The sequence below is a fragment of the Pogoniulus pusillus genome, chromosome Z (genome assembly GCF_015220805.1).
Source record: "Pogoniulus pusillus isolate bPogPus1 chromosome Z, bPogPus1.pri, whole genome shotgun sequence".
In the NCBI taxonomy this organism is placed as follows: Eukaryota; Metazoa; Chordata; class Aves; order Piciformes; family Lybiidae; genus Pogoniulus; species Pogoniulus pusillus.
In genome coordinates this window covers 48,638,985-48,710,067 of record NC_087309.1, presented here as the reverse complement: position 1 = coordinate 48,710,067, position 71,083 = coordinate 48,638,985, and the positions used below count along the sequence as shown (strand labels likewise).

General features: G+C 45.0%; 3 protein-coding genes across 4 annotated transcripts; all 3 read right to left on the bottom strand.

Annotated features, from left to right (window-relative positions):
- Positions 1-14,364: 14,364 nt before the first annotated feature.
- CDK7 (cyclin dependent kinase 7) lies at positions 14,365-36,775 on the bottom strand. Its single transcript, XM_064139921.1, has 12 exons — positions 36,600-36,775; positions 36,219-36,278; positions 35,068-35,101; positions 33,283-33,350; positions 29,477-29,545; positions 28,144-28,254; positions 27,014-27,132; positions 25,905-26,004; positions 24,105-24,191; positions 20,324-20,473; positions 17,129-17,276; positions 14,365-14,571 (listed from the first exon to the last, which is right to left on the bottom strand). Exons 1-12 carry the CDS (start codon positions 36,657-36,659, stop codon positions 14,546-14,548), a joined length of 1,032 nt encoding a protein of 343 aa, XP_063995991.1. The 5' UTR covers positions 36,660-36,775; the 3' UTR covers positions 14,365-14,545.
- A 5,205-nt stretch (positions 36,776-41,980) lies between these two features.
- KGD4 (alpha-ketoglutarate dehydrogenase subunit 4) lies at positions 41,981-47,514 on the bottom strand. 2 transcript variants are annotated; one of them, XM_064176788.1, is made up of 4 exons: positions 47,412-47,514; positions 46,572-46,635; positions 43,285-43,487; positions 41,981-42,078 (listed from the first exon to the last, which is right to left on the bottom strand). In XM_064176788.1, the coding sequence occupies exons 1-4, from the start codon at positions 47,448-47,450 to the stop codon at positions 42,061-42,063; spliced, it is 324 nt and encodes a 107-aa protein (XP_064032858.1). In that variant the 5' UTR covers positions 47,451-47,514; the 3' UTR covers positions 41,981-42,060. The 2 variants fall into 2 exon arrangements, with proteins under 2 accessions (XP_064032858.1, XP_064032859.1); XM_064176789.1 differs by lacking the exons at positions 46,572-46,635; positions 47,412-47,514 and adding an exon at positions 47,100-47,342.
- A 141-nt stretch (positions 47,515-47,655) lies between these two features.
- Positions 47,656-56,962, bottom strand: CENPH (centromere protein H). Its single transcript, XM_064176787.1, has 9 exons — positions 56,668-56,962; positions 56,489-56,544; positions 55,479-55,524; positions 54,990-55,064; positions 53,722-53,778; positions 52,793-52,856; positions 52,478-52,529; positions 51,199-51,356; positions 47,656-48,559 (listed from the first exon to the last, which is right to left on the bottom strand). Exons 1-9 carry the CDS (start codon positions 56,772-56,774, stop codon positions 48,467-48,469), a joined length of 708 nt encoding a protein of 235 aa, XP_064032857.1. The 5' UTR covers positions 56,775-56,962; the 3' UTR covers positions 47,656-48,466.
- Between the last annotated feature and the right edge of the window lie 14,121 nt (positions 56,963-71,083).

Genomic DNA, 71,083 nt, shown 5'->3' with positions numbered 1-71,083 from the left:
AACAGCTGGGTCATGAAGCTGTCCTCCCTGCACTCTAGAAATCTCCTGGGCTGTCTCCTCTCTGCTGAATTAAGTTCCCAGCAGATATCTGGCAGGTTAAAGTCACCCACAAGAACAAGATCTGATGATCTTCAGACAGCCTCCAGCTGTTTGTAAAATATCTCATCTGTTTCCTCATCCTGGTTGGGTGGTCTATAACAGACTCCAACCAGGATGTCAGATTTGTTAGCCCTCCCTCTGATTTTAACCCACAAGCTCTCAACCCTTTCATCCCTCACCTCAAGCTCAGTGGCAAGGAGTGACTCCCTAATATACAGAGCCACCCCTCCTCCACTTCTCCCTTGCCTATCTCTCCTGAAGAGGCTGTATCCCCCCAGTATAGCACTCCAGTCATGCCTGTCATCCCACCAAGTTTCTGAAATGGCAGCTATATCATAGTCCCCCTGGTGGACCAGGACTTCCAGTTCCTCCTGCTTGTTACCCAAACTGCATGCATTGGTGTAGATGCACTTCAGCTGGGCTCTCGATTCCTCAATTGTCCCTAGTTTCCTTCCCACTCTCTCCTTCTCAGAGAGAGTAATTGCCTCACCCACCCCCTTCAGACCTAGTTTAAAGCCCGCCTAATGAGCCCTGCCAACTCCAGTGCCAGGACTTTCCTGCCCCTCCTAGACAACTGCACCCCATCACGATCAAGCAGGTCTGGCACAGTAAAAGTTCCCCCGTGGTGAAAGAAGCCAAAGTGCTGCCGCTGGCATCATCCCTTGAGCCAGCTGTTGATGTCATAGGTTCTGCTGTTCCTCTCTGTGAACTCCCTTGCCACAGGGGGAACCGAGCAGAACACCACCTGTAATGGTGGCCTAATGCCTCAGTGAGCATCAGAGCTATGCAAGGGCTTCCGAGCGTGTAAGTATGAGTGGCTGAGTGAACGTCAGAGCTTAGCTGATCCTTGCAGGTGGGTCAGAGAGCTGAGCTGCGCTACAGGCAGGGTCAGAGAGCTGAATCTGAACAGATCTGAACCAAGCTGAATCTGAATCTGAACAGGTCTGAACACATGGTGCTCTTGTGCACCCTTCTTTATAGACTGTGGGCCAAGATTAATGGCCCTTTGGCCACAGAGTGACCAATCAGGTTGGCAGTCAGCCAAACCTTACCATAATAGGCAGGAGCTGTTTGCCTGGACTCTCCCAAATATGGGGATCACATGGGCAGATCCCAGGGATACACGAGTTGGGGGTGTGTGTGTGTTACACAACCCTGTTTACTACCAGGGGTCCTGGCAGAATAACATGTCCAGGCATGCAGGCGTAAAGAAGCCTCTGTTCGGGCCTACAGGCCCTCCATGACATATGTGACAAAGGAGAAAGAACTAGGAAACAGAGACAGACATCTCAGTAAAAAGCAGACACAGAAATAAAACTTAAAAGGGTATGTCTTGGGTTCTAATCCAAATTCCCAGAGACTCTAATAAATTTGATAGACCCAATAACAATTTGTAGAGTGCCCTCTCCTCTTCCCCCTCCTTTCCCAAAGATAGGGATTAGAGATAGGGAGAGAGAGAGATAAGCACACCCGAATAAATCAATCTCACTCGATTTGGAAGTTAAAAGTTTAACAATAACTTAGAAAGGTATTGGAGGTAGGGAAGCTTGCAAAGGATAGGGAAGGGAAAAATAGCAAAATACAACCCGAGTGTGTGCTGATGGCTTTGTCTGCCTCGTGGCTGCCACGTGGCGTGCTGGTGTGCAGGCAGAGGTGTGTGTAGAGTGTGGTGTGTGGTGAGAGAGAGCGAAGAGAGGTAGGAGCAGGAAGCCCCTCTCCTTTATAGGACAGGAAGTGGGGGGAGTGGGCTAACCATCACCTGGAGTGTGGCCCACCCCTGGCGAGGGGCCAAGACCCCTAGGGTCAGGTTCAGGGTTACTCCCCCTGGGGTGTTAACTCTATACATTCCACCCCTTGGTTAGACCACTTCCACCTTCCTATGAACAGTCTTCTTCTCCAAAGATGGGAAAAAGTGTCCATGGGTTAAGAGTTCTTAAAGTCCTTCTTGGTCCCCGGCTGTATCCCAAGGTGATGTGCTCCTCTGGTCCGGTGCAGGTTGGTGAGGTGTGAGCAGGATAGGAACATGGAAGAACAGTCAGGAAACAGGAACAGTTCTTGTTGGAACTCAGGAAAGAGTCTTTTCCCTCTGTGAAGAAAAACATCAGGAACAGCCTCTCACTGCAAGGCATCAGTGAAGAATCAGGTGCAGGGTTCTGTCAGACGCCTCATTGTGGTGTGATGCTGTAGGACTCCTCTGGATAGCTGCTGGTGTGGTGTAGGTTCTGTCGGACGCCTCATTGTGATGTGATGCTGTAGGACTTCTCTGGATAGCTGCTTGGGTGGTATGGATTCTGTTGCATGTGTTGTGGTGGGGGTGTAACTACAAAACCAACTTATAACCCCTTATGAACTATAATACAATTATTACACAACTATGATACAAATATTCTATAATTATAATACAAGATAACATTGAATATCTGGAATACATGGAATCAACTCTGAGCTTTTAAACCTTTTCAGCTAACAAGAGATTTCCCTGGGGGACACACTCAATAGTACCAGTTTCCATCATCACCCAGTATGTGTGACCAGGACACTCTGCAGATACCACCCCTTTGATAGGTTTTCCCCCACCAGAGGCAGAGGCAACCCACACAGTTTTTCCCAGTAGATTCCTTTCACAGACTTCAGGAACTCCATCTCCCTCAACTATGGGCAGTAGGGCAGACTGAGCAGGACCAGCTCTGTTGACTGATCCCCTGCTGTTCACCAGCCAAGTGGCTTCTGCAAGGTGCTTCTCCCAGTTTTTGAGAGTTCCACCTCCCATAGCCTTCAGGGTGGTTTTCAGCAGGCCATTGTGATGCTCAATCTTTCCTGCAGCTTGTGGGTAGTATGGGATGTGGTAAACCCATTCTATCCCATGCTCTTTTGCCCAGTTGCTTACAAGGTGGTTCTTGAAATGGGTCCCGTTGTCTGACTCAGTTCTCTCTGGGGTACCGTGTCTCCACAGGATGTGGCTCTGCAGACCCAGAATGGGTCCTAGCTCCAGCTAGCACCACTCTCACCAGCTCTTTCTTGTAACGTCAAAGAGGGGTTTCACAGTTTGACTGTACCCGGGAATGTGAATCTTCCAAAAGCCCACAAACCCCAGGAAGGATTGTGTCTCCTTCTGGTTAGTGGGTTCCACCATAGTGGCCACTTTATTCACCACATCCATAGGGATGTAGTGTTGGCCATCCTGCCATCAAACTTCCAGGAACTGGGTCTCTCCAGCAGGCCCTTTCACTTTGCTTCTCTTAATGGCAAAACCTGCATCCAACAGGATATTAATGATCTTCTCACCCTTCTCGAAGACCTCCTCTGCTGTCTTACCCCATACAATGATGTCATCGATGTACTGCAGATGTTCCGGAGCTCCACCCTTCTCCAGTGCAGTCTGGATGATGCTGTGGCAGATTGTAGGGCTGTGCTTCCACCCTGGAGGCAGTCTGTTCCAGTGGTACTGGACTCCTCTCCAGGTGAAGGCAAACTGTGGCCTACATTCTTCTGCAATGGGGATGGAGAAGAAGGCATTAGCAATGTCAATTGTGGCATACCATTTGGCCTCCTTCGTTTCCAGTTCATACTGCAGCTCCAACATATCAGGCACGGCTGCGCTAATTGGGAGGAGTCACTTCGTTCAGGCCTTGGAAATCCACCGTGAGTCTCCACTCCCCTGTCTCCTTTCGCACTGGCCATATCGGGCTGTTGAAGGGCGAGTGGCTCTTGCTGATGACAAGCTGCTGCTCCAGGCGGCGAATCAGCTGCTGTATGGGTAGCAGGGAGTCTCTGTTGGTGCGGTATTGCCTGCGATGAACTACACGAGAAGCAATAGGTAACTTAACATCTTCCACCTTGTGGGTACCAACCACGGAAGGGTCATCTGACAAGCCAGGCATGATAGACAGCTGCTCTTTGTCTGCAGTCTCTACAGCTGCTATGCCAAATGCCCACTTGTTCCCCTTCGGATCTTTAAAGTACCCTTCCCGGAGAAAGTCGATCCCCAGGATGCAAGGTGCATCAGGGCCAGTTACTATGGAGTGCTTCTCCCACACATTCCCGGTGAGGCTTATCTCAGCCTGCAGCACAGTCAACTCCTGAGACCCCCCTGTGACTCCTGCAATTGTAACAGTTTCTGTCCCCCTGTGGCTGGAGGGGATCAGAGTGCATTGGGCACCGGTGTCTACCAACGCTCTGTACTTCTCAGCTTCAGAAGTGCCAGGCCATTTCACAAACACGTCCCAATATACTCTGTTATCCCTGGCCTCCGCCTGGCTGGAGACAGGGCACCTCTAATTCTGAGCAGTGTGACCGCATGAGGCACATGGACCTGAGTTACTGGCCTCACCACCCCTTGGGCGAGAGGGCTGCCTGCGGGACACTGGGGCAACCCCTCTTCTGGAGGAGTTATTCCCTATGTTTGTCCCCTGCAGTTCCCTTACTCTGGCCGATAGAGCTGAGGTGGGCTGGCCATGCCATCTGTCCATGTTTTCCCCATGGTCACACAGTGTTCTCCAAAGTGAACCCTTGAGTGTCCCCTGTCTATGGGGAGGAGGAGGAGTACAGCGGTGTGTGTTCCTGACAGCTGAGACCTGTACCCACTCAGAAGATGAAGAGCAGTCATCCTCTGCCTTCTGCAGTTCAGAGACAGAGGCTTTCAGCTCATTGATCTCCTGGGTGAGGGTTTCAACAGCTGCTATTAAGGTCCTCCTAGACAAACTGTCTTCAAACTCTCTCAAGTCATTCACAAACTCCCTGATTGTGGGAAGGTTGTTGGGGTCTCTGCCCAGCAGCAGTGCTCCCAGTGTAGGGGCATATGTGGAAGGGGCACACTGGGTCAGTTTCTTTAAGAGGGCTGGCTTCATGCAGACATCATCAGGGTCTGAGGGCATCTGGCCATCTCCATAGATTATCTCCTGTACAGCCATTTGCCTCAGGTATGAGATCCCCTGTTCCATATCTGTCCATTTAAGGGGATGGAAAATCATGTCATCCTTGGTGGGGTATCTGTATCTCACAGCTATGAGAAGCCTGGCCCAAAGTGAGTGGGTACCATCGAGCCTCCCCAGCTCTTTATCCACACCTCTATCCCTCGACAAGGATCCCAGCTGCTTTGCCTCCCTCTGATCTAGGTCCACAGTTTCTGCTCCTGCATCCCAACATTTCAAAAGCCAGGCTAAAAGGGACTGTCCTTTTGCCCTTGCATACTCCTGCCTTGTGTGCCTGATTTCCTTTCTGGGCGTGGAGCTGATAAAGATAACTCTACTATCAGGTCCATTTCCAGCTGGTTGCTGTTGCTGGGGGGTACTCCTTCCCGACGAGGTTCCTTGCCCCGGGGCTGTGTCTGTGGGAGGGTTCGGGTGCGGTCTAACTTGCCGCATGGGGATGGGAACGAGACGGGCTGCAGGGCTGGGCTGTGGGGGCAGGGTCCGGGGGACTGCTCTGGGCAGGACCGGGGGCGGAGTTCGGGGCGGAGCAGCGCTCGGGGCGGAGGCTGTGCTCAGCCCGGGGTCTGCCTGACCGGTCGGACCGGTCTGACCTGTGGGCCCCCCCCCGCGGCTGCAGCCAGAGCAACACGGGCCACCCCTCCCCCTAAGCGTCCTAATGGCCGCGGCCAAATGCCTTTTGCACGTGTTCCAGCTCAGAGCTGTAACATAAATTCCCAAAACCACAGTTAAACACAGTGAAATCGCTGCTATCCAGTGCCATTTCTCCCCCAAAATATCTGGAGCTTCTGTGTCCCGACGGACATACTCAGAGCGACTCCATGTTCCAGAAACATTTCTAAACACAGTTAGAATCCTAACAGAATTCAGGAAAAATGCATAGACCCGGACAGGCAAATTCTTCGAGTATTCCCAGACCATATCAACGACTATCCAGAAGACATGGGAACTTACAAACTTCAGCACCCAGCCCCAAAGCAGCCATGCAAAAGCGTGAATGATTAAGACTCTTAGAATATCCATTTTTTAACTTCCAAATCTCCTCTGAAATAACTCTACCTAGCCCCACGTTTGAGACGCCAAATAAATTGTCTTGGGTTCTAATCCAAATTCCCGGAGACCCTAACAAATTTGATAAACCCAGTAACAATTTGTAGAGTGCCCTCTCCTCTTCCCCCTCCTTTCCCAAAGATAGGGATTAGAGATAGGGAGAGAGAGAGATAAGCACACCCAAATAAATCAATCTCACTCGATTTGGAAGTTAAAAGGAAAAGTTTAACAATAACTTAGAAAGGGATTGGAGGTAGGGAAGTTTACAAAGGATAGGGAAGGGAAAACAGCAAAATACAAGAGGTATAAAATACAACCCGAGTGTGTGATGATGGCTTTGTCTGCCTCGTGGTGTGCTGGTATGCAGGCAGAGATGTGTAGGGTGTACGGCGAGCGAGAGAGAGCAAAGAGAGGTAGCAGCAGGAAGCCCCTCTCCTTTATAGGACAGGAAGTGGGGGGGAGTGGGCTAACCATCACCTGGAGTGTGGCCCACCCCTGGGGTCAGGTTCAGGGTTACTCCCCCTGGGTTGTTAACCCTATACAGGGTACAAGGCAGAGGAGTTAAAAATGCCCAGGTGGGACAGCAGGGATGGACATACATGATAGAACATGTTGCTGCTAGCAGACCTTGCCCCAACACTTCTGTCTCTGTCCCTGTCACCTCTGCAGTGACACCTTTCTGACTATGGCCCACTGAGCAGCACACAGTGGAGGACCTGTTGATGCTCCTCGTGGTGACACACACACCTAGGCCATGGAGGCACCATGCACCAGCATCAGTCAGGGATGGCTCAGAGGGACCTTTCCTTGATGCAGGAACTGGGCATTCTCTGCTGGAGGCACCACCTGCAGGACCTTCTTCGACAGTTCGCCTTCATCAGCTTCCACAGGCAGATGCACCCAGGCAGCCCCTTTGAAAGCTAACACCTTTTCCGTGGCATGGACAGCCCATACTCTGCCTCACTGGCTACACCTGGGGTGCTTCAAGGCTCAGCTGTATTCCATCAGAAACACAGACCAGGACAAAGCCCTGCAACACCTCACCCTCTCTCCATATGCATCTCCACAGCCACCAGGTCTACATGCAGAGCCTGCAAACACATCCACGGGCACAGAAGAGGAGGAAGAGCTTATTTGTTAGTGCACAGAAAAAACAGAGATGGAGAAACAATAGAGAGAGACAGAGCAGTGACATGGAAGGTGCCACCATCAGGATGAGAAGATAGACAGGACAAGGGATATGGAAAAAAACTCTGAAGTGATAGATTTAAAGGCACATAAGCAAAAACTAATAAGTAGGGACAGGGAGACTGAGGTATGTGGAGAGAAAATTTTAAAAGTGGCAGAATACAGTAAAGAGGGGAAAGAATTAACAATTACTGTGCCAGTTTGAGGCTAACTGGAATATTTTAATGAGAGAAATTAGATCATTGGTTGTGAAAAGAAAATAATGATGATGATGTCTGTATCATTCGTTTGCTGAGAGGGATAAAAGACAAAACATAAACAATCTTCCCTCACTCTGTTCTGGGATGTTGCCCTATTTGTTTCTCCTTTGATGTGATCTAATCTTGGTGACTACCACATAAGCCATGTTGACTTGTTTTGGTTTCTGGCTGGGAAGGGAGATAAGAGAGTGAGAAAGAGGGGGGTAGCTTTGAGCCCATCTGGGTGGTTCTCTTTGTCCAGGAGGGAGCTTGGATTTCTGTATTATTTCTAATTTGTATATAAGTGCAAATACTTGAAAATACATTGTCTATAGATGCTTGTAATTTTTGGCATGCTGTAATTACAGCTTCATCTTAACTTCCAAGCCGTGTGAGCTAGGCTGGTAGATTTCAAATAGTGGAGGGGAGAAGGTTCCTAACCCACAATTAGTGACAAGGAGATGGATGGAGGGTGACTTAAAAAAATTCAGAAGCAACAGAATATGTGAATCTTAGCCAAAATTAAAAGAATGGACATAGAGCTTCACAGAGGAAGACATAGGAAGGCTCTTTGAAAAGCAATGGGGTGGAAGAAACATATGCTACAACTTAAAAAATAGGGATGGAGATTTATAAATCATGTTCAAAAGTAGTGGGATACAAACACAAGCAGTAACATAGGAAGAGGGAGCCTGATGGAAGGAAACTGTGGGTTGACCTTGTCTGACTGCTAGGTACCCACCAAGATGCTCTATCACCCTCTCCACAATGAGACAATGGGGTGAAATGCAATAAAAATCTTGTTGGATAAGGACAGAGCAATTACCAGTTACTGTCACTAGCAAAACAGACTTGACCTGGGCAAATTAATGTACTGCCAGTAAAAATGAAATTAAGGTAACAATAAATAAAACCAAGTCTAACACACACAACTCTCCCTTATTTCCTGGCCTCATCTTCATTCCTAACTTGCCTGCATCCACCCTGCTGCTTGTCTCTGCCACTCCCTCCTCAGGTCTTCTTCTGTTCCAACATGAACTCTATTCCACAAGGTCACAGGTGTGGACAGGAGCCTTCTCCAGCACTGTCTTTCCATGGAGTCACAGCTTCCTTCAGGAGCATCCACCTGTTCTGGTGTGTGGTCCTCAACAGGCTGCAGGAAGACAACCTGTGTCACCATGCTCCTAACCACAGGCTACAGGGGAATCTCTGCTCCAATGCCTGGAACTCCTTCTCATCCTTCTTCACTGACATTGTTGTCTGCATGGCTGTTTCACACTGATGTTTCTGCTCTCAAAGCAACATTTCTGGCCCTTCTATGTCACCATAGAGGTACCACCAGTGCTGCAAACAGGCTGAGTTTTGCCAGCAATAGACCTGTCTCAGAGCTGTGTCTGACATGAAAGAACAGCAAAGTGGGAAATGGGACAGAGGGAAGAAATTAAAACATACAGACAGAGCGAGAACAGGAGAATCTATGAAACAAAAAAGAAATTGAGAAACACAGGTCAGAGAAAGAATAATAAAAAAATAGGGACATGGAGCCAGATAGAATAAGAGAATGTGCTTGTTTGAGCTAGATTTCTAGCTCAGACATAGGGGAGAGGTGAACACTCTAGGGATAGGCCACATCAGGGAAACAATGGCTAAGTTAGTATCATTTCATTGGAGCATCAAGAGCTTTATATCTGGAAGCACAGCTTGGACCTTCCCCTTGCTGCTTTCTGCCACTTGAGCGGCGCCCGCTGCTATTTTCCCCTGCTGCTACTGTTTTGGCTGCTGCTGCTGCTTTGCTGCAACTGCATTTCACACTATATTCCTCTAGTAGTTTATTTTCACCTTATACTGTCATATTTAAACTATAAGAAACACAATTTCATTTTCCCCTGACTTTAAAAAAACAATACATGTTGTGGTGAGTTTATTCTACCAGGGGAGGGATCCACCTTTACCAGGGACAGGGAAAGAGAACTGTGAAGGGCTGATGTAGAGATTTATTTTTTACATTGGATATAAAGACAGATGGGGGGGGGGGGGGGGGGGGAAGAGAAAAAAATAGTAATAGGCTGCAGGACAGTGATAAGAGGATGGTCTCACTCGTGCCTGAGTCCACGCTGGCTGCAGACTTCCACAGCAACAGGCAGCTGGACTGCTGAAGCACTGGCCCCATACCAACATGGGTACCTATCATCCAAAATCCTTTTCATAATAGATGCACACTTCTTCATTTTTAAACCCTTTAATTGTAAATTAATACAATTTCTGAGTATCTATATTAAAAAATGGGCTATTTTTGTCCATTTAACTTCTCACACCAGTAATTACAGCTTTACAAACTCTTTAACCCACCCATCTCCCCAAGAATTTTCAGCCATTTAAAGAACTGAGGCCAGTCAGCCACGAGGCGACAGCAGCCCTGAGCACTGACGGCGAGGCGTGCGCCGCTGCGGAACTGCAGTGCCGACCTGTGAGCAGCGGGCGGCAGCCCTGAGCGCTGACGGCGAGGCGTGCGCCGCTGCGGAACTGCAGTGCCGACCTGTGAGCAGCGGGCGGCAGCCGTGAGCGCTGACGGCGAGGCGTGCGCCGCTGCGGAACTGCAGTGCCGACCTGTGAGCAGCGGGCGGCAGCCCTGAGCGCTGACGGCGAGGCGTGCGCCGCTGCGGAACTGCAGTGCCGACCTGTGAGCAGCGGGCGGCAGCCGTGAGCGCTGACGGCGAGGCGTGCGCCGCTGCGGAACTGCAGTGCCGACCTGTGAGCAGCGGGCGGCAGCCCTGAGCGCTGACGGCGAGGCGTGCGCCGCTGCGGAACTGCAGTGCCGACCTGTGAGCATCGGGCGGCAGCCCTGAGCGCTGACGGCGAGGCGTGCGCCGCTGCGGAACTGCAGTGCCGACCTGTGAGCAGCGGGCGGCAGCCGTGAGCGCTGACGGCGAGGCGTGCGCCGCTGCGGAACTGCAGTGCCGACCTGTGAGCAGCGGGCGGCAGCCGTGAGCGCTGACGGCGAGGCGTGCGCCGCTGCGGAACTGCAGTGCCGACCTGTGAGCAGCGGGCGGCAGCCGTGAGCGCTGACGGCGAGGCGTGCGCCGCTGCGGAACTGCAGTGCCGACCTGTGAGCAGCGGGCGGCAGCCCTGAGCGCTGACGGCGAGGCGTGCGCCGCTGCGGAACTGCAGTGCCGACCTGTGAGCATCGGGCGGCAGCCCTGAGCGCTGACGGCGAGGCGTGCGCCTCTGCGGAACTGCAGTGCCGACCTGTGAGCAGCGGGCGGCAGCCGTGAGCGCTGACGGCGAGGCGTGCGCCGCTGCGGAACTGCAGTACCGACCTGTGAGCATCGGGCGGCAGCCCTGAGCGCTGACGGCGAGGCGTGCGCCGCTGCGGAACTGCAGTGCCGACCTGTGAGCAGCGGGCGGCAGCCCTGAGCGCTGACGGCGAGGCGTGCGCCGCTGCGGAACTGCAGTGCCGACCTGTGAGCAGCGGGCGGCAGCCGTGAGCGCTGACGGCGAGGCGTGCGCCGCTGCGGAACTGCAGTGCCGACCTGTGAGCAGCGGGCGGCAGCCGTGAGCGCTGACGGCGAGGCGTGCGCCGCTGCGGAACTGCAGTGCCGACCTGTGAGCAGCGGGCGGCAGCCGTGAGCGCTGACGGCGAGGCGTGCGCCGCTGCGGAACTGCAGTGCCGACCTGTGAGCAGCGGGCGGCAGCCGTGAGCGCTGACGGCGAGGCGTGCGCCGCTGCGGAACTGCAGTGCCGACCTGTGAGCAGCGGGCGGCAGCCGTGAGCGCTGACGGCGAGGCGTGCGCCGCTGCGGAACTGCAGTGCCGACCTGTGAGCAGCGGGCGGCAGCCGTGAGCGCTGACGGCGAGGCGTGCGCCGCTGCGGAACTGCAGTGCCGACCTGTGAGCAGCGGGCGGCAGCCCTGAGCGCTGACGGCGAGGCGTGCGCCTCTGCGGAACTGCAGTACCGACGTGTGAGCAGCGGGCGGCAGCCGTGAGCGCTGACGGCGAGGCGTGCGCCGCTGCGGAACTGCAGTGCCGACCTGTGAGCAGCGGGCGGCAGCCCTGAGCGCTGACGGCGAGGCGTGCGCCGCTGCGGAACTGCAGTGCCGACCTGTGAGCAGCGGGCGGCAGCACTGAGCACTGAGGCGGCTACGCACACCATGACTCAACCTGTCAAAAGGCTGCGGGGATCAGGCGGCACTGGCATCAGTCAAGAACCAGGGAGACAAGATAAAGATGTGACAGCTACTGTGATACTTCTTGTTCTGCATGCCACTACCAGTAGTCTTCGTACCTGAGAGAAGATGAAATAAGTTTTGTTGATAACAGAGAGCACCTTCCCCTTTCTTTGCTCTGTGCTTGCACAAAGAGTTTTGCTACATTATTGGAAGGAAGGAAATGATAAAATTATACAAACAACATTGGCATAATGCACAGAAATTACTCAAATTCTATTAAGTCTCAAGGTAGAAGTCATCAACTTGGCAAGCACGAGTTCTAGCCTTTCAGGAAGAAACAGCAGTAATTGATAATACAAAAAGTTGGTAAGGGCAGAACAACTTTCTTATCCCAAGAGAAAAGGCATTTAGATCATGTTCCAGTTTGCACAAGTGTACAACTTAAGGCATCTGCACAAGCATGCACATTGCAGGCTCGAGACAAACCATCTTTGACTGTCGTGGTTCTGAACAGAAGCAAAGTAGACTGCAGCAGCTGTATGTGTAATGGGTTGGTGTGATAAAAGACAGCTTGTCAAAGCTGAGGCATGATTAAGCATGATGTAAAGTTTACAGGGTAACCAAGTCACAAATTAACACCACTTGGCTGACTAATAGCATGATTGCATATTAAGTTTTGTTTACCAAGTCCCAAATACTCCTTCCAGAGTTCTGACCTAAGTCACAGAAGTTAACTTGAACTATCCAAAAGCCTGAAATTATGAAAAAAAATGTGCTGATCCTCTTTCTAATCTTACCTTACTCTGTGATGTGTAAACACTTGATTTATGCACACCACCACCATTAACAGCAAGGCAATTTTAGCCCCTGATGCAAGTGGCTTCATTGATGAACTTATCTGAAAACAAGACTTACTGTACATCCTCACAGTACAGATGCATTACACAATACAGATGGACAGGCAGGTAAGATGTATCAACAGCAGCTCGTTTCTCTTCATTGCAGAAATTGTTACCCAATGGCCATTTTCTAACACAGCCATGCTTGGAAGTCAGACAACAGAGCTGAGCTCAGTATAAAACTTCATATACAACTGTTCAGCAGTCACAGGTTGGCAGGAGGGCTGGAATAGTTTCCCCAGCTAGATCTCCCCTCTACCTCTTACTGCAGCCTTGAGGTTGTGAAAGAACAGTACTCATATGCTCCTAGATAGCTCCTGGATGACCAGTCTGCAAAATAAACCCCAAACAACTCCAACACCTCATACTCAGTTTGAGCATCATACTGTTTTTAATATAGTGGATGTGTCCTTGGAAGGTCTTCATGCATGACTGCTGAGAGAAGACATGCAAACTCATTTGTTAATACACTGGTGTATTGACTTGAACAAATGAAACCAAAACACGCTGCTGACACTTCTTTACAGCATTTATTATAGGACTGGCAAACAATTATAGAATCATAGAATGGTCTGGGCTCAAAGGGACCTCCAAAAGTCATCAAGTCCAACTGACTCTGCAATAAGCAGAGGCAACCTCAACTAGATCAGGCTGCCCAGAGCCCTGTCGAGCCTCAACTTGAGTATCTCCAGGGATGTGGCCCCAACCACCAACCCAGGCAACGCATTTTAGTGTTCCATCACCCTCATAGTAAAGAACCTATTCCTAACATCCAATCTTGAAGCCATTTTCCCTCATCCTATCACCACAGGCCTTTGTAAACAGTCTCTCTTCAGCCTTCTTACAGGCCTCCTCCAGGTACAGGACAGCTACTATGACATCTGTGCAGAGCCTCCTCCTCTCTGGGCTAAACAACTCTGGTTCCCTCAGCCTGTCCTCATTTCAGACCCCTTGAATATTTTCACGGCCCTCCTTTGGACCTGCTCCATCAGGTCCATGTCCTGCCTGTATTGAGGGCTCCAAATGTGGACACAGTTCTCCAGGTGAGGTCTCACCAGAGCAGAGCAAAGTGGCAGAATCACCTCTCTGGATCTGCTGGCCACAATTTTTTTGATGCAGCCCAGGAGGTGACTTGCCCTCTGGGCTGCAGGTGCACATTGTCCGTCAGCACCCTGAAGTTCTTTCCCACAGGGCTGCTTTCTGTCACCTCATCCCCCTGCCTGTATTGATAGTGAGGACTGTTCAAGGCCAGGTGCAGAATCCTGCACTTGCTCTTGTTGAACCTGGGCCTAGCTCCATACCTTGTCCAGGTCCCTCTGGATGACATCCCATCTTTCTGGAGTATCAACAGCACCACTCAGCTTGGTGTCATCTGCAAACTTGCTGATGATGCACTCAATCTCATTGTCTAAATCACTGATAAAAATAAACAGCACGGGTCCCAGTATAGACCCCTGAGAGACACCACTTGTCACTGCTCTCCATCTGGACTTCAAGCCATTGAGCACTAAACTCTCTAGATGTGACCATCCAGTCACTTTCTTATCCACTGAACAGTCCACCCACCAAATCCATATCTACCCAATTTGTTGAGAAAGTTGTTGGGGGGACCACAACAAAGGCCTTGCAGAAGTTGTGCTCCTTAGGGTGTTCATCTGTACACAACAGCATGTGATTCAGCCTAAAGGTGCTGCAAAACCAGACTCTGGAAGGCTGCAGCCAGTGAGTGTTTTTGACAGTTACTACCCTCAAAGCACAGGTCAAAGTAATGAGACCACAAATCAGAGAAAAGAATCTTGTACTGCTTGAAAAATATGTTTATTTAAAAAACACACATAAGTAGGGTGAAAACTGTTTCAGTAAACAATAAATTCACATTTTACACATGAAAATATTACAAAATAACAATCTGGTGACTACTACAGTGTTTTTTCAATTGTTGGGACTGAGGCCATTTTCATCCGGCATCCACAGCAATCAAAAAACCAATTTTTTTGGTAATCCTGGAAAGTTCAAATGACATTGTTACCAAAGTAAAGGGGTCCAGCCACCTCTCCTCATCATTCTAGTATTCATTTTTGAGATACATTTACTCTAAGCTGCTTAATTCTGTTTGTTGCAGTGGCAGTATGTGATGACTTTTACCTACTATCTGTGAAAGCACATTATAATCACAGTTCACTTGAGTGAACTCCATGTAATCCAAATAAGTCTCAAATTCGGTACTTAATTTCTAATTAGAAATTAGAAATTAAGGCTTCATTGTACCTAGGATATATTATCTGTTTCTCATTGTTTGTATAACAATTAAATTTTACTGCTAAACCTATGAGAAGCAAGCCATTCTAAGGCTTAAACCTGCCCTATCATGCATACACTCTTGATTTTTTTCACATGCTGTCATTACCCAGCAATAAGTTGACTGCACCAAACAATAACCCCTTTAGCCTCTACCTCATTCTTTAAGTGTTTGCTCTGTTTAGTATCAGCTGTACAGATGAGGGCAACTGTTCTTCTGGTTATATTCCAGATCACGTTCTCTCATTTCTTCATATGCTACTTATTTACAATGTAGGTAGCATAAACCTTAATTGTCTTATGGGATGGGTATGAAGCTCACTACGAAAGCAATTCAAAGTACTTCTGCTGCACATTTAAGTCTGGTGAACACACCCCACAGGCTACATGCTTTGTTCTTGTGGAAAAGTAGCACATATGGGGATGCTACAAATTTTTTCTAGGGTACACCTAGCAGCAATCACTCAATCCATTCTGTTCAATTCCAGAGTATGACCTCAGCAGGGCTGAAGGAAAGAGAATATACCATGCAGGATGTGACCACAGGCCTGAGTATTTCAGAGTGCACAACTTATTTTTCTTTGAAATTACTTTTGCACATTTCCTCCCACAATAGCAATAAAAAAAACCCATGCTGTACTTCAAATTTTATTTAGACAGACTGTGGGATTGCTCTTCTAAACCAATATCTAGAGTTTAACTTTAGATTATAATCTATGTAGGGATGTCAAATGAAATCCAGGATGGCAGATTTGCTAGCCTTAACATTGGCTCTCTCTTATAATGTTTGTTGTCAACAGGGGATCTGTCTTTGAGACACCTTGTTTCTCTCAGGCCAATGAAGGCAGTAACAGAACATCATGGAAAATCCATACTAGAAAAATACATTATGTTTCCATTTCCTGAAAATGATAGTGCATTTTATACAGATACTGGAACATCTCAAAGTAATGCTGAATTCCTAAATGACCCAGCTGTAGCCAATTTCAAAACTAGCACTTCTGGCACACAAGTCTGATTGTCTCTTGCCAGACAACTTTCAAAAGACACTAAAGCAGTTAGTGTTCTAGGTTGATACAGCTCTGGAAACTATGCTTGTTGTCAAATACCAGACCTCAAATGGTTAAGTCACAGAACTCAGAGAAGCATTTCTTCTTTCCTGCTCTTCAGTTAACAGGCATTTTAGGTCATGAACTCTAAAACACTAAACAGCTCCTGGTGTGGAAGTTGCAAAAGGAGCTAAAAAGTTTAATTACATAAGCCAACTTAATTTCCCACATACTAGTTGGCCCATGGTATTGTGATCAGCAGAGACCACAGATATAGTCAATTGATTATTATTTTTTCTTTGAGATTAGAACCTCAAGTAGTGAACTAATGCATTTCACTTTTAATTTGACAAAGCCTAAGACACAAGTTTTCAAAGTCCCTAAGAAGTAAAACTAATAATGTAGCTACCTCTGAATTCAAGAAGAAAGGCACTTTTATGGAAGCAGTCACCATTCCAAAAAGATTACTTTTGTGTCAAAAGAGCACCTCATGCCTAGCAATTACAAAGTGCTGATAATTACCTAATAGATGGTTACAAAGCATATTCCAGCTGTTAAAAAGATCAGCTTCAAGTTTAAGAACTAGTAATTGTCTCTCTACTCGAAGTAATTCAGTGTCAGATACAGGTCTTGAATCCTCAGGGCTTTTCTTGCTATGAAGATAGGAAGCACATGCAATTATCTGGGGATGACTGGGGGTTCCATATAGAAACAAGTGTTAGGGAACAGACTTGCCTTTCAGAATGATCACAAAAGTGTGCTTAATGCTCCTTACTCAGAGCAGTCTTACAGTTAACTTGCCTAGTCTAAGAAAGAACACAGAAACTTCTCTTCTAAATCTAATTTACATTCTCAATTTTGTCCACTGAATGGATAATATGGCATGTTTCTTTCACACACTGCTTCTTTTAAGTAATGTGAAATCTCAGTAAGATGTAGCAGAAAACTTAAAGTTACATCATAATCCATACAGAAACTAATGGAATTAGATATAGAAAATAGACTCCTAATGTCTTAACTGAGCCTTTTTGGTGCCAGTTCTGTTAGAACATAGAAATGCCATTCTCACCCTAAAGCATAAATCATTAAAGGGTTTGCGATGGTGCTGCTGGCGAGACAAGTAGTCTCACTCACAGCTTTTTTGTTCTCTAAGTAGCATATTCACTGAGCATGTACCTCACAGTTTAAGACAGGTTATGGATTAAGAGATTACCTTGATCTAGTCCTTCGGGTCTTTTCCTTTTTAAATTTAAAACTGTATTTTGTTGCTCCTTTAGAGCTTCTGCAGGACAGTTGGGTCTTGGCAGTTGGTTCCCTGGAGTGGGTCCTGGTCGGTTACTGAAATACTTGTGTTTTAATGCCTTAATGGAGGGAAAAATAAGTGATGAGTACAACATGTAGCCAGATTACGCAGGAGAAAAATTAGAGAGGCTAAGGCCCAGCTAGAACTTAAGCTGCCACTTCCGTGAAAGATAACAAAAAGCACTTTTATAAATTTATCAATGCTAAAAAGAAGGGCAAGAAGAGCCTCCACTGCTTACTGGACCAGGAAGGGAACACTTTAACTGATGACTGGACCAGGAGGGGAACACTATAACTGATGACGAGGAAAAGGCCAAGGTTCTGAATGCCTTCTTCACCTCAGTTTTTAACAGTAAGGAGGAAGGAGGAGGCAAGTGGCCTCTTGAACTGGGGGATGGGGTCAGGGAGCAGTGTGTTCCCCTGGAAATTCATGAGGAATTAGTTCAGGACCTGCTGAGCCATCTGGACACCCACAAGTCCATGGGACCAGATGGGATCCATCCCAGGGTGCTGAGACAGCTGGCAGCTGAGCTGGCCAAGCTGCTCTCCATCATTTTCCAGCAGTCCTGGCTCACCGGAGAGGTCCCAGGAGACTGGAAAATGGCCAACGTGGTCCCCATCCACAAAAAGGGTAGGATGGAGGAACCTGGGAACTATAGACCTGTCAGCCTGACCTCAGTGCCAGGGAAACTGATGGAGCAGGTTATCTTGGGGGCAATAACTGCGCACCTGAGGGATGGCAAAGGGCTCAGGTCCAGCCAACATGGATTTAGGAAGGGCAGATCCTGCCTCTCCAACCTGATGTGTTTCTATCATCAGGTGACCCGCTTGGTGGATGTGGGGAGGCCTGTGGATGTGGTCTATCTGGACTTCAGCAACGCCTTTGACACTGTCCCCCACAGCAAACTGCTGGCTAAGCTGTCAGCCCATGGCTTGGATGGCAACACTGTGCTGGGTTAGGAACTGGCTGGAGGGCCGGACCCAGAGAGTGGTGGTGAATGGTGCCACATCCAGCTGGCGGCCAGTCACTAGTGGTGTCCCTCAGGGATCAGTGCTGGGCCCCATCCTCTTTAACATCTTCACAGATGATCTGGATGAGGGCATGGAGTCAGTCATCAGCAAGTTTGCAGGTGACACCAAGCTGGGGGCAGATGTGACTGGGTTGGAGGGCAGAAGGGCTCTGCAGCGGGACCTTGACCACCTGGACAGATGGGCAGAGTCCAATGGGATGGGGTTCAATAGCTCCAAGTGCAGGGTGCTGCACTTTGGCTACAACAACCCCATGCAGAGATACAGGCTGGAGTCGGAGTGGCTGGAGAGCAGCCAGACAGAGAGGGATCTGGGGGTACTGATTGACACCCGCCTGAACATGAGCCAGCAGTGTGCCCAGGTGGCCAAGAGAGCCAGTGGCATCCTGGCCTGCATCAGGAATGGTGTGGTCAGCAGGAGCAGGGAGGTCATTCTGCCCCTGTACTCTGCACTGGTTAGACCTCACCTTGAGTACTGTGTTCAGTTCTGGGGCCCTCAGTTTAGGAGGGACATTGAGATGCTTGAGCGTGTCCAGAGAAGGGCGATGAGGCTGGTGAGAGGCCTTGAGCACAGCCCTACGAGGAGAGGCTGAGGGGGCTGGGATTGTTTAGCCTGGAGAAGAGGAGGCTCAGGGGTGACCTTATTGCTGTCTACAACTACCTGAGAGGTGGTTGTAGCCAGGAGGAGGTTGCTCTCTTCTCTCAGGTGGCCAGCACCAGAACAAGAGGACACAGCCTCAGGCTGCGCCAGGGGAAATTTAGGCTCGAGGTGAGGAGAAAGTTCTTCACTAAGAGAGTCATTGGACACTGGAATGGGCTGCCTGGGGAGGTGGTGGAGTCGCCGTCCCTGGAGCTGTTCAAGGCAGGATTGGACGTGGCACTTGGTGCCACGGTCTAGCCTTGAGCTCTGTGGTAAAGGGTTGGACTTGCTGATCTGTGAGGTCTCTTCCAGCCCTGATGATACTGTGATACTGTGATACTGTGATGTCAGAACATTATTTATATAGAGCTTAGAAAGAAATAAAGCAATTGCAATTGGGACTTCAGAACTACTTGAACATTTTTGTTACTCTCGCTAGTGTAAGTCACATACCAATTCAATGCCAGCTATAAATCAAGCCAATACAGTAAGTGCAAGTTGTTTCCTGCCTTACACTGTAGCATTGTCAATAAAAATGCTAGACCATAAAAATCACGTATCATCAATAGTCAAGCCACAATCCTATAATATGACCAATAACGTGACTTTGTACTTACAAACCAGTAACGTTATGTCCCAAACATAGCAAAACTAATTTGGAAACTTACACTTCAATTTCTTAAAAATGGCAACTAAAAGACTTGAATGTGCTCTGAAAAAATCCTCCATTAAAAAGATACATAACACAAGCACTAATTCTCTGGACTGGGATCTGCTTTGTCTAACAAGTAATGAGGGAGTAGAGACAGCTTTTTCTTAACATGATTTCCTAAGAATGAAGGATGACAGAAACAGTTTGGAAACTGCTAGCTGCTGTATGTTCCTCATAGCAGAAGTCAGTATTCTGAACTGAATTAACATCCTGTGGAATGTTGTGAAGTCCTTTATTTCTCCCCATCAAGGAGTAATGAAATTGAGATCTGTTTCACCCAAGTATAAGGGAAAAGGAGATTTAAATCAGACTGCTGGCTTGAATCACTACAGGATTTTGTATTATAAGAAATGAAAAAAGTAAATTAAATTGAAGAAGATTTTGAATGAAAAACTTTCAAACTCAGGGAGTAAGGCATGCTGTGTTAAGACAATGTTCAAGCTTTAGGTGACTGAATTTTGACTATCAAGTATTACGACTGAAGGCCACGACTCATACATTTCAGTTGTCTGCCTTTGCTCTGCACTGGGAATCAAGATGATCAGCAAGCATTATTAATAGCTTTTAGCGTTCCATCTATAAAACACTGGGAATAAGTTTCTAGTATTTAACATCCAGAGCTATATGACATTTCATTTCAAGAGTGGTTTACTAGCTTTAAAATACTTTTACTATACACTAACAGTAGGTTTATGAACATCAGGAAATAACACAAGTATACTGTACCTGAGTAGCTGTAACTCTAGTGCAAGGATTAAATGTGAATAAGCCTTGCAGAAGACTGAGCAAATCATCACCAGCTGCACTGAAGATATGTTGAAGGGGTGTTCCAGGGAAAGACTTAAATGTGACATAATCTGGAAGACTTGTCATTCCCTACAAAAGCCACAGATCGAACATACTTTTGTTAAGTTCAAAAGAGTTCAGCATTTCACAAACTTCACACAGTTATCTTTCAAGATAAATTATTTATCTTTAAAAATTTTGCCTCACTTGGTCATCAAAATCTTAAAATAAATTTGAAGGATTTTTAAAAAAAATAACTGTTGTAACTGTTTTACACTTTAATTCCAAGCAGTATGTCCTTCCCTTGCTTTAGCGATGACCAGTCTAAAAGGAAGCATCTAGCAAAGAAATTAAGTACAATGCAAACTTATAGCAGGTGCAGGCAAATCAAGTAAGGGTTTTCTTCTGTGAACTGATATGGCAAAAGAGACAAGCTTCACAAAAGAGCCAGTCTGCAATTTCACCACGTTAATAATACTGTCCTTCAAGTTCATCACACAATTGGAGCTACTTTTGAAAAGCACAATTGAAACTTTACCTAGGGAGCAAGGGAAGGAAGGAAAGTTGGCCAAGCAGGCAGATTAATTCCCTCCTTTTTTCCTCCTGTAGCTAAGAAACCAATCCATTGTATTCAAATTCTATCACAAAAATTATCTTGTAACTGTCAATTATCAAAACACAATATTTTAACAGTGTTTCAATTATTTTAAACCTCTATTCCTTACCTTCAGTAATTCTATCCAAGCAAAATAAAATATTCACACCCCCAGTGATAGAACTGTAAAGGTCTCTAATCTTGGAAAGCATAGACATTCACCTTAATCTGAGAATGTATCATCTCTGTCATGATAGCAAGTCTCCTTTCCTTTCCTCACCTGTATCTTAACTCTTCCTCTCCAAAGACAGCAGAAACAGGACTGTGAACAACCTTTGTTTCATTTAGACTCCTGGAACAACAACACATTCAACTGTAGCCAAACACTGTGCTGTCTCCCTACAAAAAGAATTAGTTCAAGTGCAGCAGGGTACTAGGTCTGGAAGAGAGGACTCTTGCAGCTGCCTGTGTTCAAGATGTGCCGGCATGCACAGAAAAATCAGAGCACCTCATGGTCCCCTGGTGGCAAAATTTGCCCAAGAAAAGTTTGATAAGCAGCTGGAAGGTGAGGTGGATCGGTAAATGGATCAACAACAGAGCTGGGAGAGCTGTAATCAGTAGTGCAGAGTCTGCCTGTTGTCAGTGGTGTTCCCCAAGGATCAGTACTGGGTCCAGTTTTGCTCAGTATCTTCATCACTGACCTGGATGAGGGAATTGAATGTACACTCAGCAAATTCACTGATGATACAAAACTGGGGGCAGGGGTGGCTGATACAGTGGAAGGCTTTGCTGCCATCCAGCAAGATCTGGGCAGAGGCAAATCTCACAGACTTCAATAAGGACAAGTGCAGAGTCCTGCATCTGGAGAGGAGTTACAGCACTCACCAGTACAGACTAGGGATTGTTCTGCTGGAAAGCAGCTCGATGGAGAAAGATCTTGGAGTCCTAGTGGACAACAAGTTCTCCATGGGACAGCAATGTGGCCAAGAGGACCAATGGCATCCTGGAGTGCATTAAGAAATATGTATTCAGGTCTAAGGAGGTTCTTCTCCCTCTCTTCTCTGCCATGGTGACACCTCACCTGGACTACTGTGTCCAGTTCTGGGCTATGCAATTCGAGATAGGGATCTGATGGAGAGAGTCCAACAAGAGAAACAAGACAATGGTTGAACTGAACATCTCTGCTATGATGAAAGACTGAGGGACCTGGGGCTGTTTAGTCTTGAGGAGAGAAGGCTGAGAGAGGATCTTATCAACATCTATAGCTATCTCAGGGATGGATGTCAAGACGAAAGTGTCAGCCTCTTTTTGGTGGTGCTTAGTGATGGCACAATGAACAAGGGGTACAAAGCTGGGACACAGGAGGTTTCACCTCAAGATGAGAAGACTTTTTATGGTGAGGGTGACAGAGCCCCGAGACAGACTTTCCAAAGTCACCTAGATGCACTCCTGTGTGGGCTGCCCTAGGTGATCCTGCTTTGGCAAAGACTCAATCTCTGAAGGTCCCTTCCAACCTCTAACATTGTGTGAAAGCTTTATACACTGACCAAGAAGACTGGGAAGGAAATATTTGGTTTTATCTAGATTCAAATGAGGATACATCAAATTCTTAAAGCCTAACTAGACTTAAGAATCCTGTCAACTAAAACTGGGTAGGATGCTGAGAGGTGTCACAATTATCTCCACCCATTCACAAATACACACCTAGCCAAATTAAGCAAGTGCTACCACTGATTTGTTACTACGGATACTTAAGCTGGCTTGCAAATACATCAGAGAGATACCATTCAAATTTCACAATCAGAAGGCTAGATCCTCCCTTCAGGCTTTGGAATCCAACTAAAAAACTATGAAGACTTGTGTCAGCTACTGAAATAGACAAATCAGCAGGAATAATAAACTCCAGTAATCACAGTACCAGAGATCAAACAAATCCTGGAAAGTGGTGTTTTGTGGTTTGTTTGGTTTTTTTTTACATTAAGCCAAATACAGTTGCATGAGTCCTTTTCAGGATGTCTCCCACCTTTAAGAGGACATGGAACATCTTACCTCTTAATCTAGTTGTTACCCTTATCTTGAGTGGCTTCACATTTGTTTTAATTGTCATATTAAAAAAAAGCAAATGCTTGGAATTTCAGCCCACATTGTTCTGATGGTTTCTTGGCACAATATCTTATTGTCTGTATTGCCTCAATTTTAACCCTTCAGCACTCCATGACCAGACTTCTCTCCATACCTCATACTCCCAGTGAGGTGTATAGTGTCAGCATTGGTCTTGACCTTATGATGCTGCCATGGCAAGACACCACACAGTTGTATAAATAAGGGGTGAAAATGTGGGGCTAGTATTGCCATATATGGTATCTCCTCCATATGGTGACCACATACCTTATATGGCTATAGCTTCATTTCATGATTGCACACAATAGTGCAGCATTCAAGCACCATTCATACATAAGAAACCTGGCACACAGGGAGAGCAGGAGTGGGATGGAAAAACTGGTTAGGAACTCTGGAGAGTGTGTCCACAACTCAACTACAAAAGAAGACACTCTGATCATGGAATTCAAGATCCCCATGTCCACCAGTTGGTCCAAGTGACTCATCAGAAGTTATGCCCTGCTTCCTGTAAGCCTGCCTGATGATGGTTATGTAGGGCACTGTGTGCCCTGGCACTAAGTTTGGCCTGGTATTACCTAATAAATGAATTTACTGTCATCACAACGAAGATGACTGTACTAATTTGTATTTGTTACACTACTGTTACTCTGCTTATCCCTAAAGTTTTTGGTTTGGTGTTTCTTACTGTATCCCAAAACTGTACGTTAACCAGGTCAACTTAAGCCTCTCCAACTTTACACCAACAGCCACAGAAAACTGTGAGGACATACAGAAATGAAAATTCTTCATTTCTTTATTGTTGCTTCATGTGAATAGCACTGCTATATTGACTAGAGATTTGCCAAGAGGAACAATAAATCTCAGCTTCTTACCCTCTGCTTTGTGAGCTCAGACAGGTGTCTTCTGAAAAATCAACTCAAGTATTCTGAAATACTCTTTAATTTCAAAAGCTAAAATAGCAGATCAGGTTAAACTAAGATCAGTCTGTTAAACAAAAAGACTCACAGGCCACTGTTCTTCTGTTGGAGTGCCCAGTGCTTCAAATATCTTTGTCAGCTGGTCAAGATCAGAGTCTCCAGGCAAAAAAGGAACCTGGAAGAAGGCAAGCAAATTTAATTTGATTAAATTAACTTCTGAACTTCAGTTCTAGAGAGGAGTTTTGATCTCTTCCTCTGCCAGCAAAATGATGAATATTTGAAATTTTCCAGTGAAGTTCAAATAGTTTCTGAAGGTTTCTCACAACCTATGCTTGATATCATTGACTTGATAGCAGAGAGAGAAGCGTAACATTAAACAAATACACAATATAGAATAAGAGGGAGGGTTTTACATCTCAGTTTCCAGTTCAGAGTCAGTTGGTCAGTGATTTTTCCATTACCTGAAGTAAGGCATTAATACATTTAAAATTAACTGTAACTGGATTACAGAAGCAGCAGTTCATCTGATGGAATGGTATCACACAACGATGGAGATAGTGACCCACTAGGACAGAAACTCCCTTACCATTGCCACGCCTCATTTAAACAAAGTAGAGGGGAGAAAAGCAGGGAGAAAAGCACTTCAACTCGTAGCTTGTGTGTCAGGCACACAGTATGGGAAAGAATGAATTTTGTGACCAAAGCAAAATTATGAAGAATTAGAGGCGGTAGTTAACTAAGTAGGACAGAAAGGCCATAATGAATATAACTACTATGCATGACACTAAATTTTGGTGTCAAAGCCTCCTGAACAAACTACTTCTGTAATGCTCCACAAACTTTCATTGTCTCTCAACCCAGCACACTTCAGAAGGGATAGATACTTAAAACTATCACAGGAATAAAACTGAACAATAAAACATTTTATGCTTTTTGAGAAACTAAAGAATCAACAATTCAACAATTTATTTGCTTTCTGAGTTTCCTGAAGAATAGCCACTTTTAGCATTTTTCAGGCATATTTATGTACGTATCAATAGTGCTGCTTAAACAGGCACTGGACACTTCCATTTCTGAACTGCCAGCCAAATTGTACCAGCACCCAGGCAAGAAGGTTTCTTTCCAGTTGTTTTCAGACGGATCAGTTCAGTCTAGTTCATTACATTTAAACCACCCAGAAGCCACTCAAGGAAGGTTAAGTTGTACTGCAGGTTACTTCATGCTTTCAGCTCTGTTTGGGTCCCTACCCTCTATTCATACCTCACAGTATGTCTTCTTCAAAGAACTGCATAATAAATTGTCTGCTTAAGTAGAACGTACTTAAGGACCACTATGCCTGTGGCACATACTTAGGACTGACAAAGACTTATTCTGATGTTAACCTTCAGCTCCAGTCCAATATTGTTAACTAATCACTGCTTAGGAAAACATCAATTCATTACAAATAAATCCACAATTAAGGTACTGATGACAGTTATTTACAGTTACTGAGGAACAAAAAGGGACAAAGCATATATGTATATATGATGTCATATTTCTAGAAGGACAGGAAATTAAATTGACAGAAGACTACAAAGGATGTGAAAGAATAACACTTAAGGGGACTGGAAGAGTTATCTACTTAACCTTCCCCAAGAGAAGACTGACAATTTGCTGCAATTTTTTAACTCAGCCATTTTAAAAGACCTCCAATGAGTATGGTGCTTATAGATCCTCAAGTCTATTCCATGACTTCATTTTCTTTCCAGTTAGAAAGCTCTTTCCCCCTCCTCTTCTTCCTTTCCTAAATAGCCTGAATTTGCTGGCTGCTGTTAGCCCGAGAAAGTCAACATATGAGGTTGCAATGCACTGTAGAGTAAATATAAAATGCTTACATTGGAAGACTTACCCTGAGGAGCAATTCAGCTAAAATACAACCAACAGCCCACATATCAACACCCACACCATACATTCTAGCACCAAACAATAGTTCTGGGGCTCGATACCACCTGAAAGAAAACATATTTTGGGAAATTCATCTTGCTTTACTCATTGCTATATATGGTAGCAATGCAAGATCTTAAAAAAAAAGAAAAAGCTTCTGCCTATGTATTTTCCAGATGCTGAAGACCTGCACTCTACCCTGTAGAGGGTTTTGTTTAAGACCAAGCACTCACCACCGAATCACATATATAATCACAAATTAACTAGTTTCAGCTGAGTTGAATAACAAGCAGCAGAACTGTAGAACTGCAAAGAAAAAAAGTACTTAACACAGGTTTGCATGTTATAAACCATTTTCTTTCTAAACTTTGCAGAAAAAGAGATACATTTCCTTCTGGGTTCAAAAAATCTCCATACCAACAGATGTAAGTGTAGAGACTAGTTTTATGCAAAATGAACCTTGACAACAACTTAAAATAGTTGCTTCCATGACTTAAGAACAAACACATTTAATGTAATGATCTGATACATGCTGAATCTGAGACTAATGCAGCATTTTTGCTTTTTGAATAAAATTATTCAAAGAAACCAGCTTTGCCTGAACAGACGAAAGGAAACACCTGGTGGATTTTGCACTCCTGTTTTTTTAAAGAACATCCCAGTTAAACATTCCATACATAGCATTAATAAATATTGTAATTGTTTCTAATTGTTTCAAGCTTTTGTCTCATAACAGGTAACTATGAGTAGCGAAAAAAAAAGGTTTCTAACTTTCACAATTAAAATAGTAACTTCTTTGCTCAGAAAGCCCAGCAGATACATATTATTCCCATGTGTTTCTAAACATAACCCAGAATCATAACCCAGAACAAACCCCATGGCTACATATCCTGGCAGTTCTTCTGAGGATTTTACTAATAATGCATTCTGGTCTTTTCTTCATGAGGCTTTTGTGTCTTGAGCACCTCACTTAAGTCGAACTTCAAACATGTTGATTTGACACGACATACTTCAAGAAACACTGCAGTACAACTACACAGCCACTGCTTAAGAAACAAAATAGAAATGTCTTACCTTGTTACTACCTGGTGTGTATAAACTCTATTTGGGCTCCCAAAAGACTTTGCCAAGCCAAAGTCAGCCAATTTTAAAACTCCATTTTCATCTAACAATAAATTATTTGGTTTAAGATCCTATCAGAATGGAAAGCAAAGAAAGAATTCAGTATCACAGTATCGTGTCATTGTTAAAAAAAAATCAGATCCATAACAGCAGGCATGCTGTAAGAGTATTCTGAAATGCACACTTTTGATCCTACTCTAAGTCTACATTCTGTGGGGAAAGAAATATAAAAGCAAAACAGAAAATAAGTATTTCATCACAGATGACCAATTTGAACATTGCATTAAACTGCAGTTTTCAAAAAGCACCGCCTCTTTACAAGCATTAGTTTAGCTGCAGTTCTGTCTTTACTGAATAGTTGCTAAATGAATAATAGGAAGACTTTGCAAGTGTTTCAAAGAGGAAAGAAAAATTTGGAAGCAATAAAATGGCATTTTAACAGATGAAGGAAAGAGGAGGGGGGGGGGAAAGGCATACAAACAATGCTATGGAAAGAATTTACAACCTCTCACAGGCATGGTAATAGCCAGTCTCTAAGCAACAGTCACCTTGGACAGAAAAATAGCACCTTCATCCTCTACTGATTTTTACTGCCAAGTATGGCATAACTGAACATGTAATATCCCTCTGACCAACTTGGGTCAGATCTTCCCACTTTCTCCACAGCCCCAGCCTTCTTCTGGGATGAGGGCAAAGTGGAAAAATCAGAAAGCTTTGACAGAGCCTAAACACTGTTTAGCAATAGAGCATGGTGTGTTGCCAAACCAGTTTAGCCACAAATCCAGAACATGGCACCATGCAGGCTGTTGCAGAAAGTTACATCAACCACAGCCAAAGCCAGTTCAGTGCTAATCAAAGCCACACAGAACTTGCTACACTTTTATATAAATATCTAAATTATACCCACAGCAGTAATTATCTCCTGGCACTGCTGTTATCTATTGTCTCTCCAAAACAGCCAGCATAACTGTTTATGCACTAAGAATGCCTGACCTTTAAAACTATCTTTATTAGACTTTAGACCTAAATTCTAGCAAATACGTCTTTTGTTTCAACATAAAGGTTGTCAATTTAGTACATACTCTGTGCAGAATCCAGTGCTGGTGTAAGTATTCTAATCCTTGAAGTGTCATCAACATATATGCCTTGATGTGAGACTGTGTCAACACAATACTAGGATCCTTTATGATAACCTGTGAAATGTTAAATTGGTAGAAAAGCTTATCATGCAAGATTAATTTACATCTATTCTTTCAGCTCAGAAGTTATTTCATACTTTCAGAAAAAGACACATTTGTCAATCAGATTTTCTGTATCTTTCACCCCATTTCCAGAAAATTCTGTTCTGGAGATCAGAAATTGAAATGGGGAAGCCAGGTGGACTATGTCAACTTCACAGAACTAGCAAATTCTGAGAAAACCAGGAGACATGGCCACTTCATCATATTTTAACAAATTTACTTGGATTTCCCACATGCTTTGACTTTTAACATTGAAATTTTACATAAACACCCCGTTTAAAAGTGTTTTCCTGTTTGCTAGTATTACGGTCTAGCTCAGCAATAGCCTTTCCTAAGCTTTGAGTAATTTAGAAAATAGCTGTCCAAGACTACACAAAATCTAATGTATGCAGCATACACCCGATCACAACAGCCTGTGGTCCCAAATGGTGTCTTGAGTGATACCACGATACAGGTAGATGCTCTGTACACCAGAACACTATGTAGTACTAGAGTATTTTATTTGTCTTTGTACACTGTATATTTTCCAGCAGTTAAGATAAAGTGCAATGAACTAGCTTAATAACTGCATAAATTTCAATCCAGAGTAGGTGTAACATGGTGCACATACAGATCTGACATGAACTGCTGACTACTACAGTCTCCAAAACCAAAGAATCTTGCATCAAAATCATACACAAAGACTTCTGCAAAATCAAACTGACTTGAGGTGCTAGAGAATGAAATATTCTTAAGAGAATATGCTGACTTGCAAGTATCTAGCATTGGTACACTTAAACAAATTGTTCAGTTCTGTGCAATTTTAGTATCAGTTCATCATGTGGTATGCTTTAGTATCACACTTACTTGAACACACTTGCTGGTATTATGCTCAAGAATTGCACTCTGAGATGCTCATCCATGACTGAGGTTCTATGCTCTGACCAGAGTGCCAAAAAAATAACATAGTAAATATAATCTGTTTATCTTAAAGATCATGCTGACAAGTTTTCCAAACTGAAGCATTATCAGCTGACAGAAAAATTGTCAAATGATTAAAATCTTTTAGGCATGATTTTAATGAACTGAAACAATGGAACCTTCCTAATATAGCAAACAAAGGTATGCCTGTTAAACTACTGTTTCCAAAAACATTTGAAAATACTGAAACAAAAACGTCTTTAAAAAGTCTTACCTCCAGATCAGTTTCCATAAAATCAAACACCAAACTAATATTAGACTTGTGTCCAAATGCATCTAGGAGCTGTAAAACGAAGTATGTTATTAATGAAACATACTCCTACTTCCAGTTTCCTAAATGACTGCACCATCATAGTCTGCATGTGGATTTTTGGCTTGCTGAACTGTTTTCTTTTGACTTGCAGTATTCTCAGTTTTGTTTTGTGCTAGTTTGAAGCAAGCTGGAATGTTTTGGTAAAAGAACTAGATAACGGGCAGTGAAATGAAAACAATTGATGTCAACTTCTCTCACAGTCTCGCTGAGAGCTCTGGGAAGAAGAAGAAAACTTTCTCCATTTTGTTTTTCACTCTTGCTTTTGCCTTAGACCAAGACACATCTCATTAACCTTGCTCCTACTAACCTTGCTCCCTAACCTCTTGGCCACACCTCTCTTCTTCCTGAGAACTGGGGTAAGGTTGAGAGGGGCCGGGGGAGGTGTTGGGGTGGTTTGAAAGCCCCTCCTGGGGACTCAGGTTTCTGAGAGGGGAGTTGTGCTTTTGTATTGTTTATCCTTTGTATATTTCTGTATATAATTGTATATAACTGTATATATTGTAAATAGCTGCTTGTAAATTCAGCTAGCTGTAAATAAATTGCTTCATCTATATTCCCAGGGTCTGTCTGAGTTAGCTGGGGCAAATACAAAGTGTGGGGGGGCGGGGTAACCCCCAAACCGTCACATGTTTCTTTACTCAGTCCCCAAAAGAATATCCTCAACAAGTATGGTAACAACATTTCACACAATTGCCCCTCTTTCCTTGAGTAATAAAACACCAAAAATTACTAATAATTACCTTTACCAGGGTAGCTACAACAGATAATCGAATACACACCTTGTACTCTCCCCAAACTTTGTTCTACAAAACTCCTGCCCTTTCTTGAAACCACACTAAATATTCCCATGGATTCAGTTCTGTGCATCTGTTTCCTGTAAGCACACAGCACTTAAAAATTCTAAGTGCTAATTTTATCAACTGCATTTTCAAGATATTATGTGCGTATTTATCTTTGTAGGATAAATTAAACTCTGGAGTATACTCAAACAGTACTTAGGATGAAGCTGTATAATGACAAAATCAGTTTTCAATTTGATAACACAAGCATGATACTGAGTAAGAACAACAGATGATCCAGCCTGATACTCCATTCTCAGGTAGATCAGGAAGGTATAGTTTCCATGTTGTGGCTCATTCCTTACAGTGCATGTATGATGATCATGTTAACTACCCAACTGCAAGATAGTTGTTTGCATAGAGCCAGCATGGGTTTAGGAAGGGCAGATCCTGCCTTTCTAACCTGATCTCCTTCTATGATCAGGTGACCCGCTTGGTGGATGTGGGGAGGCCTGTGGATGTGGTCTACCTGGACTTCAGCAAGGCCTCTGACACTGTCCCCCACAGCAAACTGCTGGCTAAGCTGTCAGCCCATGGCTTGGATGGCAACACTCTGTGCTGGGTTAGGAACTGGCTGGAGGGCCGGACCCAGAGAGTGGTGGTGAATGGTGCCACATCCAGCTGGCAGCTGTCACTAGTGGTGTCCCTCAGGGATCTGTGCTGGGCCCCATCCTCTTTAACATCTTCATAGATGATCTGGATGAGGGCATGGAGTCAGTCATCAGCAAGTTTGCAGGTAACACTAAGCTGGGGGCAGATGTGGCTGGGTTGGAGGGCAGAAGGGCTCTGCAGCAGGACCTTGACTGCCTGGACAGATGGGCAGAGTCCAATGGGATGGGGTTCAATAGCTCCAAGTGCAGGGTGCTGCACTTTGGCCACAACAACCCCATGCAGAGATACAGGCTGGGGTCAGAGTGGCTGGAGAGCAGCCAGACAGAGAGGGATCTAGAGGTGCTGATTGATACCCGCCTGAGCATGAGCCAGCAGTGTGCCCAGGTGGCCAAGAGAGCCAATGGCATCCTGGCTTGCATCAGGAATGGTGTGGTCAGCAGGAGCAGGGAGGTCATTCTGCCCCTGTACTCTGCACTGGTTAGACCACACCTTGAGTACTGTGTTCAGTTCTGGGCCCCCCAGTTTAGGAAGGACACTGAGACGCTTGAGCGTGTCCAGAGAAGGGCGACGAGGCTGGTGAGAGGCCTTGAGCACAGCCCTACGAGGAGAGGCTGAGGGAGCTGGGATTGGTTAGCCTGGAGAAGAGGAGGCTCAGGGGTGACCTTATTGCTGTCTACAACTACCTGAGGGGTGGTTGTGGCCAGGAGGAGGTTGCTCTCTTCTCTCAGGTGGCCAGTGCCAGAACAAGAGGACACAGCCTCAGGCTGTGCCAGGGGAAATTTCGGCTCGAGGTGAGGAGAAAGTTCTTCACTAAGAGAGTCATTGGACACTGGAATGGGCTGCCCGGGGAGGTGGTGGAGTCACCGTCCCTGGGGCTGTTCAAGGCAAGATTGGACATGGTACTTGGTGCCATGGTCTAGCCTTGAGCTGTGTGGTAAAGGGTTGGACTTGCTGATCTGTGAGGTCTCTTACAACCCTGATGATACTGTGATAGTTCTTAACAACGATTGTGCTTATGTGCTTCCTCTGCAGAAACAGCTAACAGGAGATACCGTGAAGGTCAGCCTGCAGGCTTTTCTGCCTTTTGTAGTTCATACCTCTTACACACACTTTGTTTTGGTTTCAGGCCCAGATACCACTCAGCTGCTCACACAACTGCTCCCAGCAACCCTGCCCACTGATGTAGGACAGAAAGGAAAAAGTAGGAGCAAGACAGAAAACCCTCTGCGTTGAGATAAGAAGAGTTTAACAGAGAATTACAAAGAACAAATTAACAACTCACACAACAGTAAAAGTAGTAATGTATAAAGCAAGTAATATAAAAGCAACATGCTTACCCACTGCTAACCCAATGACATTTATGTTATGGAATACCCCACTGGCTGGCTCAGCTGGCTGTCCTGGGTGTGGTGTCCCCCAACTCCATGCTAAGAAAGTTAACTCTGTCATAGATGACCCCAGGACAACAGTTTTATTAGGATTACTTAGAGGAGTACAATCTTGTCTTCTGCCTGTAGTACCTGCCAGTGGACCTGCCGATATTAAACTCATCTAATTTCCTTTTTGAACTGTTGATGCTATCTGCTTCAACAACGCCTGTGTCAATATACTAAAGAAATTCACCGGAGGCTGTATCAAGCACCGTAACATCCACCTTCCCTCACCTGCACACGCAAATGTTTTTAAAACATTTCTTATTTCTAGTGGGGTTTATAAAATACCAGTTTATCAACTCAGTTTTGTGCCCAGCCTTTTTTTTTTCCAGCGTGAGGAATCCCAGACCTTATTATAAAGACGGGATTTGCCATTTTAGTTGTCTTTCTGTGCACATACTCTGACTTTGATAGCTATAGCAACCACTTGGAAATTAAATTTACAATCCAGAAGAGAACCACATTCCTATTCTGACAAAAGTGAAATGAATCAGGCAAATTTAGCACTGCCAGTCATTTGCGAGTCTATTACACACACAAAATCAGGTAATCTAAATTCTCACAAGTATCCCCACCATTAACAGGCACATAGCCCCAGGCTAAAACCAAGACAAAAACAAACAGGAAAAAACCCCACACAACTTTGCCTTTGTTGTTGAAACAGGTATTTTGCCATAAAAATTGGTTTACTGTCCATTTTAGCTGGAAAAAAAGCTCAAAACTAGGCAGCATCTCCATGATCCAACTAATTCTAAATTTCTGTTTGAACCTGCACCAAAAGTATCTGAGGACTACTTCTAGTAGTAGCACTTATTTTACTTACGCCAATAATATTTGGATGGCTTAATTCCTGTAACAATTTTATCTCCCTGAGCGCTGTTCTGTTGATTCCTACATTAAAGGAGGGGGAAAAAGAAAGTTAACAAAATTTGAAACTTTGTATTAAGCTCTACAGAAACCTCTTCTTGTTCTTGCTGACAATTTAATACAACAAAGCATATTTTCACCAATTTGCTAAATAGCAAGTACATTGCCATAGCTAAATAGGTTGCTGCAGAAAGAAAGCGGGCATGTTTTCTTTGACAGCAAGGAAATTCTACACCACAGTAATCAGATTTAGGTTACAAAGCAAAGGTTCCCCCCTTTGAGTAAAATGAGAAAGTTGTAGTAAAGGCTGAGGAAAACCAAGATCACCTTTTTCACAAGGTGCGATTTTATCTTAAGAAAAGTTACAGCTTGTAAACATACCTTAAAAATTACACCTCAATGTGTTGTAGATTCAGAGAGAGGCACACTGACAAACCTTTCTTTTCTTTTTGGTGATACCGAATTATTAAATAAGGCAATGTTTTCTATATTCATCTTGTGGCATAAAAGGTATGTTGGCAAAAACCTGCTCACTCTGGCTTGAATCCTTAATAGGCAAATCTTACAGCGGAAAATTAGGGGAGGACAGCAGCAAAGTGACTGCACTTTGGCAGTCAACTTGACTGCACTGTATCAAACCACAATTCCCAAATAGTAACAATTCCTCCTTCAAAAATACTGGTTATGCATGGCTTGTATGAAAGCTGGCTGGCAAGGAAATGCTCCTCCAGTATATTGTGCAATGCATTTCAGCTGCTTATGAGCTGAAACAGAGTGTTCTCACAAAATGTGGAATATGATTCAAGACGTATGATTCTAATAGAGAATAGGACAGAGCTAAGTGGCTTACTTCACACTCCTGTTTTGCCTACTGTAATCACCTATTCTGGAATAAAGTTGATAGTTGCTGCTTTTGGGTAGGGGAAACAGATATCATTATTTTTAATGACATCTTTGAAATTCTGCTAAACATATTATGGGCCAATAGTAATTGATGTCCTTAAAGGACATTAGTTCAGTGAAGGTCAGGTGGATCACAACTTTTTCAACAGCACAGCTGTGAGACTGCAATAAACATTCAGTTTCTCAAGAGAATTGGAGAGTTCAGAGCTAAGATTTTTCACTGGAAAGATGGTAACCTCAAGTAAGATCCCTGAAGGATGGCAGCCTAAACACATGGCACCACACAGGCTATATAAGATGACCCAGATTATTCCTTTTTTTTTTTTTTCTCACTTGCCATACCTACACCTAAGGGCACATGGCTGGTCAGAGCACACAATCCAAAGACAGCACTCTATAGAGAAACAGCTGTAGATCTACTACTTAACGTAGAAGAAACCTACACAGAGACAAGAGTTTTAAAATCCTGGGTTTAATATTTTCAGTATAAAGAAAACATGAAAACATAAATACTCTCATCTGTCTCAGATAAGGCACAAAGATGCTACAATAGAAAAAGACATTCTAAATTCTCTAAAGGTTATAATTCCATACAATACTCGTGTTTGTATTCCACCTAACTTGAGAAACTCAGTGGTCACACACTCATATCTAGACATATACTACGCATATATTTTCTGTCTGTGACATTTGGGAAGCAATCCTGTACTAAAAGTTACACTGAGAGTTGAGCTCATTTTTCTCAGCCAAGTTATAGTGTGGGAAATTATATACCAGTTTACAAAACCAAAGTAAGCAAAGCAGAGCTTCTGCAGCACAAATTTGTTTTAAAACTCACCATCTTTAGCTTCTGATCTATGTCCCAATTTAATCTGAAAAGAAATGTTTCATATTACATAAGGTTAAGCCACTTTCTGGTTAACTGATTCTATGATTTGTCCTGGCAGTAAAGGAATACATTCTTTAATATTACTCTAAAGCAGAATGAGTTTCAGTACCATGAAGAACTTCAACAGCTAGAGTTGTTTTTCAACTTAGGGTTTCTTTTCTCTCTTAATTGTCGTTACAGTATGATCTGAAAACACACATGATGCAAACTGTCAGCATAAAAAGCTTTGCAGCCACAAAGCTCTGTTATGTCAACATTGAACTTCTCCCCAGGAAGAAATAAGGGGGAAAATAACAGTTCTCTTAGATCGATTCTACTAATATTAGTATATTCTGTAAATCTGGGATGGCTTTAAATTCTTTATCTCAATCATCTACTGCCTTGAAATTTTAAAGTTCAGAATCTCACCACTGATCTTTCCAGATGACAAAAGTAAAAAGCAGTAACGCTTTTCACAACAACTGCTACTATCATAGAGAAAAAGTATCATAATGTTGAAATGGATTAGTTTTTCAAACAATTATTATTCATGTGCTTCACCTTGCCTAATAAAGTAGGGTCTTGATACAATGCACTGCAATGTGTGAGCCCTCACAAAGCACATGTAATCACCTATTTTCAGTATAAAAACTTCCTGCAATCTCTTCAGGTACCATGAAGTGGAAACACTTTATGACAACACTGACATTTCCAACATTTTGGCTCAAGTAAGTAAAGTTGCAGGTCTAAGATAACTTTCGTCATTTTTTCCCCAAAACCCACCGATTTCTTAAGTCAAGAGTAAGGAACGGGACTGAAGGAAATCCAGAATAGGAGAAGAAAACATTAAAAAACTAGAAGCCACTCTCAAGAACTAAAAACGCCTATGTTTTGAAATGCCCTTTTTTAAAAAACTAAATCCAACAATACCCAAAACTTCAACTTACAGATCAAGTATCCCTTTAGAAACTCAAAAATATAGGAAGGTGATTTAAACAAAATATTCTAGAAACAAAAATGTATATTCTCTAATTACCTATTAAATCAGTCAAAAAAAGAAGAGGCAGTTCAAGAGTAGTCAGACACTTAATCACACAACAAGAAAATATTCTGAGACTCACCTTTTTAATGGCCACGATTTGGTTGTTAGTTTTATCCCGTGCTTTATAGACAGTGGCGAACTACGGGGAAAGAGAGGCTTGCATTACTGCAAAGCGTTTGCCCCTGCCGCCCCCTCAGGGGCTCGGACGCTGCCGCGGCAGCCTAGAGCACTGCCGGCTCCGGGGCCTTCCCTTGGGAGGCCACGAGAGACTCCGCCGTCTCCGCACAACCTGCGTGTCCTGCCGTCTGCCTCCCGCCCTACCTCCGCGGCACAGCGGACAGGGCCAGCTGCGGGCAGCCTCAGGGCAGCGGCTTCCCCTTACTGCGGCCCCTTCACCGACAAGAAAGCCCTCCAGGTCTCCCACGCACGTCCCTCCTCTCGCCCCCCGGCAGCCGCTCACCTGCCCCTCCCCCAGAAAGTCGAGCTTCTCGTAGCGCTTCGCGCGCACCCGTGCATCCATCGCTGCCGCCGGGAGGGGCAAAAGGAACCAGCAGAGGCAGCGGGGCGCGGCGGCAGCGGGGCTTTAACGCCGCCAGAGCCGGGCCCCGCGCCGCTTCCGGCCCGAGAGCCAGCCCCGCCCCCGGCAGCCGCCGCCGTCACGGCGCTCCCTGCGCGCGCAGCCGCCGGCGCCTCGCGAGAGCTGCTTGTGGCCGCGCCCCCACTCCCGGTAAGGCCGCGGCGGCCAGGGAGGCGAGGGGCTGGCGGCTGAGGGTTAGCGGTGTGGCGGCGGCTCGCGTCTGGCGCGCATCCGGCGCGCATCCGTCGTCCGAGGCATGCCAAGGTGGCGGTTGTCGCCCGCTGCCCCCAGCCGCTCCCGCTCCTTCCCGCTGTGCTGCCGAAGGCCGAGGTTAAGGCCTAACCACTGCCATTTCATCAAAAAATGAGCTCCTAAATCGAGTATATGGTAGACCTCTAACTGCAGCTGGGCACACAAGTGAAACCGCTTGCGTAAATGGCTACTTCAGAGTGATGAGGGTTAACTTGGGGTTAAATAACTGTACTGGTCTTGTAAGGAGCACCAGGGATCGAGTGCGCTGTGGGGTGAAGATGGTCACTGTGAATAAACAGTGCTCACCTTGCTAGCAACTCTGTCCTTCCAGAGTGGCTGATGGATTACTGGAGAGGCCCCAGCTGACTGGAGATTGGCAAGTATACAAGAAGGGCTGGAAGGAGAACGAGCGGAACTGTAGCCCTGTCCATCTGTCCTCAGTGCAGGGGAAGGTCATAGAGCAGATCATCTTGAGTGCTATTAACACAGTACATTCAGGATAACCAGCGCGTCACATGGTCATTGGAGGAACATGAAGATACATAAGTCAGACAATCACAGAAACATCCAGATTGGAAAAGACCCTCAGGATCACCAAGGCCAATGTTTAACTCCACAAGATTCACCTTAAACCATATCCCTAAGCACCACATCCTAAATGACCCTTAAACACATCCAGTGCTGGTGACTCAACTACCTCCCTGGGCAGCTCATTCCGGTGCCTGACCTCTGTGAAAAACTTCTTCCTAATGTCCAATCTAAACCTACCCAGTCTCAGCTTGAGGCCGTCTTGTTCTGTCTCCAATTACCTGTGAGAAGAAACCAGCAGCAGCCTCTCCACAACATCCCTTCAGGTAGTTGTGGACAGCAATGAGGTGTCCCCTCAGCCTCCACTTTTTCAAACTAAACAGCCCCAGCTCCCTCAGTTGCTCTGAAACGCAGAAGCAGACCTTACAACCAAGAAGGTTATAAAGCAGGTATGTTTATTAGCATGCTGTCACACAGGGGATCTCTTCACCACAGATATGTGCGCCCCCAACTTCTATCCTTGTGATTAAATGTCATCACTCATTGCATATTCATAGAATTTCCAAGAAAAGTTACACATATTCAAAGTATTTCTGAGCAATGCTTTGGAACTACTATTCCCGTAGTCTCTGCCTCCTTCTGCAGGCGCAGTGCCCCCTGGTGGTCTTCTTTAGGGATCTTCGGGATGGAGGCTAGCAGTCTTGTCCTCGTATTGTCCTTTTCACTTCGGCTGTAGAATATGCTGACTTGTGCAGTTTGTCACGGTTTTCAGGATGTTGTGGGAGTCCTACTTCCTTATCCTGGTGTCTCAAGGCAGGTGTTTCAAAACGTGTTCAAAGTAGTTTTGTTAGTTCAAGGATATAGGCACCTACTAAATTCCAAAAGAACTTCTACCCGCCATCACCCGGGCCTGGCAAAAACAACTGGAGCTGGGCCTCCATATGACACCATGGCACAACCGCCCTGTGCTGTCCCTGCCCCAGCCTCAGCCCTATGGAAGCCCATCCCACTGGTCTCCCTGGGAATGAAGGCAGCAAAGTGTTAGGATCGAACCTAGCTGGAGAAGAGATCCTCCCCCTCCGGCACTGAAGGCCTACCAGCTCCTCATAAGATTTATTTTCTAGGCCCTTTACCAAATTTGTTGCCCTTCTCTGGTCTCACTCCAGCACCTCCACATTTCTCTTGTACTGCAGTGCCCAAAACCAAACACAATACTCGAGATGTGGCCTTACCAAAGCCAAGTACAAGGGGACAATCCCCTCCCTGCTCCTGCTGGCCACAGCATTTTTAATACAAGCCAGGATGCCACTGGCCTTCTTGGCCACATGGGCACACTGCTGGCTCATATTCAACTTCCTGTCCATTACAGCCCCCAGATCCCTTTCTGCCAGGCAGCTCTCCAGCCACACTGCCCCAAGTCTGTAGCATTGCTTGGGGTTGTTGTGACTCAAGTGCAGGACCTGGCATTTGGCCTTGCTGAAACTCATCCCATTAATGTTGGCCCATTGATCTCGCCTATCCAAGTCCCTCTGAAGACCCTCTTTACCCTCACTCAAATCAACACAGCAACCTAACTTGCTGTCATCTGCCAACTTACTGATGACACTCTCTATGCCTGAATCAAGGTCATCAGTAAATCAGGCCCACTCAGCATGGGTTCATGAAGGGCAAGTCCTGCGTGACAGATCTGATCTTCTGTGACAAGCTGCCCCACTTAGTGGATGTGGGAAAGCCTGTGGATGTTGTTTACTCAGACTCTAGTGAAGCCTTTGACACTGTCTCCAACAGCATTCACCTAGAGAAACTGCCTCTTCATGGCTTGGATGGCTGGATGCTTCACTTGGTAAAAGACTTGCTGGATGGCTGGGCCCCAAGAGTGGTGGCAAGTGGAGTTAAATCCAATTGGCATCCAGTCACATGTGGTGTTCCCCAGGGCTGAGTTTTTGGGACAGTCTTGTTTAATATCTTTATCACTAATTGGGATGAGGGGGTTGAGTGCACTCTTGGTAAGTCTGCAGATACTAAGGTGTGAGGGAGCGTTGATCCACTTCAGGGTAGGAAGGTACTGCAGAGGCACCTGGACAGGCTGGACCAATAGACTGGGGCCATTTGTATGACTCAGCAAGGCCATATGCTGGGTCCAGCACCTGGGTCACAACAATCCCATGCAGTGCTATAGGCTTGGGGCAAAGTGGCTGGAAAGCAGCCCAGCAGAGAAAAGACCTGGGAGTGCTGACAACTGGCAGAACATAAGACAGCAGTATGTCCAGAAGCCCAAAAAAGCCAACAGCATCCTGACCTATATCAGGAAGTGTGGGGCCATCAGGACCAGGGTAGCGATTATCTGACTGTACTTTACACTGGGAGGTCATACCTCAAGTAAGGTGTCCACTTTGGGGGCATCAATATAAGAAACATACTGAGGTGCTGGAGAAGGTCCAAGATGAGTAAATTAAGCTGGGGAAGGGCCTGGAGAACAGGTATTATGAGAAGCAGCTGAGGGAACTGAGGTTGTTCAATGTGGAGAAGGGGCTAGAGACCTCTCTCCCTACAATCACCTGGTCACCTCTCCCTAGTAACAAGTGATAGATGAGTGCAAATGGCCTCAAGTTGTCCTGGGGAAGGGAGGCAGGGAGGTGTTTAGATTTGATAACAGAAGAAACTTCTTTACTGAAATAATTATGAAATACTGGAAGAGGTTCCCCATGGAGGTGGTTGAATCACCATCTCTGCAGATGTTTATAAGACACATAGATGTGGTGCTAAAGGGTATGGTTTAGCACCAGATTTGGTAGAGTTAGATCACGATTGGACTCAATGACCTTAAAGGTCTTCTCTAACCAAAACAATTCCAGCCCATGATGGAATTTCCCATCAAACAAAAATCGGTAAGAAACAAGAACCTGTCAATAGAAGAAACTTTTATCAGCAAACTGTGAAGATGTAAAACTTGCATGGTATGTTCCTAATGAGTTCTCCTTATTATCATTGTAATTGAGCCAAGAAGCCCTTTATCTATAAGACCATCACTCTCAGAGCACATGCTATCAATTTTGTAGATACTGTTGATACTTGAAGATACTGTTGATACTTGTAGATATTCTAATTGAAGGTGAAGAAGCACTTAAACTGCAGTTTGCTGATAAGAAATTATATCTCTTATGTGGGGAAATTCTGGTAGGCGTGCTAGCTTTGTGGGGATAGCCCCCAACACCCAAAGTTGCATAACTTTTTTAATAAATCAGCATCTTGCCTTGTGTGTGTACAGAATTTGTAGTATAAAGAATCAGTTTTTCAGACAAAACCAGGGCTGTTTCTGAAATTGAATTGCCCCAGAACACATTTTCATTTTGCTCCCAGTTTCAACTCTGATATTAAAGAAAAATGATGCTAGGCAATTGCCCATCTGAAGCTGTGTAACTGCTCCCACAACCATGAAGTCTCTGTCATCTCCAAGAACACTTCAGTGTCCATTTCCTGTCCATAAAATAATTCCCAATAAGACAGCTGAATCTTTCCAAGTAGAAAAATAAATTACTCTGTTAGATTGTCAAGTTTGCAAATGGCAAATTAGAAAGGTATTTTAATAGTGTGGACACGAAATAGTTGCTAGTTATCACAGTATCATCAGGGTTGGAAGAGACCTCACAGATCAAGTCCAACTCTTTACCACAGAGCTCAAGGCTAGACCATGGCACCAAGTGCCACGTCCAATCTTGCCTTGAACAGCCCCAGGGACGGTGACTCCACCACCTCCCCGGGCAGCCCATTCCAGTGTCCAATGACTCTCTCAGTGAAGAACTTTCTCCTCACCTCAAGTCTAAATCTCCCCTGGCACAGCCTGAGGCTGTGTCCTCTTGTTCTGGTGCTGGCCACCTGAGAGAAGACAGCAACCTCCTCCTGGCCACAACCACCCCTCAGGTAGTTGTAGACAGCAATAAGGTCACCCCTGAGCCTCCTCTTCTCCAGGCTAAACAATCCCAGCTCCCTCAGCCTCTCCTCATAGAGCTTCTGCTCGAGGCCTCTCACCAGCCTCGTCGCCCTTCTCTGGACACGCTCAAGCATCTCAATGTCCCTTCTAAACTGGGGAGCCCAGAACTGGACACAGTACTCAAGGTGTGGTCTAACCAGTGCAGAGTACAGGGGCAGAATGACCTCCCTGCTCCTGCTGGCCACACCATTCCTGATGCAGGCCAGGATGCCACTGGCTCTCTTGGCTACCTGGGCACACTGCTGGCTCATGTTCAGGCGGGTATTGATCAGCACCCCCAGATCCCTCTCTGTCTGGCTGCTCTCCAGCCACTCCGACCCCAGCCTGTATCTCTGCATGGGGTTGTTGTGGCCAAAGTGCAGCACCCTGCACTTGGAGCTATTGAATGGCACCATCAGTAGACAATTCTCAATCAGAAATTAATATATAGCATGTTGTGTCAAACTTGTCACCCTTCGTATGGGTTTTTATTAAAGCTATTAGACTACATGAATTTCTAACATTAAAGAAATGCCTTTATTATGAATACAATACTTCGTTCTTCACCAGTGGCCAGTGAGCTATCTTCCATACTCATTCTGGACCTCCACGCTGTGAAAGAAGAGCAGAAAGTTAAATGTATTTCACTGAAAGAAGTGGAAATTGAGACCAATTCTTCTTCGACACTGTTCAAGACTAACAGACAAATGTTCTAGCTCCAATTTCTGATTTACAAATTTGTCTTTCATCTACATAAAAATATGCACAGTGTCAAATACTATCATCTGCCAGTAACAGCTCCATTTTTGTCAGGGAGAATACAAAAAAGATCAGTGTATGCAAACCACCATTACAAACACTCTTGCTCAGAGAAACCTGACTCCTACTCATTTTGAAAGGTCTGATGAACACAGCAGTAGAGAAAGCAAGTTTTAGAATTATTTTCACTGCCCAAGTTCCAAAGTGCAAAGTAAAATAAAGCCAAAGTGAGTCATGACTCATTCATTAGTTTCCCAACAAAATTATTTGACAATTTACCTTACTATTAGAAAAATTATGCTCAGGTGTGATAGTATGGGAAACAACTAATTTTTTTTCTAATTGTAATACCCTGCTCATGTACATGGTGGAGAACTTGTTTCCTCTACCATACTAACTGAAAGTGTCTTTATCATTTAACAAAGCCTTGCAAGTATCTTGCCTTTTAAACTCAGACCCATCTCACAAGTTCTTCAGAATTTGTGGATTTTCCTCTTTCAAGTATGCGTTTACAGCTGAGAATTATTACACAACAATAGGTTTCCCTTCCTTTTCATGTAAAATGCTATATTGGCAATTACTGCAGAAAATATGTGAAGTTTAATAAAATGTTGTGACTATTAGAAATACTTAATTTATTAGTAATAGTTTGAGAAATACTTTGTACTTCTATCATCTGGCAATAGCCTTCACTGGTCCTAGAGTAGATGCTTGTACTCCTATCCAGCACACTCACATGACACATTAACAGCCATTACAAAAACAAGTGGTGACACTGATTAATGTATGCTCTGATTTACAACTATCTATCTGTATATCTGGTTTTATCTATCTTCTCAGTGACACCACAATCTACTAATTAGTGAGATTTAGGTATACCCTCTGCATTAAAAATTTGTAGCTTTGGTATTGTACATCAAAGTCACGAGAGTCCATTTTCACCAAGAATTACAGTGTAATACTAGAATTAAAACTCCAAAGGTATAGAAATAAGCTAAATGTTACATAAATACAAACAATATGCCCCAATAAGTGAAACTGACTTGAATATATACTTACTTGAATATATTCAATCTCTTCATCAGACATAAGTTTCCTTCTGTATTTCTGAGGTAAGATTCTTGCTAATTCAGAAGTGTCTGGTATACCTTGTACTCTGCTAAGAGGTGAAATATTCTGGAAGGCTGGTGATCTGCCTCCTATGGACTCCTGTGCATTTGAAGCATGGAGAGATGGCACACTTGCTTGTAGAGATTCCTGTACTGAAACCCAGACAGCAAACCCATTTACAGAGATAAAACAAGACTGTAAAATTAATGAGCCAATAGAAGTTACCAGTTATCAACAATCTTCTTCGGTATAATAAATACTTCTCTACAACAGTCCTCACAACCTATTTTATTGTTGTTAGCTGTATCAGAGCACAGTGAAAAAGCTCTGACAATGAAATAAAGTATCTTTTGAGTGGTAGAAATACTAATGGAGAAACAGAAGATAAATCAGGCTATGTCTTAACAAAGCACTGAGGAGCCATAGTTACAGAAAAATAATAAATACTCTAAATGTGTGTGTGTTTGGAGTCAATTATGTACAAAGACAACTAAGACTGAGATCCACTGTTCATCATGACTGCAACAGCAGACAAGTGAAAAAGAGGTAGAGGCTTACAGAAAATAAGTTACAAATGTGGAATATCACAACATGTACTGCAGTGTTGTACCCATTCTCAGTATTACGAAATGGCATCATACCTAATTGTGCTAATAATAAGCAGGATGAACATCAGATAAGGGGTATCAGCAATAAATGTTAATGAAATTCAGGGACCAAGGAGTGCATGAAGTACTTTACAGGGGAGAGTAAGGAGCTAGGCTTAAAAGAATTCATGTTAGAGAAGCTGTTTTCAGTTTGATAGAAGAGATAACAGAAGGGTAGCATTCTGAGGCTTAGGTCTGTCTCACCATGGCTAATTTTACAATGGAAACACAAAATTGCCCCCCCAGGCAGGATGGAGCCTCACACCAATATGTTTATTTCTTAAGTGCACAGATTTCTCATATAAGGTTAAAACACCTGGTAAGGAAGATCCCTCCACAGGAGGTCTCTCTCAGTGCCCCTGAAAAATGAGCACTGACAAATGCAACACTTAACCAACTGTGACAGAGGGATAAAACAAAATAAGCAGCATCAAGTCTGGATGAGTCAAAGAATATGAGGAGTCAAAACACCACAGCATTGCCAGCCTCTTTTCCTTGTGCCTACAAGACCAGCAGGACAAATGAGAGGAGCCAGTTTTAGCCACAGTAAATCTGAATCACTGCCAGGATTGAGACTTCAAACACCTGACAGCAATGTCATAAATTACCACTGATTAAAATAATGCCTGGGAGAAGACACCAACCCCCAATTGGCTACAATTTCCCTTCATGTAGTTGTAGAGAGCAATACGCTCTCCCCTGAGCCTCCTCCTCTCCAGGCTGAACAACCCCAGCTACCTCAGCCGCTCTGCGTAAGGCTCCAGCCCACTCGCCAGCCTTGGTGCTCTTCTCGGGACACATTCAAGCACCTCAACATCTTTTTTAAATTGAGGGGCCTAGCGCTGGACAGAAGTACTCCAGGTGTTGCCTAACCAGTGCTGCATACAAGGGCAGAATGACTTCCCTGGTCCTGCCAGCCACACTATTTCTGACACAGGCCAGGATGCCGCTGCCTTCTTGGCCACCTGGGCACACTGCTGGCTCATGTTCGGTCAGCTGTTAACCAGTACCCCCAGGTCCCTCTCTGCCTGGCTGCTCTTCAGCCACTCATTCCCCAGCCTCTAGTGCTGCATGGGGTTTTTGTGGCCATAGTGCAGAACAATGTAACAGAACAGTGAAAGGAGAAATATTCCATCAAAAGGAACACAGTGAAAACAGGTAGCAAAACAATTTTGTTTCAAGAAATAATACACCTTATATATGGGAAAAAAAAACCCCAAGAAGCAGTTTTTCCAAGTTTTTTTTCATGCACTCGGAAAATATCTAGAAATTTGCCAAGGATTGTATGTTTTGTATGAAGTGTAGTTGGCGTAGATGCATTATATAAAAAAAAAATACCAAAAAAACCCAAACAACCCCCACCAAACCAAACAACTGAAACCATCAGAAGTCACCACTTGAAAGTACAAGACTTGATACTGCTGTTGCTTTAGTTAACATATGATCTCTATGACCTTTTTCCCTGATTTGGGTAGCCTTTCAAGCACCAACAACCTTAAAAATTTAGCCTTGATCTGCAGAATTATGTAGAAGCAACAGCCTGGTAGAGTGAAATACAGTTATTGATACAGCACTCAAGCAAGATGAGATAGATTCCAATTTACTGAAGAAACAACAGAGACCTGTCAAGATAGAAAAGTAACATACTTTGAAAAAGACCTATCAAAAACCTTCTCCGATAAATAAGGGCTAAGAGATTTTCAAGTCATTGGGAAATTGGTTCACTGGCACGTGAGGTGGGGAAGCTGGCCAATCAATGCACAACACACAAAATTCTGGTAGAAAGTTATTGCAGAAAGTCACCATGGAAAGCAGTTCCTAAAGAGTTGACAGGTCAGTGAAAAGTGGCAGGATGTGAACGGTAGATACTTTGTAACGTTAATGGATAAACTGAAGTTAAAGCTAAACCACAAATGGGATGAGGCTGTGGCAATAACGCGGTAGGGTATAATTTCTAAAGAAGTGAGAACAACATAACAGAGCTTCTTGTCTCCTACTTTAGTTTCAAGGGATTTGACTCAAAAAGAACACTGAAATAATTTATCACTCATATAGCTTTGATGTCTAAATGTGAACATCAATACAGGTATAGGTATATAAAGAAATACCTCATAAAACACATGCTTAGATGGCTCCTCCCAATTACAATCACAGTTTTAAAAACCACAGATACTTAACACTCTAATTAAGAAACAACAAGGAAAGTGCAACATTACCTCTTCAAGTATTACCAAATATCTAAAGCTACTCTGAACTGATTTGAGCACAATCATTTCAGGCAACTACCATATTTTGAAAAAATAGGACTTTATGTGTACATGCATGAAAACCAACACTGGATATCTTCATGAATTTGTCTTTACCCACAAAATAAAGACATGTGTGTATAAAGTGTATTCCCATAGTGGTATAGAGTCTGAAAGAGAAGAGTCAAGAGTTGCATTCAAACTAGAACAACTATGTTTCAGAAACTCTACTTAGAATCAGTTGAGCTGTGCAGAGAAACAGAAAATAGTGTGCTGGCTCTTATATAGAACAGTTAATATGAAGAAGCATGGTGCAAGTTGTATCTACAGATGAAGTACTTACTTTTGGGTTTAGGACTACTTTTTCTGTCTGGGAACTTAATTAATGGGGTATGTGGCTTGACCACCTAGAACAAGGCAAAGCAGTAGGAAAAACGAGGAGAATAAAATACATTTCTAGGCACACATCACCTTCACAACAATAAAATGGAACATATACTGCACTATACAACCACTGCTTTCTACGCCACCACTCTTGTGCTACTCGTTATAGATCCATGCTTATTCGGAAAGAAAGTTCACCTTTAAAGGCATTCCTCCACCCCCACGTCCAGAGCAGAAACCAGCAGTCTCTTTTCTCACAGCAGTCAGTGCGCTTGCATGTGCAAAAACAGTTACTGCTGTCACATAAACACACAAATCCTCAGCACGAGAACTGCAAGCAGTGCTTTGCTTGTAAGTGTTTATTCAGCTGTCTGGACGGCTCTGACAACGTCCATCAAGGGAAAAAATCCGTTAAATTATGAAGCTTGATAGTCGAAGCCACACAGCTAATTTTTGACGCACGTAGTTTAAAGCCTCCACATCTCACCTTCACCTTGGAGACAGACTGCCGGCTTGCGCCCTTCCGCCCTTGAAACGGGCACAAAACCCTGTGCCCTACGCTGTAGCATCCTTTGGTACCCGAGAGCCAGGCACGGGCATTAAATGACCGGCGACACCGGGTGGACCCCTTCTACACTCCTCCTTCTCCCACGCCAAGGACACCGGCCCCCCCGGCGGCGCACAGGCCCCAGCCGCCTCGGGCCTTGGCGGTCGCACGCCAAGCGAGACCCGCCGCTCACGCCAGGCTCCCCGCCCCAGCCACCCCCATCGCCCCAGTCCCCAGGCCGACCGCCGTTACCTGCACGACCCTAGCAGCCGCCGCCATCTTACTGCCCATGGCGCCCCGCCCGCCGCCGCGGCGCCCCGCCCCACGCGCCCGAGGGACAGCGCCGCACGGCCCGCCGCGGGCGGGGCCTGGCTGCCGAGCGCCGGCGGAGCCGCAGGGCCCTGACGGCGGCAGCAGAGAGCCGCCCACCCACCCACCCCCCCCGGAAAAAACCAAACCAAAAGGCTCCCTCCGCAGACCACACAGACGAGTAACGCTCTGAGCAATTCTGTGGTTTATTCGATTTAAATCCAACCCGTCTAAAAGCCAACAGTCAAACAACAAACAGCAACTGCTTCAGCGTATCGCACGCTGTGAGCGGGCGAGTTCTCGTCAAAGCTGCCAGCGGAACGTCGGAAACACTGCCTGGATGCGCAACTGATAGCATCGAGTAACCGCTCACACTTCACTTGCATTTTTACTAGGGTTACATCTAACTTGATAGAACAAAATCTACAGGTTGCAACTACTGCTGAAAGCGCTGGCTTACTCATCAGTATACATCGTACAGCCCAAGGGGCTGTCAGCTTCAATGTTTAAAGTGACTGCACAGTGTTTTGATAATAAAAACGTTTTACAGCAAAAGCTGACTTAATCACCTTTTCCAGATTGTGTTTTTCACGGGGGCAATGCAGGGTCATGCATTCTGTCTGAACTCTGCAGCCTGCTGCTGCTCAGGAGAAAACGACATAATTTTGGGTTAGCTCCTGTTTTACATTAAAAAAAAAAATTTAGATTCATATATTCTTTCCTGTAGTACTGTGGCCTTTTACATAGAGATCAGTATTTGAGACGGGACAGCTATCAGGTGTCTCTTCAGGTAGCTTTCATCAGCTACACAACCCGCTCAAACATTCATTGTGTACTAGGAATTAAATTTTGCCTGTTGTCCCCATTCTGAGTCTCTGGAGAAAACAACAACTTACAGAAAGGTTAAAAACTTAAAATCCCCTAAAAGCGCTTTGATGAGCCATGCCAGCCTTTAGCACATTATCTACACTGTGTGAAACTGAACAGTTTGTATTGATTCACAGGAAATTGATATTTTTTTCAAGCTGTAGAAGAGTGTTCTTTAGAGATGGATCTTCAGCCCAGTTCACTCTGCTTCCTATTACGACATTCTATTAAAAAGAAAGATTATTACATAAAGCCTTTAAAATTGATTGTTCCTCATAAAATTTCTCAAAAGCTGTCCATTCAATTTTTAATTCAGGACACTTTGAAATTCATAGCTGTGACTGAATTAGACAGAATGAGTGAAAGAGGTGGAAGGGAAGTATTTTTTCAGATCCTACTGTTAATACATAGCCAAAAAGACAGTGCTTTGAATTTCCTAGAGATGTTTGCTCATTATCCCCATTTTAAACATAGGAATTTAGAGGTGGTTTTTTTTTTAATATATGAAATACAGTTTGCCTCAAACACAAGATAATTAACATTCTCACCCTGCCATTATGGAATGAATGTATGAATTAATAAATCTAATCAAAGAAAACTTGCTTTACTTACAGCTCAAAACTAGGAGATAGATCTAGGAATATAATCTAAATACCACTGAAATGTTTAATTTCTTATTACAAATCGAGATGTATTGTTACCAGTACAAACCAGTAGCAGACAAAGCATACAATACAAAACTATGTGGCTCTCTTTCTGACTTTGAAATTCTTCTGAAATTTCAAAATCCGCAGCATGGTTACATCCCATCTTCTGAAGCTTTCAGAATCACAGAAGCATTCAGGTTGGAAAAGACCTGGGATGACCTCATTTCTGTCTGAAGGGAGGCTGTAGCCAGGTGGGGTTGGTCTCTTCTGTCAGGCAACCAGCAACAGAACAAGGGGACACAGTCTCAAGTTGTGCTGGGGGAAGTATAGGCTGGATATTAGGAGGAAGTTCTTGCCAGAAAGAGTGATTTGCCATTGGAATGGGCTGCCCAGGGAGGTGGTGGAGTCACTGTCCCTGGAGGTGTTCAGGAAAAGCCTGGATGAGGCACTTAGTGCCATGGTCTAGTTGACTGAACAGGGCTGGGTGATAGGTTGGCCTGACTGATCTTGGAGGTCTCTTCCAACCTTGTTGGAAGTCCAACCAATATTCATGCTCTACAGGGTTCACCCTAAATCATATCCCCAAGCACCACATCCAAATAACCTTTAAACACAAGCAGGGTTGGCGACTGCACCACCTCCCTGGGCAGACCATTACAATGCCCGATCACTTTTTCTATGGAAAAATATGTTTCCTAATGTCCAATTTAAACCTACTAAGTCACAACTTGAGACCATTTCCTGTTGTTCTATCACTAATTACCTGTGAGAAAAGACCAGCACCAACCTTTCCACAATGTTCCTTCATGTAGTTGTAGACAGCAATGAGGTCTCCCCTCAGCCTCCTCTTCCTCAGACTAAAGAGCCTACTTCCCTCAGTCACTCCTCCTAAGATTTATGCTGCACACCCTTCTCTAGCTTTGTTGCCCACCTCTGCACTTGCTCTGGCACCTCCACATCCTTCTTTTAATGAGGTCCCCAAAACTGAACACAATACTCAAGGTGTGGCCTCACTAGAGCAGAGTACAAGAGGACAATACCTCCCTACTCCTGCTGGACACAGCATTTCCAATACAGGCCAGGATGCCACTGGCTTTCTTTGTCACCCAGACACACTGCTTGCTTATATTCAGTTGCTTGTCAATTACAGCCCCCAGGTCCCTTTCTGCCAGACAGCTTTCCACCCACACTACCCCAAGCCTGGAGCATTGCTTGAGGTCATTGTGGCCCAAGTGCAGGACCTGGCATTTGGCCTTGTTGAAGCTCATACCATTAAATTGGACCATTGATCCAAGTCTCTTTGTAGAGCCTCCCTACCTTCACGATGATCAACACTACAATACATTCCCTCTTCTCGACAGTCTAAAGTACACAACATTTATTTTTAATATTTAGACTGGGATTTCACAACCTGTTTGCAGATAAACTCAAAAGCAGTGCAGTCATAATTTACTTCGCTTTGCCTGTCTTTGTACTTTGCACTGATCTGTGGGGCCAGGCAAAGAATGCTGGGACAAATCACACAGTAAGAGGTATACTGTAAAGGTGAAGGAGGTCCTTCCACCCTATCCAAAATCATGAGTTTTTTTCCACTTTGCATGGCTCCACTTTCCAGATGACCTGTCAGACAGCTGCACAGGTGCAGACTAGTCAGCAGCATCTGATACGTGGGTAACCAGAAGCTTAAAAGCTACATTGCTCGGAGTATTTGGAGACAAGCCGTGGCTGCAGGCCAAGGCTTTTACAGCAGGCGATGCCAACAGACCTGCAGATGGTCAGAAGCAACAGACTGAGGAGCAGCAGCCTGGCTCATTGATAAATCACAGGATTAAGATCTATTTATTTTTCCTAACTGTGAGACAGGGGAACTGACTTAACAGAGTGTAGGGGTAACTGTCATTGTTAGAAAATACAGAGACAACATCTGTCATTCCTATGGTGGCCATTTTCTGAGAAAATGCATTCTTTATGTACACAGGAAAAGACAGAATGATAGCCTGTCTCTAAACTAAAAAAATAATTATTCCAAAGACATTTGTGACAATTAAGACATTTTTAGCCCTTAAATCAATACTTTTCCTTTCATGTAGCAGTTGCCACACTGTTAAAGATTTTAGAAAACAGTTTTGTTTGAAGTTACATTTACCATACACTATGTTATCTTGATTGTAATAAAAAAATGCAAATTTGCTTCTAAAAGCTACATTATATATTACCTGGAAAATATTTTGAATGAGTACAATAATGTCTTTTTCTTCTTTTAACTTATGTACTTTCTCCAGCGGTCCGCTCATTTCACGGCCTTTTCGTTTTGCCACTTTTTTTTTCACAGTTTGAATTTCCTGTAGAACCTGTTCTCCAGATTTTTGTAGTGCTGTTCCAATATTAGGAAAACGAAGGCTTAATAACTGGTTAGCTTAACAACAGAACTAAAATACACTTTTTTCCTCGCAGACATCCAAGGCACTTAACACTGCAATAACCCTAAATTCATACTCTGTACTTTCCCTCCAAAACAGGGACTTCAAGATATTCCTTTCACACAAAAGGAAATGCATCCTGTGGCTACCTGGTATCAAACAATATTGTGGAGTTTTGCTATCAGTGAGGGAACCAAAGTCATTTGTGTGCTATCTGCATTTCCATCAGACAGACAGTAATTTGAATATCTGTCCTATGCTCCAGCTTCAGCTGTTGCAACTTTTATATTCAGAAATGCTTAAGATTATTTACCTTTTTCAAAACCAAATTCCAAACTCGTTTTATATTTACACATATATAAACACCCCACCCCAGTAATATTACTAGCTTTTATATGAGATTAAACTGAATAAAACTGTTTAGGGACAGTTCATGTGTTGAAAGGAATTCTTCTCTAATTTCTAAAGATACTAGGGATGCTTACTTTTCCTATAAAGACAGACATTTCACTGTGTTTGTTCACTGCTGTAAATGTATACAGCACTCCATATGCTTGAAACAATAGTTGTTAAAACTACGGGCAAGCCTACTCATATGACAGTAAAAGCATTCAAAAACATATTTGCTTTATTAAGTTCTAAAGATTGACTTCATATCTAAGTGCGACCCACTCTAAGAAGCCTACTGAATACCAACATACATAACATTATGAGAGATCTTTAAGTAAATCCATTTCTCTGTTCTGCAAACATTTCAGAAAGGTTCATTCTCATAAAAAAATCCTTTAGACATTGTAGAACTGACTTAAACTACTAAATGCATACAATTTTCTGGGGAGCTTACACTAAATAAAATGTCATCACATTGATTAATCTTTTTCCATTTGTCAATCAAATGCATCATTCTCATGATTAAATAGATAAGGCATAAGCTCATTTTTACACTACTTCTTACTCTTTCCAGAAGTTTTGTAATTATGTTGAGAATTTTGCAGTTACTTCAGATAGAAATTAATTTTGATACAAGAACTTCAAAATATGAACTTTACATTAAAATATAAACCATCATACTTACAGAATCTTCTCCTTTTAATGTCAAGTAATTTCTGTTCCTTCTCATGTGCTTGCTGAAAGAAAAAAAAAAAGCATTTTGCATTTTCTAGACTCTTGGCTCAAAAAAATATTGACATATGCTAACTCAATTCACAAAAACAGTTAAGGGCAGCTCTAGAAGCAGACTTTCTTACATACTCACTTTAAGTAATCATTCCAGTTATTTTAGCACCAGTGGAAAACACATCCTTTGGGCCACATGCTTAGCTTTGAATAACTTGTGCAATTCTGTCAGTTTGGTAGACCCACACAACTGCAGAGACTAAGTGCCACATACCTGCTCATGTTCAGTTATTGCATTGCTCAGCAATGCAATTTGTTTCACAGTTTCTGTGATTGGTCTAAGGAAGAAAACACAGGTGTATACCTTAAGACCATTAACATGTCAGCAGCATAAAAGTTTTAATCAAGTTTATATGGATTAAACATGAAATCCCCTCTTCCCTTAATACAAAAGAAAGCATACTTTTTTCATTACATGCGACACCTAATTTTATGGTCTTTATGCTAAGTATACAGCCAAATAGTTTCCTTATTTCCAGCTGGCTTCCATAACATTTCAATTAAGTCTTTCTAACATTTCAATTCACAGAACTTGGAAGGCATCAAGGATGCTTAGCCACCTGAGAACAGCTTAAATATGAAGTACCTGATTTCTAGCACATGACAGGGACTTCATGGAGATGGAATATTTTCATCTGCATTTCTGACAGAAATTATATTTTTCTTATCACATTTCATATGCACACATCTGTTAGTATTGGTCAGGAAATTAAAAGTAACGTTAAATCTGTTGGAAGCTTTAAGTTCTTTTTTCAAAAACATTAATTGTGTAGGAGCTTAATGAAGACAGCAAAGCAAAGGCAAGGTGGTTACAAGCCTGCAATATAGGCTCAGCTATTATAAATGCAAATAGCTTACACATTAAAAACAAACTGCTTAACTACAAGTAGTTCTCATTAGAGAATCAAAAATTACAATCTTTAATTGGAGGTTGGTTAATTGAGAGCCTCACTGTAAATCCACACAGAGAATAAGAATTCTAATCACACTGACTCTAGAGAGGAGGTGGTGTTATCACTAAGTCAAAACTAGAAGGAAGCTTGCTTTTTAAAAAACGTACAACGAAGTAATGTAGAGCTGTGTCACATTAAGCTGTATGAAGTCCCTTCCATTCTAGTCATCCATTACCTAAGAACACCTTACCTGGAATCGTCATCTTTTTGCATCACTTTTTGTCTCAGGGCAGCCGTAACCTGGATCCTGCATAGTGTGGGGGAGAAGTATAACTAATGAAAACTGATCTAAATCTACTCTCAGTTTCTTACAGTTATTATATACAGATACACAATACTCTGTACCTTTTAAATATCACATTCCTTAAATAATGGGGCTTAACTCTCATAACAAGGACCTATCAGTAACTGTGAGAGTAATAACTCCTTTCTCTCTTGTCAAACTGAGACACACTAATCTCAGTGTTTGCACAAGGGAAGCTAAGCAAAGGTAGGATTTCAAATTAATTACCACACAACACATCTAACATTTATCAGCTTCCACCTCTTCACAGGCATTTGTAAAATACTGCCAAGAAATATTGCTGATTTATACATTTGGACTTTGACAGTTTTGCAGGAACTTTTGAGTTTACATATTCAGTTTGTAACTTGTCCTTTTACATCCACATCCTTACTAGTTCAGTGGTACTACAATGTTTGTACTATTCATGTTTGTAACATACACATCACACTGAAATCCTATTTTAATCAGAATTATGTATGCAGTATCATAGAATGATAAGGGATAGAAGGGACCTTGAAAGTCCAACCCCCACTGCCACAGCAGGATCACCTATACCAGATCACACTGGGGCACCTCCAGGCGGATTATGAATGTCTACAGAGAGGGAGACTCCACAACCACCTTGGGCAGCCTGTTCCACTGTTCTGTCACCCTCACAGTGAAAATTCTTTTTGCTCATGTTTCCATGGAACTTCCTACACCTCAAGTTTCATCCATTGCCCCTTGTCCTGTCATTGGGCATCACAAAAAAAAAATCTGGCTCCATTCTCTTTACATATTTATAAACATTACTGAGATCACCCCTTAGTCCCCTCTCCAAAAAGACTCAGTTCCCTCAGCCTTTCTTCATAAAGACGTTCCACTCTCTTAATCATCCTTGTGGTTCTGTGCTGCACTCTCTCAAACAGTTCTCTATCCTTCTTGAACTGGACGCAATACTCAAGATGTGGCCTCACCAGAGCAGAGTAGATGGGGAGAACCTCCCTCAACCTACTAACGACAGCCCTTCTAATACACACCAGGATGGCTCTGGCTTTCCTGGCCACAAGAGCACATTACTGGCTCATGGTCAACCTTCCATACACTAGGACTCCCAGGTCCTTCTCCCCTTCACTGCTTTCCATGTATGCATGCACACAAACAAAAAACCAGGAAAGAAATATAAAATCAACCTCTGCAAGGCTAATGTCTTGTTCTGGAAGGATGCTTTTACTTCCTCTATGTCCTTTCCCAAATTTTCTTTGTCTCTGAAAGAAAGTAAAATCAACCAACACCAAGTAATGTGATGATTAAAAGAAAAAAAATATTAAAAATAATGTCATGTTTTAAACTTTCTCTCTGTATATCTAAGGTAAGAATTTTTTCTGTAAACCACAACAGGTCAGGAACATTTTAGCACAAGGAACTACATTAGTGAATCCTAGCCAACGCAAGAAAGACAAGAAGTTTAGAAGTCACATCAGCCACAGAACTACATTAGAAGACTGAGTGAAATATTTATTCCATATGTTTTCTCACAACTTCCTTTATTTCCACCAGGATCCTGCAAAACGCCGTTCATTAGCCAAGAGATTTACTGGAAGACAACCTCCAAGCTTAGTTCCTAACATTGTTCCTCTTTTTGTAATACATGAAAAGTTTGATGTTATCTAGTAACATACCTCTTGAGATCACCTCTGTTTATGTTATTAGGACAATTTTCTGTATCTGAAAAGAAAGAATGTGATAAAAAGCACAATGTAAAGGATAAACAGTTTGATGGTTATAGTAATATGGTTATTATTCCCACTTGCACACATTTTATCATATTTTCTACTGTTAGTGAGACTATACAATCAGCTCTGTCAGAAAAAATAATTAGACTTAAAAATATTTCCACTGAGCATAGCTCTATATAGAATCATAGAAGAGAATCATAGAATCAACCAGGTTGGAAGAGACTGCCAAGATTATCCAGTCCAACCTAGCACCCAGCCCTAGCCAGTCAACTAGACCATGGCACTATGTGCCTCAGCCAGTCTTCTCTTGAAGACCTCCAGGGACGGTGCCTCCACCACGTTCCTGGGCAGCCCATTCCAATGGCAAATCACTCTCTCTGTGAAGATCTTCCTCCTAACATCCAGCCTATACTTTCCCTGGCACAACTTGAGACTGTGTCCCCTTGTTCTGTTGGTAGTTGCCTGGCAGAAGAGGCCACCCCCCACCTAGCTACGATGTCCCTTCAGGTAGTTGTAGACAGCAATATAGGAGCTAGCTGGTTCAGTAGAAAAAGACAGAGGTAACAGGATCACAGAGGGAGTAAGGGAAAACACCTTAAACCAGTGCTGTTGGCAAACACTTTGGCAGAATTTTGATACGTCAGCCCCAGTGATCAGAATCCTGAAAACAGTCACGTGTCAGAGCGTTAAGAGCAGTCTGAATTCAGAATCAAAGAGGAGAAAGGGCAGTGGGAGATAACCACGTTGAAGTTCTGTAAGCATTCGAACATGTCTACAGGAGCGATCTAGAAAAGGCAGTAAGATGCGCAACCACAGGAAAGGCTTCTGCATTACAAGGAGCATGTCACGTAACTAGTTTTTAGGAGCGTGTGCTAGCCACGTCACGTTCTTTACTGCTGTAACGTGTTAAGCACGGCGGGGTGTGGGGGGAGCTGGGGTAGGGGCAGTCTTACTGGCACGGGCTGCAGTGTTGTACTCCATGAGCTGCTGCTTCATCTGGTCCCTGAGGCTGCAGTAAAGGCAAAGCGACAACAGTCAGACCCCACGCCGCGGCCCCGGGAGCTGAGGAGGCCGCGCCGCAGCTTCCTCAGAACATCCATCCAGCTGATCTCCGACAGCCCTCCGCACTAACCGAAACAGACAGAGGACGTCCACCTTTTTCGCCAGCACATCCTCGGCAGCTGCCTCCTTTACCGACGGCTCCATGGCGGCGCCCTCAAACGGCCCGCGCGCGCGCATCAGCAGCGACTGCTCCTGCCTGGTGGGGCGGGGCTCGGCCCCTAACGGCCCCGGCGCTTCCGGCGGGGCTCAGGCCGCTCTCCCGTATCGGCGTTTCGGCGCTCGGCAGGCAGGGGCCGCCTGTCGGGGCGGCGGGAGCGGGGGGGTAGGGTGTTGCGTTGCAGCCCTGCCCTGCCACCGGCGGGCGCAGCCGGAGCCGCGCTGGAGGCTGTCAAAAGCTTGGTCGCCGAATTTGTGCCCTACGCAAGCCCTCCCAGTACCGATGCGCTCTTCAGCCGTGAGCGCAGGAAGGCACCGAGGGACCTTAACGTCTCTGGTGTTGCTAAGGTGGTGTGTAACAGGGAGGAAGAAATACAAGTACGTGTTCATGACAAAGACAAAAACGTGTGTGGGAAGAGGGGAAGGGCAAAAGACAATTACCACTTCTAAGCGATACAGCTCTGACCAACACTCTTTTAGTAGAGCTGATGGTTATTGGGGGGTGTTACAAATGAGCTCAGGCACAAACCAGTCAGTGGCAAAGACGGTATAAAATGTGTTAAAGCGGGAGCAAGCGGCGCCGGGCGCCAGGAGAGTCTCTGCTCTACCAACTTGGTGCAAAGGGCGCACCGCAGCCTGCCCCATTTATACACTCAGCTCATGCATGTGTATTAGGTACGCAAAAACGTCGCTGAACTTCTTGCTGCGTCAGAAATCGGTTGTGCCCCTGCGTGGTCTGGCCACCTCTGATGGTCTCTGTGTCCTCCTGACACCCCCACCCCCGCCGCAAGCGCGGCAAGAGAGCTGCCGCCTGTCCCTCGCTAACTTGCCCATCCCAGGGAGACACGTTCCCCCGCTTCTGTACCCTCCTAACACGAACCGTGCACCTATTTATCACAGCTAAGTCATTAACAGAAACGTGCTACAAGAAGTAAACAGTTACTAGAGCCACATTCTAATAGGACTAATCTGGCTACTACTGCACTAACAGAGCCTGTGCCACTGCTCTTCTCTGTACCCAGAGCATCAGAAGCCCCAGCTCGGCTAGCCCCAGCACTGCCCAAAATGCCTCTCTGTTTGCAGCCCCCACTAAGATGACTCAGATGAAGGAAGTTACTGGTACTATCACAATGCAACTAACAGAGACAAATGCTTTATTAATAAAGTCTAGATTGCACAAATAAGAGACACTACACACACTGGAACATAGTGCCGACATTCTGCAAGAGTCCGTGTAGGGTTTAGGGCTTTTCGGTTAGAGAGCCTTCTCAATCAGAGGTGCAGCTGGATTCCTTATGACAGGAAAGTCCATCTGTTAAGTTTATTTGGTGTTTTTTTGGTGGCCTTTTTTGTTTGATTGGCTGCAGAAAGATGTTTAGTTAAGTTTGCCCTGTTCACAAATTTACGCTGTTCTATCCCACCCAAGGCTTGATGGTCAAGCCAAGTCCATTTTTACTCACAAGACTGGTTCATGGCTGGTTCATACACTGCCAAAGTGGAGATCTTCAGCTGAAGTGGGCAGATGTGATCCAGTTCAAACAGCTGAGATAAGCCAGCTTCAGCACACCACATCTGACAGTTAACTGTACCTGCACCGTGAGACTCTTACCATCTGCTTGGTGATGCACTCATTCAGAAGAGCTGCATTTTTTGCTGTGTGCTGTGTAAGTGGTGGAAAGATGCTTTCAGTTAAGATGTTCCGTGTTGCAGACTTGCTTGTCTGAGAAGAAGGGATGTTATTAAACAAGCCTAATAGAACAATCTGAGTACACTGTGTTGTCTTCGTGGGGTTGGGTAATTGCAATCTCCTGTCTCACAGGGGAGGGTTGACAGTTTCTGTTCTGCTGCCTTTGGCCCTTTGTAATGGATTACACAGGAAACAAGAATGTGCTGAGATACCAGGGATGCAGGAGGCATGCACTTGCCCCAAAGTGACCTTTTTAATCAGGGACACAGGCACATCAAGTCCCAAAGCGCGAGGTGGTCTGATAAGCATGTGACATGAGTCACATTGAAAATTACCAAACTAGCTTAGATGGCTTGGAAGTAAGATGAAGCTATATTTACAAGCATATGTACACAATATATTTACAAGTATTTACAATTATATAAGAAATAATACAGAAATCTGAACTCCTTCCCAGACAAAAGAAACTGCCCACAAGGGCTCAAAACTACCCCCTCTTTCTCCCCCTCTCAGACAAACAATAACAAAAGTAAGCAAAGCTCATGTTATTTTCTGTTTGCCAAGATTATAAGAAAGATATTATAGCAGATGAAAGGAGAAATGAAAGGGAGCAGCCTCACAGACCAGACTGATTAGATCCAGCAACACAGAGAAAGATTATTTTAACTTTTTTATCCCTCTCAGTGAACCAGTGAATGATATAGACATCATCATTATTTTCTTTTCACAACCAATAATCTAGTTTCTCCCATGAAAATATTCCAGTTAGCTTCAAACCAGGACAGCATGACTTAGCCATTCACACCCGTTAAGGAGTTTCTGAGACAGTCAGATACTGCAAGCTTTGATGGAAGGAAGTAAACCATATGGTATTGTATAAGAGACAACTCCACCAGGCGCTTGCCTTGAATGTGGTATATCTCTTCATTCTGCAGTAAGTCAGAGTTGAATATTGGCTATCTCCAAGGCAAAAGCACCCTGCTCAGCCTTTAATCAAGCAGGAAGAATTTAATTTACCAAACATATTCATCATCATCATAGAATCAACCAGGTTGGAAGAGACCTCCAAGATCATCCAGTCCAACCCATCCCCCAGCCCTATCCAGTCAACCAGACCATGGCACTAAGTGCCTCATCCAGTCTTTTCTTCAACACCTCCAGGGATGGTGCCTCCACCACCTCCCTGGGCAGCCCATTCCAATGGGAAATCACTCTCTCTGGCAAGAACTTCCTCCTAACATCCAGCCTATACTTCCCCCAGCACAACTTGAGACTGTGTCCCCTTGTTCTATTGCTGGTTGCCTGGGAGAAGAGGCCACCCCCCACCTGGCTACAATGCCCCTTCAGGTAGTTGTAGACAGCAATGAGGTCACCCCTGAGCCTCCTCTTCTCCAGGCTAAACAACCCCAGCTCCCTCAGCCTCTCCTCATAGGAATTGTGCTCCAGGCCCCTCACCAGCCTTGTTGCCCTTCTCTGGACACGTTCCATCACCTCAATTGAATTGAGTGGCCCAGAACTGGACACAGTACTCAAGGTGTGGCCTGACCAGTGCTGAGTACAGGGGCAGAATAACCTCCCTTGTCCTGCTGGCCACACTGTTCCTGATGCAGGCCAGGATGCCATTGGCTCTCTTGGCCACCTGGGCACACTGCTGGCTCATCTTCAGATTAATATCTGTCAGTAGCCCCAGGTCCCTTTCCTCCTGGCTGCTTTCCAACCACTCAGTCCCCAGCCTGTAGTGCTGCTTGGGGTTGTTGTGGCCAAAGTGCAGAACCCTGCACTTGGCCTTGTTCAGTCTCATCCTGTTGGCCTCTGCCCACCCATCCAGCCTGTCCAGGTCCCTCTGCAGGGCTCTCCTACCTTCCAACAGATCCACACCTGCTCCTAGATTGGTGTCATCTGCAAACTTACTGATGCTGGACTCAATCCCCTTCGTCCAGATCATCAATAAAGATATTGAACAGGACTGGGCCCAGCGCTAATGCCTGGGGAACACCACTAGTGACAGCTGCCAACTGGATGTGGCACCATTCACCACCACTCTCTGGGCTCTGCCATCCAGCCAGTTCTTGATCCAGCACAGCGTGAATGTCTCCAAACCATGAGCTGCCAGCTTGGCCAGGAGCTTCTTGTGGCAGACAGTGTCAAAGGCTTTGCTGAAGTCCAGGTAGACTACATCCACAGCCTGCCCCACATTCAGAACTATAGGCTTCAAATTCAAGTGGCTTAATCACAGAGCAGTTCTGAGCTGTGTTAGGTTGCTTTTAATCTATCACCACTCCTTTCAGTGGCTGACTAGCAGTTACCTGCAGTACCAGACAGGTATTTTACCTCTAGTTCTAGGTCAGTTAGGCTCTGACTGAAAGCAGATGTGTTTCTGCGTGGGAGAGAGGTCTCAATCAGGCCTGTGCAGGTTTGGGAGTTACCTCCTGTCCTCCTGCCCCAAACCCTGCTAGAAATTCACCAGACTATCTCAGCCAGCTGAAGTTAAGGAGCAAAGCTGTATTTATAGCATGGCACAATTTACAAGCTTATATTTGTGTATACACACAATATATAGAGATATTTACAGCTATATACAGCAGTGTACAAGTTAATACAGATACAAAACCCCTCCTGACCAGCAGAGCCACCCAGGAGGGCTTTCAAACAACCACCCTTTCCTTCTTTCCAACCCCCCTCCATTATCTCAGGATCCCCCTTACATGTAGGGTGAGCTGCAAGAGGTCAGCAAGAGGTGTTAGAAGAAGAATGTGTAGTTCAAGTTATATAGGTTCAGGCAGAGATAGTAAAGCAGATGGCAGCCAGCCAGAGACTCACTATCTATTATTATTTCTTGTTTTCTATAAGCAAAACCAGTGAGACGGACATCAGTATTATTTTCTTTTCACAGATTAGTTAGCAAATAATCTACTTTATCTCATTAAAATTAGCCTCAAGTCAGCACAAGGCCCATCTGTTAAACTGTGGCAGTACTTAAATGTTTTGAGCCACAACCTGCCACAGCCAAGTACTGCATTTTCCTTATGTTGCTTACAGTCACACTTGGGCTCAGCACTATCTGTCCCATCGCTGAAGCCCTTCTTAGGAAGTATGAAGGGAATGGATGACACAGCTAGAGTTCAGAGCTCACAGAATCTCCAGCTCCATCTGGCAGGTTTGGAACTTTGTGTAAAGGTGGCCAAACACGCTGTCAAATTCTCCTACAACTAGGCAAGATGAGTCTTCATATTTTCTGGCAATGAACATAGCTGTGACAGCAACTAGCTGCAGCATGTTCTCAGCATGTTCTTGGAAACAGCATGGTTCTGCAGTAAGAAGCAGTAGAGATTTAATCAGAATGGCTTGACTCAGAACACAGATAGCAAATGTGAAATTCAGTCTATGGCAGGATGTTTATTCATACTGCATATAGAGAATAACCATCTGTCACCTCTGCTGGCATCTGCAGGGGTATTGGAAGTCTGTGAGATCATATCAGGGAGAGAAGCAGGCAGTTTTGATACGTCAGTGTTCACAGCTGAGAGAGGGTTATGTGGTGCATATGATTCAACATAAAATGGCCTTTGTTGGTCAACTGTTTTGATAAGGATAACATCTCTAAGCGCATGCAGTGTTACTGATAAGTGCACACGGCACTTCAGCTTACAGGAAAAACCATTGCTTGATACTGGGCAAGAGGCACTTACCTGGAAAAAGTGATCTGGGGAAGCAACTGCTCTGTACAAGGTGTCCTGCTGAAATGTAACATGTATCCGTACCTGCACAAGCCAGTCCATTAATAATGGCTAGCGTGTTTCCACCCATTGCCTGGCCATCCAAGTACCTGGACCTGACTTGTTGACTTTTCTGTGTGGAAGGAGTAGGATTCATAGATCTAATTACTTAGCTGAAGCATTTGCAATGCTCTTCTGTTTTGAGGCTTGGCAAGGAGTTCTGTATAAGGCATAGCCCATAGAGTATGTGCCACAGGGCACATTTACTAGAAATGGGGTAAAAAAAGGCATGTTAGAAGTACTGTTGGTTAATTGTTCTAATAAACAGATGCTATGAGCTTGGTTTAACCTTATGTGCTAGTTTGAAGCTAGCTAGACTGTTTTGTTGAAAAGAATTAGATTACAGTCTGTGAAAAGGAAACAATGGTGATGTGCACTTCACTCATAGGCTTGCTGAGATGTATAACAGGACCACAAACAGATAACAGTTGCTCTCTGTCTCTCTGGGCTTTGGGCTGAATCTCTCTAACCTAACCGACTGTCTGTGTGACTAACCCCCCTGCTTCCTAACCCCTCTGCTTCCTAACCCCCCCGTCCGACCCTCGAAGCTACCTTGGGTGTAAAAATCTTGGGTAAGGTAGAGGGGTGGGAGGAAGGTGGAAGGGTGGTTGAGAGCCCCTCCTGGGGACTCAGGTTTCTGGGAGGAGTGTTGTGTTTCTGTATTACCTTTTAACTTGTATATTTCTGTATCAGTTGTAAATACCTGCTTGTGTATTGTGCTAAGCTGTAAATATAAAAGCTTCATTCAATTTCCAGAGCTGCTGAGTCTAGTCTGGGTGATTTTTCCAAAGTGTGGGGTGGTGAGGAACACCCAAACCATCACATCTTATTTTGAAGTATCATTTTTGTTAATATCTCAGGAAAATCCATAGGTTAAACTGACTACCAGCTCCAAGTCACACAAGCAACACAACAGGTCCACTGTGTTAACCTTTAAAGGCTTAATGCCCCTTAAAGGCTTTCAGGTACTTGTAGATGTCTTTATCAGAGGTAGTGCAGAGTATTATCACAGTATCACCGAGGTTGGAAGAGACCTCACAGATCATCAAGTCCAACCCTTTACCACAGAGCTCAAGGCTAGACCATGGCACCAAGTGCCACATCCAACCTTGCCTTGAACTGCCCCAGGGACGACGACTCCACCACCTCCCCGGGCAGCCCATTCCAGTGTCCAATGACTCTCTCAGTGAAGAACTTTCTCCTCACCTCGAGCCGAAATTTCCCCTGGCACAGCTTGAGGCTGTGTCCTCTCGTTCTGGCGCTGGCCACCTGAGAGAAGAGAGCAACCTCCCCCTGGCCACAACCACCCTTCAGGTAGTTGTAGACAGCAATAAGGTCACCCCTGAGCCTCCTCTTCTCCAGGCTAAACAACCCCAGCTCCCTCAGCCTCTCCTCATAGGGCTGTGCTCGAGGCCTCTCACCAGCCTCGTCGCCCTTCTCTGGACACGCTCAAGCATCTCAATGTCCTTCCTAAACTGGGGGGCCCAGAACTGAACGCAGTACTCAAGGTGTGGTCTGACCAGTGCAGAGTACAGGGGCAGAATGACCTCCCTGCTCCTGCTGACCACACCATTCCTGATGCAGGCCAGGATGCCACTGGCTCTCTTGGCCACCTGGGCACACTGCTGGCTCATGTTCAGGCGGGTATCAATCAGTACCCCCAGATCCCTCTCTGTCTGGCTGCTCTCCAGCCACTCCGACCCCAGCCTGTATCTCTGCATGGGGTTGTTGTGGCCAAAGTGCAGCACCCTGCACTTGGAGATCTTGAATGCCATCCCATTGGACTCTGCCCATCTGTCCAGGCGGTCAAGGTCCCGCTGCAGAGCCCTTCTGCCCTCTAACCCAGCCACATCTGCCCCCAGCTTAGTGTCATCTGCAAACTTGCTGATGACTGACTCCATGCCCTCATCCAGATCATCTATGAAGATGTTAAAGAGGATGGGGCCCAGCACTGATCCCTGAGGGACACCACTAGTGACTGGCTGCCAGCTGGATGTGGCACCATTCACCACCACTCTCTGGGTCCGTCCCTCCAGCCAGTTCCTAACCCAGCACACAGTGTTGCCATCCAAGCCACGGGCTGACAGCTTAGCCAGTAGTTTGCTGTGGGGGACAGTGTCAAAGGCCTTGCTGAAGTCCAGATAGACCACATCCACAGGCCTCCCCACATCCACCAAGCGGGTCACCTGATCATAGAAGGAGATCAGGTTAGAAAGGCAGGATCTGCCCTTCCTAAACCCATGCTGGCTGGACCTGAGCTCTTCGCCATCCCTCAGGTGCACAGTTATCGCCCCCAAGATAACCTGCTCCATCAGTTTCCCTGGCACTGAGGTCAGGCTGACAGGTCTGTAGTTCCCAGGTTCCTCCATCTCACCCTTCTTGTGGATGGGGACCACGTTGGCCATTTTCCAGTCTCCTGGGACCTCTCCGGTGAGCCAGGACTGCTGGAAAATGATGGAGAGCAGCTTGGCCAGCTCAGCTGCCAGCTCTCTCAGCACCCTGGGATGGATCCCATCTGGTCCCATGGACTTGTGGGTGTCCAGATGACTCAGCAGGTCCTGAACTAATTCTTCATGAATTTCCAGGGGAACACACCGCTCCCCGACCCCATCCCCCAGTACAAGAGGCCACTTGCCCTGAACTCCTCCCTCCTTACTGTTGAAAACTGAGGCGAAGAAGGCATTCAGGACCTCTGCCTTTGCTTCATCATCAGTTATAGTGTTCCTCTCCTGGTCCAGTAAGGAGTGGAGGCTCTTCTTGCCCTTCCTTTTAGCATTGATAAATTTATAAAAGTGGTTTTTGTTAACTTTCACAGAGGTGGCAGCCTAAGTTCTAGCTGAGCCTTAGCCTCTCTAATTTTTTTCCTACATAGTCTGGCTACCTCCTTAAACACGTCAGGAGAAGCCTTCCCCTCCTTCCAGAGGCGATACACCCTCTTTTTTTCCCCCACTTCCTTCAGGAGCTCTTTGCTCATCCAGGCTGGTCGCCTCCCCCTGCGGCTCATCTTTCGGCACATGGGAACTGCCAGTTCCTGTGCCTTCAAGAGCTCCTGTTTAAAGTAGGTCCAACCATCCTGGACCCCTTTGTTCTCAAGGACTGCTGCCCAGGGGACATTGGAAATAACTTCCTTAAGCAAATTGAAGTTTGCCCTCCTAAAGTCCAAGGTGTAGGTTTTGTTGTAGTGCCTGCCTACCTCCCTGTATATTGAAAACTCCACTAACTCGTGATCACTACACCCCAGGCAGCCTCCCACTATCACATCTCCTACCAGCCCTTCTCTGTTGGAGAGCAGCAGGTCAAGCTGAGCTTGACCCCTAGTAGGCTCGCTTAACAGTTGGGTCATGAAGCTGTCCTCCATGCACTCCAGAAATCTCCTGGACTGCCTCCTCTCTGCTGAATTAAGTTCCCAGCAGATGTCTGGCAGGTTAAAGTCACCCACAAGGACAAGATCTGAAGATCTTGAGACAGCCTCCAATTGTTTGTAAAATATCTCATCTGTTCCCTCATCCTGGTTGGGTGGTCTGTAACAGACTCCAACCAGGATGTCAGATTTATTAGTTCTCCCTCTGATTTTAATCCACAAGGTCTCTACCCCTTCATCCCTCACTTCAAGCTCAATGGCATGGAGTGACTCCCTAATATACAGGGCCACCCCTCCTCCTCTTCTCCCTTGCCTATCTCTCCTGAAGAGGTTATATCCCTCCAGTATAACAGCCCAGTCATGCCTGTCATCCCACCAAGTTTCTGAAATGGCAACTACATCGTAGTCCCCCTGGTGGACCAGGACTTCCAGTTCCTCCTGTTTGTTACCCAAGCTGCGTGCATTGGTGTAGATGCACTTCAGCTGGGCTCTCGATTCCTCAATTGTCCCTAGTTTCCTTCCCACTCTCTCCTTCTCAGAGAGAGTAATTGCCTCACCCACCCCCTTCAGACCTAGTTTAAAGCCCGCCTAATGAGCCCTGCCAACTCCAGTGCCAGGACTCTCCTGCCCTTCCTAGATAACTGCACCCCATCACAAGCCAGCAGGTCTGGCACAGTAAAAGTTCCCCCATGGTCAAAGAACCCAAAGCGCCGCTGCTGGCACCATCCCTTCAGCCATTTGTTGATATCGTAGGTTCTGCTATTCCTCTCTGTGAACTCCCTTGCCACAGAGGGAACTGAGCAGAACACCACCTGTGCTCCTGCCCCATCTATCAATTTCCCCAGGGCTTTAAATTCCTTTTTAATTGCCCTGGTCCCCTTCTTTTCAATTTGCATCTACTTTTTCTGCATCAAGCAAGAAATCAGAAAGAGAGACACAGCACATCCTCTGGCTGGGCACATCCAGATGCTCTGTTGGAAACTAAGGCTGCAACAAGAAAATCTGGTATCAGCATGTAGTGAGGTGCTCCAAACACCCTTGCCCTGCTCCAGCAGCAGAAGTCTGAATGGAGGAAGAAGGTGCAAAACTGCTTTCCCCCACCTCTGTGGGCTCGAATGGGGAATGGCAAAAGGCACCCTTTTTGCACACGTGTACTGACTCATGGGAAAACCCATGCTAGAGTCTGGGATTGTGATAGGCTGGATTCTTCACACCCAGTACACATTGGCACTGGACACATTGTCTAGGAAGGACTTAAACTGAATGAGCAGAATGCATGCACAACTCTTGCACAGTCCCTCAATTTCTGCAAGTTCCACAAGTCCCTTAGGTCCATTCCAGAGAGCTGCCTGCAGCACCTAGACCCGGCGTCTCCTCAGACTGGCGCACCCTGGCTTCTTGCTTGCTACCCCTGAGCTGGGACCACCTTGCCTCTGCCGTGAACTGCCACTGTTTGCAGGAATGTGCCAGCAGTATGACTTTCTCTGTGCTGCTAAGGCAGTGCTGCTCCACAAGATCTGCCTTGCGGAAGCCTTGTCTGCAGACACTTTGACTTTGGCAGGTTTTATTTGCACTAGATTTAAGCCACATGGTTCCACAGCTGGATTATGACCACTCTGTGCTCTGGACCTGGACTTCCCAGGCAACCAGCAATAGAACAAGGGGACACAGTCTCAAGTTGTGCCGGGGGAAGTATAGGCTGGATCTTAGGAGAAAGTTCTTCACAGAGTGATTTGCCTTTGGAATGGGCTGCCCAGGGAGGTGGTGGAGTCACCATCCCTGGAGGTGCTGAAGAAAAGCCTGGATGAGGCACTTAGTGCCATGGTCTGGTTGACTGGCTAGGGCTGGGGGATGGGTTGGACTGGGTGATCTTGGAGGTCTCTTCCAACCTGGTTGATTCTATGATTATATGAAAGCCTCTGACACTGTCCTGCACCACCTCCTGGTCTCCAACCTGGTGACACATGGGTTTGATGGGTGGGCCACTAGATGAATAAAGAACTGGCTTGGTAGCCACACCCAAAGAGTGGCTGTCAATGGGTCCATGTCCAAGTGGAGACCAAAGACAAGTGGAGTCCCTCAAGGATCAGTCCTGGGACCAGTCTTGTTCAACATCTTTGTCAGTGACATGGACAGTGGCACTGAGTGCAGCCTCAGCAAGTTTGCTGACAACACCAAGCTCTGGGGTGCAGCAGAGACACTGGAGGGCAGGGATGCCATCCAGAGGGACCTGGACAGGCTGGAGAGGTGGGCACAAGCCAACTTCATGAGGTTCAACAAGACCAAGTGCAAGGTCCTGTATCTGAGTCGAGGCAATGCCAAGCACAAATAGAGGCTGGGCAGTGACTGGCTGGAGAGCAGCCCTGGGGAGAGGGACCTGAGGGTGCTGGTGGATGAGAAGCTCAACATGAGCCAGCAGTGTGCACTTGCAACCTGGACAGCCAACCAGATCCTGGGCTGCATCAGGAGAAGTGTGGCCAGCAGGTTAAGGGAAGTGACTCTCCTTCTCTACACTGCTCTGGTGAGACCCCACCTGGAGTACTGCATCCAGTTCTGGAGCCCCTATTTACAAGAAGAACGTGGACATGCTGAAGCATGTCCAGAGAAGAGCCATGAGGATGATCAGAAGGCTGGAGCACCTCTCCTGTGAGGACAGACTGAAAGAGTTTGGGCTGTTCATTCTGGAGGATGCTCCAAGGTGACCTACTTGTGGCCTTCCAGTATCTGAAGGGGGCCAACAAAAAAGCTGGGGAGGGACTTTTTACGCTATCAGGGAGTGACAGGAATAGGGGGAATGGAGCAAAGCTGGAGGTGGGGAGATTCAGACTGGACATGAGGAAGAAGTTGTTCAGCATGAGAGTGGTGAGAGCCTGGAATGGGTTGCCCAGGGAGGTGGTTGAGGCCCCATTGCTGGAGGTGTTTAAGGCCAGGCTGGATGAGGCTCTGGCCAGCCTGATCTAGGGTAGGGTGTCCCTGCTCTTGGCAGGGGAGTTGGAACTAGATGATCCTTGTGGTCACTTCCAACCCTGACTGATTCTATGATTCTATGGCTTGCCAAGGCATGATCCCATGGTCCCCTTCCCTCTGCTGAGGAGGGGAAGCAGAGCACAGGGAGAAGACAAAATGCGTGGAGACACCCACTTTGAGGGTCAAAGACTTGCCCAGACTTGTTCCTCCCAAATAAGGGAAAGCAAGCTCCTGACTTCACCTACTATGGTCAGGTTTGGCAGGATGCCATTCTGATTGATCAATCTCTGTGGCCAAGGAGGCCATTGCATTTGGGCAAACAATAAATAGGTTTTTTCCACATGGCTGCTTTCACTTTTGTTTTTGCTTTGCTTTTGCCTGCTCTGCCCTGCTACATTATGCTCTGCTTTGCCTGCAATGACTTTCAAGACACCAACAGAACTTGCTTCGAGTGTTTGGCCACTGTCTGATACTATTCTTTGAGTAAATACTCAAAGTCTCTCTGGAAGAAATTCTGTAACTAGATTCTATTCTGCCTTCTGCCTTAGTTGCAGAAAGGAGCCTCTTGGGTCTCCCTTGAGGTCAAGTGGCATAAAGGCTGCAAGATTTTCTTTCCTACAGAGTTAATGTTTGTTGTATTTGCTAGTTATTTCTTAAGTGTTCTAGGTTGCCTGTTCCCTGTGTGTATACATATCCAAACTATGCATTTTGAACATTGTAAATAAGTTTTCTGGCAATATTTATTGTTAATAAATAATTTTCCTAGTTATTAATAATCTTCACTTGGATATAAAAGTAATATTGATTGCTAATTTTGCATAATTCATAACAGATTACAACTTGCAGTTTCCAGAGGCTGCCAGAAAGGAGATCTAGGGATCATCTCCAAATTCCTAGTCTGCTCTTGTGAGTAAATTGGCCTATTTTCCTGCTCACATCCCAATTATTTTTTATAACCAAACAAGTCATGACGCACTAAAAAAAAAAGAGTACTGGAAAACACGTGTATTTTTCATCATATACACATATATTGCTTGCTGCCAGGTGTACAGTTCATAGCTGGAGCTTAAGCCTTTGTTTCATAGAATCATAGAATCGAGTGTTTGTTGTAACTATCTGCCTACAAATCAAGTTACTAGACTAAAAGCCCCCTCCCCCCCCCCGCATACTATTCATTAAAATATTAATCAGTCTGCCTGTATTTATGATTTTAAAATCTGTCTTTACAGCATGGCTTTTACAGATCCTGTGGGGAGTGGGGACCCTGAACTCTTGTATGGACAATGGTTGCTGGATATGGGCTCTTGTCAAATTAATTTAAGATGAATATTTATTACCACTGTTTTCCAGTCAGGAATAACCACGAAAAATGCACTCCATACATGTTGGGTAACATACAAAAAGCTGCTGAATGCATGTTAAGGTGAAAGTTTGCACTTGGTGCTTAATTACTCAAGTATGAGCTGCTTTCCACTGCCATGATCATCTAGCATGATCCTAGCTACCTTTATTTGTTTCAGGTCCTGTTGCTAATAGCTGAAGTAAGACATCAGTATTTACTCAGAGAAGGCTGTGGCTAACATGAAGCCCATTCAGTTATATTGAGCTAATTCATCCCCCTCTTCATCTGCCTACCATGATGGGGTTAAAGCTCAGTTTGGTGAAATGCTGCCAGCTCTAGCAGAATCACTTCAAACTGTAGTGACATGTCTTAACTGAAGCTTTTTGTTTGAGAATGGTTTTCAAAACCAGATCACTCTGCTTACAGGCTAAGTGGCTTGTGCCTTCAGGAGGAGGAAAGGTGAGAAAACCACAGCCAAATGCATACACAGGACCAGGCTTTGAGAACTCTGCCAGTTCTGTCCCAGAAGTAAGGGACTGTGAATTGTGTAGTCAGTCTTCATCATCCTGTGTAAAAGCCTTTAGAGACTTTCTGACCAGTTTCAATTCAGTCCTGTATCATAGATAGTGTTTTAATACAGCGCAGGAGGAAGAGAATGGAATGCAAACTTGTTTTAACAATTAAAAAGAAACTCTTCAGTATAAAAACAGTCCCATTACAAACAGAATTGCTCAAGGATGTTACAAACTGCACTGCTAATGGATCTGATACAGATCATGCAATTTGTATTTATTTCTGTCCCTCAAATTCCGCTAACACCACTGTGGTCTTTATAATGAAACTCAGGAATTGATCTAAATACCAGAACAAGAAAAAAGCACAACAGAATGACTGTGGTATATGGAATTAGGAAAGACAGCATCATTCTTGCTAACCACTGAAACAATTTGACGAATTTCCAATGGAAATATTTAAGGACTTCAGCCAAGAAACTGGGGCACAGGAAGACTGCAAACAGATGTGCGGAGAAACTACTCATGAACACGTTATTACTCTGTTGACAGGTTTTCACTAGATGGAGATTTTTCTTCACAGTACTAATATCAGAACACGCAAAATTCTTTTTTAGACAGTCTCACATTACAGTTTCAGCAACTTCCCAAGACCCAGACTACTGTCACAGTTTAGCACTCTACA

Coding starts and splice junctions, on each gene's coding strand:
- CDK7 (XM_064139921.1), bottom strand. CDS start 36,659: ATGGATGCACGGGTGCGCGCGAAGCGCTACGAGAAGCTCGACTTTCTG. Junction 24,192..25,904: donor TAGCTGAATTGCTCCTCAGG/GTAAGTCTTCCA, acceptor GCCTTCTTCCAG/GTTCCTTTTTTGCCTGGAGA. Junction 14,572..17,128: donor ACCCGAAGGACTAGATCAAG/GTAATCTCTTAA, acceptor TGAACTTTCCAG/GATTACCAAAAAAATTGGTT.
- KGD4 (XM_064176788.1), bottom strand. CDS start 47,450: ATGGGCAGTAAGATGGCGGCGGCTGCTAGGGTCGTGCAG. Junction 46,636..47,411: donor CGGCTGCTAGGGTCGTGCAG/GTAACGGCGGTC, acceptor GCCTTGTTCTAG/GTGGTCAAGCCACATACCCC. Junction 43,488..46,571: donor AAGTAGTCCTAAACCCAAAA/GTAAGTACTTCA, acceptor TCTGGGTTTCAG/TACAGGAATCTCTACAAGCA.
- CENPH (XM_064176787.1), bottom strand. CDS start 56,774: ATGCGCGCGCGCGGGCCGTTTGAGGGCGCCGCCATGGAGCCGTCGGTA. Junction 53,779..54,989: donor AAGACATTAGCCTTGCAGAG/GTTGATTTTATA, acceptor CACACTATGCAG/GATCCAGGTTACGGCTGCCC. Junction 52,530..52,792: donor CAATAACTGAACATGAGCAG/GTATGTGGCACT, acceptor TTTTTCTTTCAG/CAAGCACATGAGAAGGAACA.